The following is a 72,089-nucleotide window of genomic DNA, read 5'->3' as shown; positions in this document are numbered from 1 at the left end:
CAGGTCCAAGTTACCTTGCTCTAGCAGCCGCAGGCGAATATAGGATGAGCCGATTCCCGCCACGAACGCATCTCAGATCAGATCGTTGGTGTATTGAGTAGCCGACACTGGCTTGCAATTGCAGGCTCTGGCTCGCTGTTGAAGTTCGCGCAGGTACTGTCCCGTCGTTTCGCCGGGCTGCCGCCGTCGAGTGGCTAATAGGTGACGAGCATGAATTTCGTTTGGCGGTTTATGGTACAGCTTCTTGAGTAATTCGATGGCCTCTTTGTAATCTTGGGAATCACGGATTGTTGCATACACAGTGTCGCTTACCCTTGCGTGGAGGACCCGCAATCTGTCGGCGTCGGTTTGGACAGTTGTTGAGGCGTCGATGTAATCCTGGAAACACTTCAATCAATGGTCGAAAGTGCTCGACGCTCCCGCGGCACGCGGATCCAAGGTTAGCCAATCGGGTTTCAGCATCTGCTCCATTTTCTTTTTCTCAGAACAAAATTTGTTGCAAATAAAATTGATGCGCGATTAATCCACTCGGGAGGCTAGATCGTACCCGGGAATAAAGGCTTTTATTCGCAACAAGAATAGAGCATCCTGCTTAACAATACAATCCCAGACTAAGGGTCACTAGGAAGTGCAGTGACCTTTATACTCCTATAGGAAGGCGGAGCCAAACGGAGTGTACCACAGAACAATGCTAACAGGTGGAACACCCCAACCCTAACCCCAACAGTAACAAGAGTAACATATGTACAAGTACACATAGTGATAACCATCTATGGTTCACCACAAGAAGAAAACTGGATGATGCTCTTGAAGGAAATACAGGGATAGTGTGGGAGAATGGAACTGACAGGATTGCTCTGCAGTGAGTCAACATGGACTTAATGGGCCAAATGGCCGCCTCCTGTGCTGCAATTTATCCTATGGGCTGAATTTTATGCCCCCCCGCCCACCGCCCCCCCCAGAGATGGCATTGCAGGTGGGTACCGTGACAGTAGTGCTGTTCCCATTGCTGCCTGCCACTGCCTATTCCCGTAGGTATTTTACCAAAGGCTAAAAATTCAAAAGTCCAACTAGCGTGAAAATGAGAGAGTTGCAGATCTGTTTTTTGGGGTGAATCTTTACTCCCAATCTTATGCACCTAGTGCATGAAAAAATGGGCACCACTGTTTCTAGCTATCAGAGGCAGTGAGCGGGGCTTAACTCATCAGTCAGCTTGATAAAGCAGCAGAGGGCGCCATTGCGCATGTGCAGACCTCTGTGACCTGGGTGGAATCTGAGATTGTGGATCTGTCAGTTCTTTTTGAAGGATATGAGGATAAGAACACAGAAGGCACATTAAACAGCTGCAGTGGCTCACATCTGACTTTCATGCTGTCAGCAGTAACCCTGGCCCCATACCTAACATTGTGTCCTATGACTCAAGGGCCGGGATCTTTCGAATAGTGCCAATAATCGCCACTCTAATCAAAAACTCCCCTAACTCAATGCTGCTGCACATTTCTACCAGGACATTCCAAGCACGGCTATCCAGAAATGTGCAGTGTTCCCTATGGAACTCCATCGCGGTTCAATAGTCAAGGGAAGTTGGAACATGGCCCCCTCTTACAGAACTAGCTGCTGTATGGTAAGTTCAAAGGTCCTATTTAAATGTTAGTGAATGAAGGTTGGTAGACGGGTGAGCGTATAGTTGAATGAGTAAATGGGTAGGTGGGTAAGCTAGGTAAGGGGTAAGGAGGTATGGCGGGGGTTGATGGATGTGTGGGTATATGGGTGAGATGGGTAGGGTAGTCAGGTGGTGGGGGGGGTCAGGTCAGGGATAGTTGGGCTGGGTATAGTCAGGTGGTCAGAGAGATATTGGGTTGTTGGTGGGTGGTCAGAGGATCGGGTTGGTAGTCAAGTGGTCAGGGGGGTAGTCAGGTCTGGTCAGGGTCAAGGGAGGTAATCCGGTCAAGAGGGAACTTGAGTTGGGCCCAGGGGTAGTCAGGTTGGATTGGGGGGACAGGAGGTTGGTGAAGCTCGTTGAGTCGTCATGGAGGGGGAGGGTGATTGGGGGGGGGGGTTAGTTACATAATCAACCAGATGTTAGACTATGTTTTAATCTGCCTAATATTTCCCAGACAAGTCCTGTGGGACTGTTCCAAGTCTCTGACTCTAGCTCAGAGGTGGAGACATTTGCAGATGGTCCTGGAGAGGGGAGAATTGCCCAATGAAAGTTAAAACTTCCCCAGCAATTCCCACATAGGTTTGTGCATCAGGACTTCAGCATAGAATTTGGCACATCTTGGTACCTCTTCAACAGCATCTCCCAGACTTATCATAGAATCCCTACAGTGCAGAAGGAGGCCATTCAGCCCATTGAGTCTACACTGACTCTCCGACAGAGCATCTTACCTAGGCCCTATCCCCTCATATTTACCCTGCTAATCCCCCTAACCTACACACCTTGGGGCACTAAGGGGCAATTTAACATGGCCAATCCACCTAACCTGCACACCTTTGAACTGTGGGAGGAAACCGGAGCACCCGGAGGAAACCCACGCAGACACAGCGAGAACATGCAAACTCCACACAGTCACCCAAGGACAGAATTGAAATGGGGTCAAAAGGGTCCTGACCCATATTTTCCATTGTACATCCAGTCCGACAATCCGGACACTAGGATTTCCTTCTCTGATATTCCCCTGTTTCTTTCTTAATCCTTAAATCGCACTGGTTAAGGAGATGACTCTTGGTCCAGTTGTTAAGATCCCAGATGTTTCACTTTTCTAGTTAAACTGTCATTGTGATTCCAGCAAACAGGTCGAGGAAATTGTCTAACAATGCATGCTGCAAGATAGCCCAGTTCAGCGAGATCTGACAGGGGAACTTTCACATGGAGGCTAAACCACATCAATATTCATACAACATAAGCATTTATATGAGATGTAAATCAGCTTATCAACAAAAACTTCCTCTCTGGGGACTGGGTTCAATGGAAACCTTGCCACCCTGAGAGAAACCGATAAGCACAATGTTCCGGTAGATTAGTCGGTTCCACAAATGCGAGAACAAAAACCAATTTGTTGAAAAACCCTCCCTTGTAAGATTAGCTGTTGCCCCGTGGTTCGATCACAGAACAATTCATTCATTCCACAAGAATATTGGCGGCAAGATATTAATGTTAAAATAGTCAAAGAAAATAAAAACAATGGGTGGCATGGTGGCACAATGGTTAGCACTGCTGCCTCACAAAGCCAGGGACCCGGGTTCAATTCCGGCCTCGGGTGACTATCTGTGTGGAGTTTGCACGTTTCCCCCGTGTCTGCGTGGGTTTCCATCAAGTGTTTCGATTTCCTCCCACAATCCAAAGATGTGCGGGTTAGGTTGATTAGCAATGGTAAATTGCCCCTTAGTGTCAGGGGGACTAGCTAGGGTAAATACTTGGGGTTATGGGGATAGGGTAGGACTGTTGTCGGTGCAGACTTGATGGGCTGAGTGGCCTCCTTCTGCACTGTATGGATTCTATGAAAAAAACGTGCTGGAAATATTCAGCAGATCAGGCAGCAGCTGTAGAGAGAAACAAAGCAATATGGTTGACTCTTAACTGCTCTCTACAATGGCCTAGCAAAGCAACTCAGTTCAAGAGCAATTGGGGATGGGCAGCAAATGCCGGCTTTGGCAGTGATGTCCTCATCATAACTATGGTTAGTGCCCTTTCATCAGAGCATAGTGGATGTGTGGGCCTGAGGTTGGCAAGAAGAGCTCAGGCGTGTTTCTAGGTTACCACATAGTCAAGGACCCCACGCACCCGGACATACTCTCTTCACCTCCTTCTGTTGGGAAAAAGATACAAAAATCTGAGAGCACATACCAACCGACTCGAGAACAGCTTCTTCCCTGCTGATATCAGACTTTTGAATGGACCTGCCTTAGATTAAGCTGAGCTCTCTCTACACCCTGGCTATAACTTTAACGTTACATTCTGCACTCCTTCCTTTCCTTCTCTATGAACGGTATGCTTTGTCTGTGTAGCACAAGAAACAATAATATTCACTGTATAATACATGTGACAAATCAAATCAAAAAACTTGGTGGTAGTAGCCTGAGCTGGAAGGACAAATTTGACCCGACACCCTTCACTACCTTTCTTTGGTTTTGTGCATACATTGTCCTTTATCCTACTGTTACTGCTGCTTTCTTCAAGCATTTGGGGCTAGGTGTACACAACTTTGGAAGCACCAGAGCTTGACAGTGGCTGAAAAATATTGGTGTAATTCTCCTTGCCATAGTTCAGTAATTGTCCGAGTGTGATCTTATGGAACACCACAGACATCCACTTTACATTGAGAACAAAGGGAAAATACATCTCCCTCATCATTGCCCTCTGCAATGCAAAACTCAGCAGGTCTTATTCTGTTTAATTATTTCTCAGTCACATACACACACACACAACAAAATAAGGGTGGACATTTCAATGCAGTTTTGTATGTTTTCTAATGACACTGAGTATATGCAAGCTGATTTTTTTTTAAAATGTAAAGTGAGCTATTGTTACAATTTAGTGGTTTTATGAGGCAGCCTCCTCTTCTCTCACTGATCCTGCACCTGTTCCCACCAGCAGGCTTCATTCCACATGATCTGTCTGTTTTTTTTATTTCACACACCAGAGGGACTAACAATTTTCACACTTGATTTAACATAGTGTTGCTCTATACGGTTCCAAGTCCTCTTGAAAAGGCAAATATCACTAAGCTTCAGTAATTGACCAAATTTGGGTTCAATTTGGACAGGACCTGCCAACCTGTTATACGCCTCGGCCAGAAAGGAAAATGGAGCAGGGTGTAAAATGGATGTCTAATTTGATACCCATCATTCATCATTATCCAACATTAAAATATCTCCTCATATCTTTTAATACACTTTGAGAAAGAGTTTACATTTGTTTCACACTTTCCTGTATGCCTAAAGCATAGATCACAATCATTGAACTGCAGCTACTTCTGTTGGCTAACTGCACACAGTAAGATCCCACAAATGCCAAACCTATCAACCACACTTGTTAATCTGTTTTTGTTTTAAAGATGGATGGACAGGTCATTGAGAGAACTCCTGGTCTTTCTATTGTAAGGTTTTGAGTGTAGTTTGGTAGATCTTATTAAGGTATTCATAGTCTGTCATAGTTCAATAATCAATATTAATTAATAAATTATATACATAGGCATAGTAAAGAACTAAGCTTGAAGTTGCCTCCATGCTTGCTTCCACACACAGCTCTGTCTAACACTACACTGACCCTGAGGTATGGGTCATGCATTCTCTTACATCACTGTATGGCCGATACTGTGTTCAGTTGCACATTTAACCCTTTATGTGCCAGAGCCTTATACTACACCAATTACCTCCGACCCACGAACTCCCCCTCAACCACCATCCTGCCCACAACCACACAACTACCCCTGATCCCACCAAGTACCTCCAACCATCTGACTAGCCCTCAACAATTCATTACCCCCTACCACCTCACCCCACCTTGCCAGTTCACCAGTCCTACCTACTTATCCACTTACCTCACCCACCCTACGCACTTACCCATTCACCCATTCACTAACATTCAAACTGAACCTTTAAACATATCCTATAGCAGCTAGTGTGGTAAAAAGGGAGTGTGTCCTATCTTCCTGCTGACTCTACCCCTCTGCAATGGAGCTCTCTGAGGAATGCTGCACTCCACATTTCTGGCAAGAAGGTCCAGGAAGAAATGGGCATCTGGGTCAAGTAGGGGGAATTTTTGATGGAATGACAATCTGACAATAATTAATGCTCCTTGGAACATCTGGACTAAAATCTCATTCAATAGGCAATATTCCCCTCAGTGCTGCAGTGGTTTGGCAGCCTGGAGTATGAGCTCAAATCTCAGAACTGTAGTAATTAATAGTTTGAATGTATTGATGATAAGTATCCTTGATGAATTTGTAGGCTACAGAATAATAAATGCTCTTAGTCTCAGTGATTGTTGGTATTACTGCATCCTGATATTAGATGATGATTTTACCATTGATCCTATTTTTGGTGAGTTGATTATACAGTTGTAATTTTGGACTGTTAATCACAGGGCAATGATCTCATGAGCAGTTAAGGCAGTGATTAGGACTGGATGTTACTAAGACAAGCCAACCACTGATACGCAGTTCCATTTTGTGTGCTAAACTTACGTACGATCAAGAAGTGTTTGAAGCAGGGTTTAAATATATCCCACATTAATGAGAAACGGTGACTCTCAAATTTTCTGTATATTTGTTCTTCAGGATATGAAAGTCCAGTGATTAAGAACAAAGAACAAACAAAGAACAATACAGCACAGGAACAGGCCCTTCGGCCCTCCAAGCCCGTGCCACTCCCTGGTCCAAACTAGACCATTCTTTTGTATCCCTCCATTCCCACTCCGTTCATATGGCTGTCTAGATAAGTCTTAAACGTTCCCAGTGTGTCCACCTCCACCACCTTGCCTGGCAGCGCATTCCAGGCCCCCACCACCCTCTGTGTAAAATATGTCCTTCTGATATCTGTGTTAAACCTCCCCCCCTTCACCTTGAACCTGTGACCCCTCGTGAACGCCACCACCGACCTGGGGAAAAGCTTCCCACCGTTCACCCTATCTATGCCTTTCATAATTTTATACACCTCTATTAAGTCTCCCCTCATCCTCCGTCTTTCCAGGGAGAACAACCCCAGTTTACCCAATCTCTCCTCATAACTAAGCCCCTCCATACCAGGCAACATCCTGGTAAACCTCCTCTGTACTCTCTCCAAAGCCTCCACGTCCTCCTGGTAGTGTGGCGACCAGAACTGGACGCAGTATTCCAAATGCGGCCGAACCAACGTTCTATACATCTGCAACATCAGACCCCAACTTTTATACTCTATGCCCCATCCTATAAAGGCAAGCATGCCATATGCCTTCTTCACCACCTTCTCCACCTGTGGAGAAATATTTATTTGTCATTTGGAAGGAAAGCACAATTTCAGTTTCTTAAACAGACAGCAACAACAAATGCTCGACAGTCCATCCAGTTGGAGATTTCTACGTGTCTTCATTAATCAGCAAAGCTTGAATCCAGTAGTGAGCAGCCTGGGAATGGAGGGATACAAACGATTGGTCTAGTTGGACCAAGGAGCGGCACAGGCTTGGAGGGCCGAAGGGCCTGTTTCCTGTGCTGTACTGTTCTTTGTTCTTTGTTCTTTGTTGGAACGAGCCAGGTAGGTAAGCCTATTGTGCCAGCTTTGGTTCAGTGGTAAGTAACCCCTTCAGAGTCAGAGGCTGTGGGTTCAAGCCCTACTTCAGAGACTTTATGGACTGTTATAATATGCATTTAAGGGATAGCAACATGCCATCAGTTTGTGCCAGAACTTCTAACCTAACAACACTGTGGGAGCTCCTTCACCCCTCAGAAAGTAATGCTTTATAAAGAAGGTCACTTTCTCAAGAGCAACTAGAAATGGACAACTGCTGACCTCACCAGCGATATCCTCATTCCTAGAATGAATGAACTTATTTACTTTCATAACCTCATGTAATGGACTAAGTCCAGTGTTCTCACCCTCTCTAGATCTGCCACCCTCTTCATTTTTTTCAAAAATCTTAGTTTAGGACAATTTGAGCTTGGGATTTATGTACAGATTCTCTGAATTACTTTGCCACTAGGTTCTTTCACCAAGATAGGATGTTCAAGGGTAGTCCTCTGAAGTGTGTTTGAAGAGCCACTGTGCTTCAGATATCCTCTGGGCAAAATTAGATGAGCAACAATCATTTCTGGATGTCAAGCTCTTTAATTTGCATGAATTGATTTGGTGATAAAACTCAGTGCTAATTGTAGAATGATAGAAGGCAGTACTCAGTGCCTCTGCAACTTCCACCTTATTTCCCCCAACTTCCTCAGATGCATCTGATCCAGTCCTGCTGACTTCTTTATCAGCATCTTCTTCCTTAGTAAAGACAGATGCAAAATGCTAGTTTACTACCCCAACCATGCCCTGTGCCTCTATGCATATGTCATCTTTTTTTAAGTATGACACGAACATTTCAGATCTGGAGGCTCTGTATGAGTCGCAAGGAAGAGGATTTTAAATTCACAGTCGAGAGGTGAAAAGCACATTGGGGTTGGAGTAGAGCTTGTGGAATCTTCCTCCCCCACACTGTCGAGTGGAGGGTGATCCAGGGACTCTGAAGGCCACAGGAAGCAGCTGGAAAACAGCAAAGCAGAGTGAAACATTCCCAGCAAAGGAGTAGAACACGATGGACACCTGGCTGGGCAAGGTAATTCCAGCAGAGAATACAGCAGAAGCATGCAGTGAAGGTGGAAGTCTCATTAATACCGATATGAGGAGAGTCATTTAGCTTCTTGTGCCTGTTGCATTATTCAATTACGGCTGGATCGATATTGATTGAGATGAAGGATGGAGTCTGGTAGAGATATTTAATACCACGTTGTTTTATAATGGCAGATTAGGGAGAGGACTTATTCTGCCCTAAAGTAGGGAATCAATAGGAGGAAAGTGAGGCAGATCCATGTTACAGCAATCACCCAGGAACGCTTGGTGGATTAAGCTAAATGGGTTCAATAGCCTTCTCTTGTCTCGGATGTCTTCTCATGAAATAATTTCTTCCAGTTATAGATAATTTCTGCATCAGTTGTGGCTCTATGAAGGCCCTTGCCCCTGAGTTCGAAGGCTGTGGTTCAAGTCCCACTGCAGAAACCTGGACAGATGAATACACCCGCAGGACAGAAGGAGTGCTGCACTGTCCAAGATGTTGGGCCAGGACTTCTGAGGAGTGGCAATCATAGTCAGATTGTGCCTTGCAGATGCTGGGCAGGCTTTTGGGAGTCAGTGGCGAGTTACTCACCACAAAATGCCTATCTGATATCAGATCCTGTAGACTTTGCTGCGTCCAGTGCCTTCAGCCATTTCTTGATGTCACATTGAGTGAAGTGAATTGGCTGAGGCCTGACCTCTGTGACACGGAACTTCAGGAAGAGGCCAAGATGGATCATCCACTCAGCACTTCAGGCTGAAAATGCTTTCAAATGCGTTACCCTTATCCTTAACACCTTATTCTTTGCACTGGCTTACTGGACTCCCCCATCACTGAGGATGGGAACATTCACAGAACCACCTCCTCCAGAAATTGATTGTTTAATTGTACATCGTCATTGACTGCTGGATGTATCAAGACTGCAGAGTTTTGATCTGATCCGCTGGCTGTGGGACCACTGAGCTCTGTCTATATTGGGTACATTGGTGAGAATGAGGTCAAGAAGTTTTTTTTTCCCTCTTGTTGGCTCCCTCACCACCTGCCACAGGCTCAGTCTGGCAGATATGTCCTTCAGCACTCGGTCAATTTGGCTAATGGTGGTGCCAAACAGCATGATGGATATTGAAGTTCCCAAGAGAGAAACAGAGTTAACATTAGTGTGAATAAGACAAAGGAAGGTCAGTGATAGGCTGGCCAGCAGGAGAGATTGAATGACAGAACAGTTAGTCTCCCAAGCAGAGAGAGAATGGTGACAAGGCAAGAAACAAAGAAACATAAAATGTTCTAGAGCATGTGTGCTGTTGCCTGAAAGCTGAATTAAGAGAAAAACTGAAACATAGAAAATAGGAGCTGGCGTAGGTTATTCAACCCTTCGAGCCTGCCCCGTCATTTATTATGATCCAGGCTGATCATCCAACTCAATAGCCTGATTCCACCTTTCTCCCTCACTACCCCCCACCGCCCCAATCCTCTGATCCCCTTTGTCCCAAGAGCTGTATCTAACTGCTTCTTAAAAACATACAATGTTTTGGCCTCAACTGCCTTTTGGCAACATACTATTTGCCTTTTTTACTGCCTGCTACACTTGCATACTTATCTTCAGTGACTGGTGTACAAGGACTCATTGCACATTCCCTTCTCTTAATTTATAGTCATTCCGATAATCTGTCTTCCTGTTTTTGCTACCAAAGTGAATAACCCCATATTTATCCACATTATACTGCATCTGCCATGCATTTGCCAACTCAGTCAGCTTGCCCAAATCACACTGGAGCATTTCTGCGTTTTCCTCACAGCTCACCTTCCCACCCAGCTTTGTCAACTGCACATTTGGAGATATTACATTTAGTTCCCTCACCTAAATCATTAATATATTGTGAATGGCTGAAGTCTGAGCATCGATCGCTGCATACCCCACTATTCACTGCCTGCCTTTCGGAAAATGACCCGTTTATTCGTATTCTTTGTTTCCTGTCTGCCAACCAGTTTTCAATCCATTTCAATACATTACCCCCAATCCCATGTGCTTTAATTTTACACACTGATCTTTAATGTGGGGATTTGTAAAAAGCCTTTTGAAAGTCCAAATAAACCACATCCATTGGCTCCCCCTTATCAAGTCTACTAGTTACATCCTTGAAGAATTCCAGTAGATTTGTCAAGCATGATTTCCCTTTCATAAATCCATGCTAACACTGCCTAATCCTGCTACTGTTTTCTCAAGTGTTTTGTTAAATAATCTTCGATAATGGATGAATTTTCCCCATTACCAACGTCAGGCTGACTGGTCTATAATTCCCTGTTTTTTCTCCACCTCCCTATTTAAATAGTGGTGTGACCTTAGCTACCTCCGATCTGTTCCAGAGTCTATAGAATCTAGGAAGATGAACACCAATGCATCCACTATTTCTCGGGCCACTTCTTTAAATACTGAGGAATGTAGATTATCAGGCATAGGGGATTTATCGGCCTTCAATCCCATCTACTTCCCTAATTCCATTTCTCCACTAATACCGATTTCCTTCACTAATACCCTGTGTTCTCCAACATTTCTGATATGTTACTTGTGTCCTCCTTTGTGAAGACCGAACCAAAGTATGTATTTAGTTGGTCGTCATTTCTTCATTCCCCATTATAAATTCCCCTGTTTGACTGAAAGGAACCTACATTTGTCTTTGCCAATCTTTTTCTCTTCACATACCTATAGAAATGTTTACAGTCAGTTTTTATGTTCCCTGTAAGCTTACTCTCATACTCTATTTTCCCTTTCTTAATCAAATCCCTTGGTCCTCCTTTGCTGAATTCTCAACAGCTCCCAATCTTCAGGTCTGGTGTTTTTCCAGGCCAATATTTATGCCTCTTCCTTGGATATAATACTATCTCTAATTTCCCTCATAAGCCATGGTTTGGCCACCTTTCCCATTTTACTTTTGCGCCAGACAGGAATAAACAATTATTGCACCCATCCGCTCTTTTAATGTTTCCCATTGCCTGTCTACCATCATCCCTTTAAGTAACATTTCTGAGTCCATCATAGTTAACTTGTGCCTCATACCATCATTTATCAAGATGATGGTCATTCATCCCCAAGGGGACTCAAACAACTAGATTGCAAATTATTCCTTTCTCATTAGACAATACCCAATCTAGGACGGCCTGTTCTCTAGTTGATTCCAGGCTTTCCTTCAATTGTTTGCATTCAAAGAGAAGGAAACACATTTTTGTCCACTCAGTTAACCTATCTATAAACTATTCACATCGATTTGCAGAATTTTTATGTTCTCCTCACAATGTGATTTCCTACATGACATTATATCATCTGCAAATCTGATTTTCATACACTCAGGACATTCATCCAAGTTATTAATATCAATAAATATCTATCAGTAGACCCCCGCATTGATCCCTGTGGTACTCTGCTAGTTACAGTTTGTCAACCTGAAAAGGCACATTTATCCTGGCTCTATTTTCCTCTTCTTTGCTCTATACATGCTAATATCATACTAACACCATAAGCTATTATCTTTGCACCTTATCTTTTGGAAATCCAAATACATTGCATCCACTGGTTCCTCTTTATCTATGCCATTGGTTACACCCTCAAAGAACTCTTAATAAATCTATCAAATGCAATTTCCCTTCCATACAATCCAGCAGTGTTAACATTGTTTTATTATGATTTTCTAAATCTTCTATTTCTTCCTTAATTATGGATTCCAGCATTTTCCCAATGACAGATGTTAGGTTGACTCTCCTGCAGTTTGCTGTTTTATACCTGCCTCCTTTCTTGAATAAAAGGAGTATATTTGCGGTTTTCCAATCTGTTGTGATCTTTCTAGAATCTAAGGAATTTTAGAAGATTACAATCAATATACCAACCATCTCTGCAGCCTTTAATACCCTATGGTATCTTTTAATACCCTAGGATGCAGACCATCAGATCCAGGAACTGTAATCTCGTTATTTTTCCTACCAGTATTTTTTTGGTTCTTACCACTCCCCCCCAACCCCCCCCCCCCCCCCCCCCGCCCCCCCCGCCCCCGCCCCCCCCTCTTGATTTTTGCCCTTTTGTAACTGGGATGCTATTTGTTTCTTCTATCGTGAAGACAGATACAAAATACCCGGCCAAAGCCTCTTCCGTTTCCTTATTTTCCATTATTAATTCCCAGTCTCATCCCTTAAGAGACCAGACACTTGACCTGTTATTTTCCTCTTTATATACGTGTAGAATCTTTTCCTGTTCGTGTTTATATGTCTTGCTAGTTTACACTTGTATTCTAATTTCTCCCTCTTTTTTTAGTCATCCCTTGCTGGTTTTGAAAATTTTCCAAATCTTTTTCATCCTATCACTAATCTTCGCAAATTGTATGCCTTTTCTTTCAAGTTGATACCATCCTTAACTTCATTAGTTAACCGTGGATGGAACATCTTTCTCATAGTGATCTTTCTTTCTCAATGGAATATATTTTTGTTGAGAGTGAGGAAACGTCTCCTTAAACATTTGCCACTACTTCTCTACCATCTTACAGTCCCCAATAGTCAATTCTGTCTTCATACTTTTGCAATTGCCTTTAATTAACTTCAAGACACTAGTTTCAGATCAAAATTTCTCATTCTCACACTGAATGTGAAATTCTACCATGTTATTGTCACCCTTGCCTAGAGGATCCTTTACTATGAAATTATTAATTAATTGTGTCTAATTACACACAGCCAGGTCTAAAATAACCTCAGAATGGATGCTGGCTCCGATCAGAGATGGGGAGGGGAGCCTATGAAATGGGATGGAGAGAGGTTTATTGCTTCTCTGATCAGGGCGCCCTTTAAAGATGGCACCCCAATCTCTGTGCAGCCAGATTTTTCTGGTTTGTTTAGGCCCCGCCCCCTATTTGACAGCATGAATCACGCCCCTTGATTTTTTTTTTTGACAGTGTGTGGAGAGAAATATGTCAGTTTTCTCGCCAGAAACATCACCCTGCCATTTTTTGGTTAGATTTCACCGACCCCACTGTGGCTGTAATGGCTATCATGTCATATCACTTACTTCAAAATATACTACCAATTTATCCATCTTATTACAAATACTGTGTGCATTCAGATAAAGAGCCTTTCATTCTGTAATTTTAACATTTTTCCCCTGTGCTGACCCTATTTGCTGGTGTACTATTACATTTCTACGTTCTGTCCTTTGTCATATCACTACCCTACAATATTACTTTGTCCTTTCTAGTTAACTTTCTAAATCTCCTCTCATGTTAACCCCACCCCACACTATTTAGTTTAAAAACCTCACCACATCTCCAGTTATACAATTCTCCGGGGCAGTGGTCCCAGGGGAGTTGAGGTGAAGTCCCAGCGATACAGCTCCCACTTTCCCCAGTACTGAAGCCAGTGTTCCATGAATCAAATCTCATTTCTCCAACACCAATCTTTGAGCCATGCGTTCAGCTCTCTCATTTAATTGCTCCGTGCTAATTTTCTCATGGCTCAGGTACTAATCCACAGTATAGTAATCAACCTTTGTGGTTTTGTATTTTAATTTAGCCCCTAGTTACTATACTCCATCAGCAGAACTTCTTTCCTAGTCCAGCCTATGTCATTGATACGCACATGGACCATGACAACTGGATCCTTCCTCTTCAACCCCTAACTTTGGCACTGCGGAGGCAACACATCCTTTGGCTCTTGGCTGCACAGAACAGTTCTTATCATCCTAACTGTAATGCCTCTAATAGTACAATATTCCTTTTCACTCCCCCCACTGAATGGCTCCCCACACCACGGTGCTGTGGTCAGTTTGCTCATCTACCCTACAGCCCCTCTGTCATTCTCACAGGCTGAGAGAATCTTCTAGCTGCTGGACAATTGCAAAGGCTGCGACTTGTCCAGTGTCACTTTCTGGAACTCATACCTGCCTCACTCATAGTCACATCCTCCTGTCCGTGATGATGAACCAAATTTAAAATTCCTACCAAAGAGTTGTGACTGCCTCCCGGAACAGAATGTCCAGGTAACCTTCCCCCTCCCTGAACTCAGCCTTCAGCTCAGCAACTCTGAACTGAAGTTCCTCGAGCTGTGGATTTTTACTGCAGACGTCACTGCTGTGGATCACACTTGCTGTCCACCAGTTCTCTCATGCTGCATCTACGACACATCACCTGCCATCTCTATTTTAACCGATTAGGTTTTGAAGTTTAGAAATACACTCAATTTGCAGTTAAATCAAGTAGTTTAACTAGTTTAGATATAAATGAAATACAAAATTAATAAATCCCCAGGACCGGGTTAAACTCCCAGAGGAAAAAGAAACCTTAAAACTCACCTACCTACTTAACTTAGTAAATGCCTCCAGACTTCAGGTCTTGCTGCCTCTTCCCTCTCTCAGACAAATCCTTGGTAAGTGAATTCCCTCACTTACCTATCTCCTTGAGTCATAGAGTCATGGAAGTTTACAACATGGAAACAGGCCCTTCGGCCCAACTTGTCCACGCTGCCCTTTTTTTAACCACTAAGCTAGTTCCAGTTGCCCACGTTTGACCCATATCCTTCTATACCCATCTTACCCATGTAACTCTCTAAATGCTTTTCAAAAGACAAAATTGTACCTGCCCCTACTACTACCTCTTAAGTACTCTACCTAACAGTACTCTGAAGTGAAGTTTATGCTATCGTTAATTGACCAGTCTGAAAGACAACTCTCCCAATTTTGTCACAAGATACACAGTTGTTACTGAGGGGAATTCTGCAGAGTCAACTGGACAAGGTATGGCTTTGTTGTGGCTGGTTCCTTGATCACTGTCTGGTGGTCCATCCAGTTTTATTCTTATTAGACTTTTCATGGCAGTTTGATCAAGCTGAATGGCTTGCTGGGTGAATTCAGAGGACAGTTAAGGGTTGATCAGATTAGAAATCATAGAAACCCTACAGTGCAGAAGGAGGCCATTCGGCCCATCGAGTCTGCACCAACCATAATCCCACCCAGGCCCTACCCCCACACATTTACCCGCTAATCCCGCTAACCTCAGGACTCTAAGGGGCAATTTTTAACCTGGCCAATCAACCTAACCCACACATCTTTGTTGTGGATAGTCCAGTAAGAAGTCTCACAACACCAGGTTAATGTCCAACAGGTTTATTTGCTAGCTTTCGGACGCTGCCCCTTCATCAGGTGAGTGGGAGTTCTGTTCACAAACAGGGCATATAAAGGCACAAACTCAATTTACAAAATAATGGTTGGAATGCGAGTCTTTACAGGTTAAAGAGATGTATATTGTCTCCAGCCAGGACAAGGGATGTGTATTGTCTCCAGCCAGGACAGTTAGTGAGATTTTGCAAGCCCAGTCAAGTTGTGGGGGTTACAGATAGTGTGACATGAACCCAAGATCCCGGTTGAGGCCGTCCTCATGTGTGCGGAACTTGGCTATCAGTCTCTGCTCAGTGACTCTGCGCTGTCGTGTGTCGTGAAGGCCGCCTTGGAGAACGCTTACTCGAAGATCAGAGGCTGAATGCCCGTTCCCCAACAGGAAGAGAACACTCTTGCCTGGTGATTGTCGAGCGGTGTTCATTCATCCGTTGTCGTAGCATCTCTGTGGTCTCCCCAATGTACCATGCCTCGGGACATCCTTTCCTGCAGCGTATCAGATAGACAACGTTGGCCGAGTTGCAAGTGTATGTACTGTGTACCTGGTGGATGGTGTTCTCAAATGAGATGATGGCATCCGTGTCGATGATCCGGCACGTCTTGCAGAGGTTGCTGTGGCAGGGTTGTGTGGTGTCGTGGTCACTGTTCTCCTGAAGGCTGGGTAGTTTGCTGCGGACAATGGTCTGTTTGAGGTTGTGCAGTTGTTTGAAGGCAAGAAGTGGGGGTGTGAGGATGGCCTTGGCGAGATGTTCGTCTTCATCAATGACATGTTGAAGGCTCCGGAGAAGATGTCATTGCTTCTCTGCTCAGGGGAAGTACTGGACGACGAAGGGTACTCTGTCCGCCGTGTCCCGTGTTTGTCTTCTGAGGAGGTCGGTGCCGTTTTTCACAGTGGCACGTCGGAACTGTCGATCGATGAGTCGAGCGCCATATCCTGTTCTTATGAAGGCATCTTTTATGAGGGCATCTGAGCACAATGAGGAGGATCGCAACAGACACCTCCAGACGCTGAAAGATGACTGGGATCTTGCGTTCATGTCACACTATCTGTAACCCCCACGACTTGCCTGGGCTTGCAAAATCTCACTAACTGTCCTGGCTGGAGACAATACACATCTCTTTAACCTGTGCTTAACCCTTTCTCCACTCACATTGTCTGTGTCTTTAAGACTTGATTACCTGTAAAGACTCGCATTCCAACCATTATTTTGTAAATTGAGTTTGTGCCTTTATATGCCCTGTTTGTGAACAGAACTCCCACTCGCCTGATGAAGGGGCAGCACTCCGAAAGCTAGTGGCTTTTGCTACCAAATAAACCTGTTGGACTTTAACCTGGTGTTGTGAGACTTCTTGCTGTGTTTACCCCAGTCCAATGCCGGCATCTCCACATCGTGGATAGTCCAGACAACCTAAGGACAGCAGAGTTTCTTCCCTGAAGGACATTAATGAATCAGATTGGCTTTTAAGACAGTCTGGTGACCATTACTGAGACTGATTTTTATTTCAAATTTATCTTATTAACTAAGATTGGTGGCACTGTGATTGGCACTGCTGCCTCAGCGCCAGAGACCCTTGTTCAATTCCGACCTTGTGTCACTCTGTGCGGAATTTGCATGTTCTCCCCTGTCTGCGTGGAATTCTTCCAGGTGCTCCGGTTAGCCCTCACAGTCCCAAAGACATGCTGGTTAGGCACATTGGCCATGCTAAATTCTCCCTCCATGTACCTGAACAGGCACCGGAGTGTGGCGACTAGGGGATTTTCACAATAATTTCATTGCAGTGTTAATGTAAGCCTATTTGTGACAATACAAAAGATAAAATAAATAAATATTGTCATACCATTATTCAAAAACCAGCAGGAGTGTTCTGACTGATATTTATCCCCCGGTCCACATCAGGTCAATAAAGTCATTACCACCTTGCTGATAGAATCTATAGAATCCCTACAGTGCAGAAGGAGGTCATTTGGCCCATCAAGACTGCATGGACAACAATCCCATCCTCGTAACCCCATGTATTAACCCTGCTAATCTCCCTGTCACTAAGGAGCACTTTAGCATGACCAATCAAACTAACCCACACAGCTTTGGACTGTGGGAGGAAACCGGAGCACCCGGAGGAAACCCACACAGTCACAGGGAGAATGTGCAAACTCCACACACAGTGGCCCAAGGTTGGAACTGAAGCTGGTTCCCTGGCGCTGTGAGGCAGCAGTGCTAACCACTTTGTCACCATGCCGTTGTGATTGTGAGATGGCTGCTCTATTTTCAACATTAAAACAGTGACTCACTCCAATATCGCTCCGTTGGCTGTTGAAGTCATTTGGGATGTCTAGAGAATGTGACAGGCACTAGAGTAATGCAATTTATTTCTACCTCTTTGTACATTCTGTGCCTGAGATGCAAGATCATTCCGTCTTACACAGCCACAGCCTGTCACCATCCTTTTGCCCCAGGCATTCAGCCATTAGGTGGGGAACACGGGAGCATCAAATGGCGGTGCCCAAAATGCCATGAGCGAGCTACGAGGATGAGTTAACATCTCCACTAGTGATATCTACTGCTTAAATCCAGCACCTCCCAAATGGACCATTCCCTCTGGATATAAGTGGGAGGCGCTAGGCGGGGATCTGGTGGTGATGGACAGGAGTGAGCAGCCAAGCAGAGGGAGGATGGAGGCAGCCACTGAGGAGGGGGAGGAGGTGGGAGTCTGGGCGATGTGGATGTGGATGTCGCTGGAAGCAGAGAACGGATCATTCAGTGAGACAGGAGGAGGGAAAGCAGCAAAGCGGAACCAGAATCACTGAGCATGGCATCCAAATGTCCGAAATGCGACAAAACCGTCTACTTCGGTAAGAAAGATTCATTCATTTGCCAATTGCAAGGACCCTTTATTAAGGAGGATAGAGGGTTATTATGGTGATGTGGGCTCTTGGTGATAGGCTCCCAGTTGCACTCATATTTTCTTTGTTTAATGCAGTTTTAGTGAGAGAAACATTTATCAAAAGATCGTTTTATAAAGAATTCTTAATAGTGACGGCATTATTCAGATGGAAGGATAGTCAGTGAGCGAGGCGCTGGGAAACAGGCTGGGTTCGATATTAAAATGCGACAGGCTATAATACACGCCTTTAGTTGAAAGAGATGGTTAGAAAAATCTAAACCTGCAAGTGTTTCTGCTGCTGTTGACCTGTGTGTGTGCTGAGGATTTATTATCGTTGATATCTGCAAGTGATATTTCACGTACATTTATACAATCGCCTTTGCAATTGAGGTTTGGAACTTATTTCATGAATGGGGATGTGTGAGAGCAGCTGAAACAGACACCTGGTTATTTTCACCTGGATGGGGGGGGGAGGAGGAAGGCCATTTATTAAATTTCTGGGTCTAGGGATTGCCGACAGTAGAAGCTGCCGTGGGGAATGATCTTCCACAACGCCGGGGAATGATCAGCACCATCAGTGGCTGGGAGCAGGGCGAGGTTGTAATTGTTTGCCAGCTTGAATCAGAAGGTTTATATTTACTGAGGGATATCAGCAGTCAACATTATCAGTCGCAGCAATTCGCAATGACAGCGGCTGTTAAGGCATAGATGAAATAATATTGTTGATGCAGCCTCAGAACAGACTTTCGGGTTACCCCCCCCCCCCCCCCCGTTCCTAATATGATTATGAGATTTGATGGAAAATCAATTAAAATAATGCGAGAGTTATCCCCATTTCCCTCTGTAATTAATTGAAATTTTGATGCGCAAACATGTGATTTCCTACTGTTATGAACGGATTTTTCATAATTATGATGGTAATTGCTTCGAATCGTGTGACACAGAAGAAAGTCTTTCGGCCCATTGTACGTGTCGGTTCTTTGAAAGAGCTATCCACCTCCCTTCCTCTTTAGCCATTGCCCTGTAACTATTATTTTTTTACATTTTCACCTATTTCCCCAGTTCTGTTTAGAATTGATTTTTGAATCTGTTTCTACTCCCCTTTCAGACAATGTGTGTCAGATCACAATTGGGTGCAAAACAAAATGCTAACTTCCCCTTGGCTAAAAAAAGAATTTCAGTCCCTGTTGTATCTGAGATTCTTTGTGGCACACCCTCCTGTACCCCCCCCCCCCCCCCCACACACGCACACACACACACTCCTGCTCTCTTCCCCCCCCACACACACACACTTCTGTTACCCATATACCTAAACATATTTCTGGGCAGGGAATTGGTGTGTTTAATCTGTCTCGGATATTATTTTTTCACAAAATTGAAAAATAACTACAGTTTCTGATTTAAGTTTACAACGTTATTTCTTGCTATGTTCTCAGATAGGTGATTGGTGCGCACAAGGTTTTAGGAATATATGGGAAAGGGAAGTTGTATTGATCGCAGATATTTGGTTTGATCTACAACCCAGGACTATTGAGTTGAATTACTATTACTTGCATATAATTGACAAAGCAGGAAGAATTTATTTTGCACAAGGAGTTGTGATCTGTAATGCACTGCCCAAGGGTATTGGGTAAATATTTGAAAAGAAAATCTTGCAGGAAATACTGAACACGGTCTGTCTGTGCTGTCCTCCTTCCACTCTCCCCAGGAGCATTGTCCCTCTCTTTACCCCAACAATACTGTCTCTGGGGCTTTATTGGAGATTCCAGCCATTCTGACATTGCCATTGCTACTGTTGGGAATCAAGTAGATTGAGTAGTGTGGGAAGGACCAAATGATTTACAGCAGTTACTTGCATTGTGACACACAAATGAATATGTGCAATTTTGTACACTCTGCAGAACTTCCTCCCAGCTCCATCAGCACTGATGTTTGGTGCTAACCCCAGAGTTTGCATCAACAATATTGTTTCATCTATGCCTTAACAGCAGCTGTCATCCATCTACAGGCAGATTTTCTCGTTATGAATATACTTTTTACTCTATGTGCACATGAATCTGATTGTGTGCATTATTTGAACATATAAAATACCACTGTCAATTAGCATTGACAATGTGATTTGGAGATTGTTGATAGCTTCACATACCCCAGGCTCCAAAATTGCTTGTAATTTGTCACTTGATGCTGAAATCAACACTCGTATCGCAAAAACTGCAGCTGTTATATCCAAGCTGAGTAAGTGAGAGTGAAACAACCTGACTCAGAACACCAAACTGAATCTACCAGACCAATGTCCTTGGTGCACTTCTGTACCACAGAGAGAACTGGACAACATATGCCAGATAAGAGAAAAGGCTGAACAATTTCCACCTTTGCTGCCTCAGATCTATCCTCGGCATTTCTTGGTGGAACAAAGTCACCAAATCTGCGGGTCTGGAGTGTACTGATTACATCAGCATACACACATTGCTAAAACAATAACATCTGCATTGGCTCAGCCATGTCCATTGGATGGATGATGGCATATACACAGCTTCTGTATGGAGAACGGGCCACTGGGTTACTACTTCCTGGCATTAATACCTTCAGTACACAGACCCCCCCCCCCCCCCCCCCCCCGCCGCAAGTGAAATATGAAAATGGCAGACATTGACATGACAACTGGGAGTAGTTGCCACCCGCCAGTCTGAAGGGGCTTTGGAAGAGGTGAGCTGAAACAGAACGATCAGCTGGCCAGGAGGGTCCAGAGAAAACAGGAGGCCAGAAATTTCTGCACCACCTCTGCCCACTGTCTTCCTCTGCAGCAAATGTGATGAGACTGCCAGGCTAGAGTAGAGTTCCTGAGCCACACCAGGCAGTGCTTAACACCGAGTTGTCCATCAAAGCAAAAACCATTATCTCACTATATGGGAGGCTGTCAATGCAATGTACAAAATATATCTGTGTATGATAAATAAAAAGTCTTGTGTATAACATACACTCTGTGTAACTCACTCTGCTTGTGACATGTTTCTTTGTTACATTTTCTTCTCACATTCTGTCGTGCCTATTGTTCCCAAACTGTGTAGCTCCTGACTCTGTTGCTCTATTTAGAAACAGTCCTCAGTTTATTGTCAGAACTTGGCTGCCCCTGATGCCTGCTCTTCACTTTTTTTTACATTTTGTAAACTCAGCAACAACAAACAAACAGGAACGAACACATTCCTCAATATTGATTCTGATCTCTGCTCGGATGGGATAAATTAGCAAGATCGGAAATTTTGCAGTGTCGCAGTGTCCAATTTGCTGAGCGTTCTTGATTTTTACAAAGTCCAATTTGGCTCTAAATCACGATGCTCTTGGGGAACCATGGAGTGAGTTCAAAATCCAGCAGAGATGCAGCAAATGTAAGAGGATAAGTAGTAAGGGCAGAAAAATTGACTCGTGCAGCCTGTGGAGGAAGCAATGGGGCGACTTGAGAATGTAGACATTTCAAATCGTCAGAAATACTCTGCCTCTTGCCAACCCACACTACATTATTTCATTGTTCAAATCTGCAATAAATTTTGTGGCTCAGTTTTCGTTTGGTATTTTGAGATTCGGTATCTGAGTCATTTGAAACATAATGTGGTGAGTGCGGCCTTTTGGGAGGAACAAGTGACTTTTGGACCTATGGTTCCACCACTGAGGTCTTCCTCATCTCCTGTCTGGGTCTGTTGTAGACTCATTGATTAAGAGATTGATTGCAATGCTTAACCAACAATGTCATCCAGTAATTCCTATGTTGCTAGGAAGCTGGTTCTGTGGGCAGGCTCCTTACCCACATTGTAGAAGTTTGCTCAGTCTCTGCCTAGTGAGCTCAGCCATAGCAATTGGGTGCATGGGAGTTTGGACAGTTGACTACTAAGACCAAGGCAGGTGATAAATTTGTTTTTTTTTCAAGGTACAAGCCCTGGTTCACTTAATAGCACTGTCACCACCTGAGGCAGAAGGTTGGGGGATCAAGCCCTACTCCAGTGACTTGAGTGTAAAGTCACATTGAGAGATGGGCAGTCCATCCCCTCTGACCTCTGGATTTGTTAGGTTACTAATCCATTATATCTGTTTCCTTCTAAGAGCAATAATGTTCACTGCACCATTTTCCTTTGGGTTAGTGTACACTTTCAAAATGTGTGAGCAGACACAAAGGCTTTTTGTTAACGGGAAGGCAACATGAGGAGTGAGTCAAGTTGGAGAGCATTTTGGAATAGGAGAGTATTTGAGGAGTAGCCAGCATTTGCAGGCTTTCTCCAGGGGTATGTCAGGATGCTCCCTGGCAGTGTTTGAACACATATGGGGCATCCTGGGGACTATATATAAATTTACTGGGATGCTCTGGGAGTGTGGGAGTGTTTTCTAGGGGTTTTTGGAGTTTTTGAATATTTACAGGGAGTGTGCCCACAGGGAATAGTTTGAAACCCATTAATTTAACAGTGTAACCAGAGATTTTTACCTTCCTGAACATTGCTTACACTTGTCACTGGAGTCAGTGGGAAGGTGCAGCCTTACCATCCATACACAGCTGGAGTCATTTTGTCTGGTGCAATGAAATGCTACATCAATTAACATCAGACTGAGGGGTGGAAAGAAATTCTTTCAACTTTTTAGAAATCTGTAATAATGATTGTCAAAAAATTTACAATTTGTGGCATTATCACAGCAAGAGTAACTTTTAAACACTGCAGCTACTGCTTGAAGCCTCGCTGTGATAGAATTTCAGCACTTTCTATAAAGTAATCCAGCCTTGTCACTAGGCTATAAAATCAAATCAGAGTAATTTGGTACAGTAGTAAATCACAGGAAGTAAAAATGGATAAAGCAGGACTTTGGAGGCTGCCTTAGGGTAGCGGCACCTTAATGAAGGAAGTTGTGGATGTGCCATTAAACTGCTGCCCATAACTACTGTACTATAGATACATCAATGTAAACCCTTTCAACAACTCATTTTAAAAAACATCTTATCAACCTTCTTATCTTAGTGGTCACACTCCACCTGTGAGTCAGTTATGAGTTCAAGCCCCATTCCAGAGACTGGAACACAAAATCCAGGCTGTCACTTCAGTACAGTACTGAGGGAGTGTTGCACTGTCATGCATGCTGTTTTTCTGATGATACTGTCGTCTGCCCTCTCGGGAAGATGCAAAAGATCACATGGCACTATTGATAGAACAATGAGTTATCCCTAATATCCTGGCCAACACTTATCCCTCAACTAATATCACTCGGAGATTACCTGGTTAATTTTCCTTTGCTATTTGTGGGATCTTGATGTGTGAAAATTGGCTGCCGGGTTCCCTACGTTACAGCATTTGACTTCACCTTCAGAAGTACTACATTGGCTGTAAATCACTGTGGGATGTCCTGAGATCAGGAAAGTAGCTATATAAAAACAAGTGTTTAGGCAACTCGCAGAGTTAAGGGGATAGAGCAGGGAAATGAGAATTGCTGGATTTCTCTGTCGAGAGCCAGCTTGGTTGACAAAAGGTGGACTGGCCATTTTAAATTGCCCTTAGTGTCCCAAGGTGTGTAGGTTAGATGGATTAGCCATGGTAGGTGTATGGGGTTACAGGATAGGGTGGGGGAGAGCCTGGATAAGGCACTCTGTCAGAGTCGGTGCAGATTCGATGGACTAAAGGCGTCCTTCTGCACTGTAGTGATTCTATGAAATGGCCTCTTTCTGTGCAATAATAACTCTTACTTTCTTTATCTTGCTAGATAGAAAGAAATGGATAGGCAAGTATGAACAATAGATTGTAGTGAATGAGGAAAAAGCTGTAGATTTCATCTTAGCATTTTACTGAACTCTCAAGTGTAGATGTCGAACTGTGCTGGAAACACGGCGGTGCCATGCAACAATTTAAAACTCGTGCCCTCATTTTTCAATGTAACAATGAATTTCTACAGAATGGCAATCAGTCGGATTGCGATTGCACTCCTAGTGTCTTAACTCAAAATCCAATTGCTCTTTTCTCGCCTGATCTTCCATCTTAGGCTGGGTGAGAACTGTGTAATACAGCGGGTTCCTGAGGCCTTGTGTAAGGGCAGCGGAGGCTGAGGTACGGAGGTTGCGTCCCCTTTTTTTTTAAACAGCACTAGCTGTTGTAAAGTAGTCCGGCCACTTTCAGAAGCCAGGGAGAAGGTATGTTTGTAAAGTAAGGGAGAGGGTGGGGAGGGTTAAATGGTCAGTGTGGGGGTAGGGAGTCCTGGGGGCTGTTTGGAAGTGGTGGGGGGGGGTAGCCCATGGGCGTGGGTTAGGGGTGGGGGAGCGCCTAGGTTGTGGGTCCTGTGGAGGGCTGGGGATGGTTGGGGGGAGTGGTGAGGGTCAATTCCTGAGGGCTGGAAGGATCCTGTGGGGGTGGGGGGGATGGTGATGGAAGTCCCGCGGCAGGGTTGAGGGGTCAGTAGTGTAATTACCCAGGAGTTAGAAGTTGTTTTAGTTACTCACTGCTTCACTGTGGTACAGTGGTTAGCACTGCTGCCTCACAGCGCCAGGGAGCCTGGTTTGATTCCCAGCTTGGGTTAGTTTGTGTGAAGTTTGCACATTCTCCCCGTGTCTGTGTGGGTTTCCTCTGAGTGCCCCGGTTTCCTCCCATAGTCCGAACGATGTGCTGGTTAGATGCATTGGCCATGCTAAATTCTCCCTTAGTGTACCCGAACAGGCGCAGGAGTGTGGCGACCAGGGGATTTTCACAGTAACTTCATTGCAGTGTTAATGTTAGCCTACTTATGACACTAATAAATAAACTAAACATGAATTAAACTATTGTAAGACAGTTGGAACTACCTGAATTTTGTGATTTATATCGTACTTTGGGATGGTTCCCATTGCAGAACAATTGCCCCAAGGAAGTTTGAACTTTCCAGGCAATTCCCATGCAATCCTTACTTGGGGACCTCGAGGTGTGGTTCCCTAGCACATCTTTGGGTATCTCCCAGTTAGTGCTCCAGAGCCTGGAAGTTATGGGCCTATATCTGTATAATAAACCAAACCGCTAAGCCAAGCACCATGCTCAGTTTCACCCCCTTTCAGAGCATGGTGGGATGGAGGCCGTAGGCCCTGATGGTTACTGACCAACTTGCATTTATACCGAGTCTTTGATGCCCTCACCAGGTAGGTCCCAAAGGCTCTACCAACAATGAAGTGTTTTTGAAGTACAGTCACTATTGTAATGTAGGAAACAGATTATGAAAGGTTGAGTGGATCGTGAATACCATTGGAACCTCTGGAGTTTTAGTTCATCCTGTCATCTGGTATACTTATAACTAGATAGATGATACCAATCTCAGAGGAATGCTAAATAGAGTTGGGATGGAGCTGATGGGCTATTCTGAGTTGTCATGGCAACAGAATACCAACTTAATAATAGCTCAATTTTCAGGAGGCAACAATGAAGGATTATTTTATGGCTGGGAGTAAAAATCACAGAGCCCTTGGGAATGTTATGTTTATGATATCACTATTAGCAGTGAGTGGGCTGCGAGCATTTTCATAATACAGCAGCTGAGCTATAACCAGATTGACTCCTGTCCAAATATTTTTCAATGAATGCCCTATAGTTAAACAAAATCGCTGGTTCAAAGCAGAGTCACGTAGCGGTGGAAGGTGAGTGCAAGTGTTTGGGTTTGGCAGTCTGTTATTCATTGTGAGGAATAGTTTATTTTAGGAGTCATTCTGCCAATGTTTTCCACAGAGTAAAATATTAAAAGCTTTTGATGAAATGGGGTTAGCTAAAGGGAATGGAAGTTGATGGGAAGAGAGTGGGGGTCCTGTGAGGAACAAACTATAGACAGAGTGACAGGGAAGAGTACAAGGGTGCCTTTATCACACCTGTCATATGGTCGCCTTGTGACTGGAGCTGGCATGCTTTTCATTTTTCCAGTGGGAATCTCTGCCTCCATCTCAATTTCCAATAGGGAAAGAATAAACAAGACAGTATTGTGCCGGAACACGGATGACCTTTTAATGTCCCGTTGCTAGGGTGTTGGACGTTTCTAAATGCCAGTAAAACAGAGACACTTCACAGATTGCCCCGTCTGTCCCAATATACAGCAGGGCGAGCGGCGTCTGGGAAATAGAGTAATGGGGTTAACAATCTGGGTGTTGCCCTTTGACAGACTCAGTAGGTTAATAGTAATCCTTCTGTGATCAGCTGGTCCCAAGGCTCCCAGGCTGCAGCCTCCTGTTACTGGTTTTCCCACCGGCCACTTTGTCGATCTGGCCAGCTAACCAGTGAGAAATGGAATTTTAAAAATCGATGGCGGTCTCAGCGTTAATGCCAGGAGGACCTCGGTGTCCCTGGGATTTCTAAGCTGCCCCTGTCCTCCACCATCTTCACCACCATTTAAATAATTAGAGCCTCAACAACATCTTTAATGTAGTGAAATATCCCAGGATGCTTCACAGGAGCATTTATCAGACACAGTTTGACACTAAGGACACATAAGGAGATGTTAGGACAGGTCTTGGTAAAAAAAAATGGGCTTTGAGCAGTGTCTTAAAGGAGTTGAGAGGTATAGAGAGGGGAAAGCCAGTACCGAGGACCAGAACAGCCAAAGGCTAAAATTGGGGATGTTCAAGAGGCTAGAATTCAAGGGAAGAGACGTTGATATTTTTCTTTTTGAATCTGATCCATTTGTATAATTTGTCCATTTGCTGTTCTACATTCTCCACCTGCCACTTTCTCATTTATTCTCAAAAACTTCCCATAAAGGTGAACGTTGATAATTATACAGGATAACAGGGTTCTCATATACACTTGTCTTATCCGTGACTCTTGCCAAAGCAAAGTAGAACTTAAAGCAGGAGAGGAAGTCGGGCAGCCAGCCGAAGCAGACTGGGAGTAAATAACCCAATGAAGGAGTTAAATTGAAACCATAAATCATCAAAGCTCTGCTAGAATTCTTTTCTAGTCATCTGCATCATGGCAGTAGATTACTATCTGCAAATCTCTGGAGACAGTTAAATTTTATATCTGTATTTGTTTGCTTCCATTTCTTTTATTTGTTCATGGGATGTGGGCATCGCTGGCTGGGCCAACATTTATTGCCCATCCCTGAGAGCATTTAAGAGTCAACCACATTTCTGTGGATCTGGAGTCACATGTAGGCCAGACCGGGTAAGGACGGGAGATTTCCTTCCCTAAAGGGAATTAGTGAACCAAGTGAATTTTTAGAAACATAGAAAAACTACAGCACAAACAGGCCCTTCGGCCCACAAGTTGCGCTGAACACATCCCTACCTTTTAGGCCTACCTATAACCCTCCATCCTATTAAGCTCCATGTACTCATCCAAGAGTCTCTTAAAAGACCCTATTGAGTTCGCCTCCACCACCACTGACAGCAGCCGATTCCACTCGCCCACCACCCTCTGTGTGAAAAACTTACCCCTAACATCTCCCCTGTACCTACCCCCCAGCACCTTAGACCTGTGTCCTCTCGTAGCAGACATTTCCACCCTGGGAAAAAGCCTCTGAGAGTCCACCCGATCTATGCCTCTCAACATCTTATACACCTCTATTAGGTCTCCTCTCATCCTTCGTCTCTCCAAGAAGAAAAGACCGAGCTCCCTCAACCTATCCTCATAAGGCATGCCACTCAATCCAGGCAACATCCTTGTAAATCTCCTCAGCACCCTTTCAATCTTTACCACATTCTTCCTATAGTGAGGCGACCAGAACTGAGCACAGTACTCCAAGTGGGGTCTGACAAGGGTCTTATGTAGCTGCATCATTATCCCCGGACTCCTAAACTCAATCCCTCGATTGATAAAGGCCAGCACACCATACGCCTTCTTAACCACCTCCTCCACCTGCGGGGCCGATTTTAGAGTCCTATGGACCCGGACCCCAAGGTCCTTCTGATCCTCTACAGTACTAAGAATCTTTCCCTTTATGTTGTACTCCTTCATCCCATTTGACCTACCAAAATGGACCACGACGCATTTATCTGGGTTGAAGTCCATCTGCCACTTGTCCGCCCAGTCTTGCATCCTATCTATGTCCCTCTGTAACTTCTGACATCCCTCCAGACTATCCACAACCCCACCAACCTTCGTGTCATCGGCAAACTTACCAACCCATCCCTCCGCTTCCTCATCCAGGTCATTTATGAAAATGACAAACAGCAAGGGTCCCAGAACAGATCCCTGGGACGCACCACTGTTTCTATGTTTCTAAGTGAATTTTTATGACAAGCGACAACAGCTTCATGGTCATCATTAGACTTTTCTTTCCAGATTTTTATTGAATTCAGATTTCACCATCTGCCATAATGGGATTTAAACATGGATCCCCAGAGTGTTACCCTGGGTCTCTGGATTACTAGTCCAGTGACAATATCTTTGTGCCACTGCCGCTACTTTCTGGGTTAATTGCGGTGGTTACTTGTGATATTGTCAATAAATAACTACAAGTGACATAGAATTGTGCTGGGTATGGGGACAGTACCAAAACACTATTGGATAAGGCAACAGTACCAGAACTGTACAGGGTATCGTATAATTCTGATTTTGATCGAGTAAATGGGAAATATTTATCTCCTGGGAGATTCCATCCTTTATCCCAGAGCATGGAGCATCATTGGGCGGTAGCATTTTTCCCCGGATTTTCTCGCAGCTGGTTTTCCATTTCTCTAATATGTTGTGGTTTTCTTGTTGATGGCAAGTGAGTTGACTAAGCATCTACCTCAATGACACCCCCTGCAGCCATTAGATATTTTTGAACACTGGGTGCATGTTGTGTTGAAGCAAAGCTTACACAGTGCAAAAAGCAAACCAAGATGAAAACAATTCCCAAAAAGTGACAGGACCGCTAACGTCAAGGACCTAACTTTATAAGGAACCTGTAGCGGTTGAGATTTGTGGATCTCCTAAGACGGCAGTATGTGATGAAAGGATTAGCAGATTGGTGAGCAGGGCCAAGGGATAACGGGTTGTTGCAGAATCGCAAAATCTCACTATTCAGGGCAGAATGAGCCCATTGGAGATCCTGCTGAGTGTTAAACTTTCTCCTTTTATCATCGTTAACTTGTAACATTCAACCCAAGAACATGGAAATTTCTATATCTTCATTCAGCCCCTGCATTTGGGGATCAGGGAATCAAACAAACATAAAACCTGAAAGCACCAGAGCCAGATTCCTGTTTGTAAATCAGGATAGATCGCTGAATAAAGAATACTTTGTGGAAAAGAGCAGATATGATTACAAATAGATTGAAACAAGATGGTGCAAGGAACCTGCTTCTCCCCAGCAGATAGGAAAGACAGAGTCAATAATAAAATACAGGACTTGCAAGACGTCAACATGAAGCTGATGAAAGTATGATCTACATCAACTGCTGTTTTGCCAATTCATGTTCAGACTCTTGGATGTATCCTGCTGTCAAGTTGGTAAAGATAAGATTAAAAAATGTGGCTGATAATCTGACAGCAGAGTGAGTTGTTGAAAGCTTCAAAATCTACAGGGTCGCTTTTCCATGGGAAAGCATGCCTCCTTACTCCTCTCCCAACTTCCCTTGGGGAAGTGGGTGTCAGGGATTGAGGATCAGGCCGGGGAGAGAGGGAACAATTGGTGTATGGGCGGGGTTGAGACTGGGAGACTGAGGAATGGGGTGGGTGGGAGACTGCAGAGTGTGGGAATCAGCATTTGTTGCAGAGTTGGGAATGGGAGTGACACTGAGGAAATGGTTAGTAAAGAGATGAGTGAAGCTTGGGGATCTTAACTGTGGGTGAGCATGGATAGATTGTTCCAGTAACAGGCGAATGGGGGTGGGGTGGGGGGTCAAAGATTCTGAGTGGAAGAATAGAACAATTCTGCTGAGGTTCAGAGTTATCACCTGGAACCGGATTCCAGGGGATTAGAGGGATTGAGACTGTTCACTGCCATTTCTAGCCACATCTGGTGCTGTGCAGGAGAAACCAGCTTTATCACAACAATTATAGAACCTCGGTATGTACAATAATCTTAGTTTTGTGACACCAGTGTTATTTTCAGAGTTTTTCTATTAAATTAAATTCCGATTCTGCAACTGCCATGGTGGGATTTAAACTCACACTCTTTGGTTTATTAGTCTAGTAACATAACCACTACACCACATGAATAAGGGGATTGTTAATGGTTATGATGTTCAGTGTTGCACTTTGTGGCGTTTATTTTCCCATCTGTATATACACTTGTATCATTTTTATTTTAAAAAATGAATGGACAAAAATACAAAACTTTTAGCAACAGGAGACAGAAGCTGCTGCTGGAGTTTCACAGTGTGTGTTCTGTCTCTGGTTATCTGTACAGTCAGCATTCTCTCGCACCAGATGCCTGGTGCATTAAATTGAACTATTCTGGTGTAAAAGGACACTACATCTAACAGTGCTGCTGATAGTTTGCAAGCCTTGCCTGATGCCTGATTCACTTGAAGCCCTAGATTTGTTCCGGTTCTCCTGTCCTTCCCCCGGCACTGTAACTGGCAGACGCCATAGATCAGAATGGGCACCCCGGCGCCAGAGAGGATTAAGTTGCCGCCAGTTGTGCCCAGAAACTGGGGGTGGTGAACTGCCTGGTGTTTGGAAGGAATTCCCGACTGTGAGAATGCAGCCTGTGTAAGGAGAATGGACAACTGCTGCTGAGAGCAGACTCTGTGTCTGGGAGGATAGTCCAGGAAGATGGGTGGGGCATGCAGCTGTGGTCTGGAACACGGCGCATGCGTGCAGCTAAGAATTCTCCAGGTGCTGGCTCCTGCTGTGCTAGGGAAGTGGCATTAGAAGCTGATAGAATTTCATTGTGCCGGATTCTTGCTGTGTGTTCAGTCTGGTCCATGCCAGTATTTATGTTCCACTGAAGTCTCCTCCCATTCTACTTCATCTAATTCTATCCTTCCATTCCTTTCTCACTTGTGCAACTAGATAGTTACTCCTTAAATACATCAATACACCTCAACTACTCCTTGTGGTAGCAAGTCCCACATTCCTGCCACTCTCTGAATAAAGATATTTCTCCAGAATTCCCTATGGAATTTATTGGTGACCATCTGATATTTCTGGCCCCCAAAATTTGGACACCCCCACAAGTTGAAAATAAGTCTCCCTTTCAATCCCTTCATAATTTTAAAGACCTCTACCATGTCACGTGCACTCAATGCTGATGTTGTTTCCCCTCGAGGCCTATCTGCCTGTGAGCATCATTAACAATTAAAGTGACAGGTTTGTGCACTTTGCTCATTTGGAATTCATGTCCTGTTAGAGTTCCTTTATCTCTGAGAGATGTTGACAGATCCTGGACAATGTCTAGGTTTTGCACCCAGTAGTGTACAGCTGAAGTCTGAATTCCAAACATTACATAGCAAAATCTCGACATGCCAATTGGCCCATTGGCTTTGCCAGATATGTCAACAAGTTCTTGTTTCTTGGCGAAATAAGCCAGCCTGTGCCATTGCTTCATGGACACTATTTTCTCTCCTGAAGAAAATCCATTGTTGACTCCAGGAGCCTAGATCTCACCTCAATAGTCCATTGCCCTCTGTAACATCTCCACTGGGGTCTCTGCCTACTGCATTCAATGTTAGACTATTTACCTCCCCACCAGCAGCAGCCCACGGGTTATCACTAATAATTTAATTTCTAAGCTCTGCCATAGTGCAGCTCAGTGGATCAGGACGTTGTGGGTTCAGAACAACCGCCAGAGACCTTCGCCTACAATTTAGGGCGACATTTCTGTGCAGTATTGAGTGAGTGCTGTACTGTCAGAGGTGCTGTTTTTCAAATGAGATGGAAAGGCCCCGTCTGCCTCCTCAAGTGGAGAAAAAATAGACGTTAAATAAAAGATGTCATGCCATAATTTGTACAAAAGTAGGAGAGTTCTCCCTGGTGTTCTGGCCAATATTTATCCCTCAATCAACATCAGAAAAAAACAGATTATCGTGGTGCTGTTTTTGGAACCTTTTAATTTGGCTGGCACATTCCCCCAACAGTAACTACACTTCAAAAATACAATTGATTGGCTCTAAAGCACTTTGGGATGTCCTGAGGATTGTGAAAGATGCTATGAGAATGCACATCTGTTTTGCTATCCCAAATGTTTGTGCAGAATAAAGACAGGAACAGGGAGTTTTGCCTGCATCTGTGTTCAAATGTGTGTAGGAGGCGGCAACAGCTGCCTTAAGCCAGTTGTAGAACAAAAGGCCACGTTATTCATTTATTTAAAATGGGCTTCAAGTTGAAAGGACTGGGTGATGCACGGTTTTTTTCTTAAATCTCCACATCGCTTCAGAATCATTGAGGCCTGTGAAAGACCCGCGAACCCAAACAGTTCAAAGAGCTCTTCAGATTCAGACTTCCAGTCATCTCACTGGTCACCCGTAGCAACCATGCTCTGCAAGGCCGGTCCTTGGATTAGGCTGAGTTTTCTCTCTTTCAGACTGCTACCTAATGGTTCAAATGTCGTGCACACTTCTTGTTCTATTGAGGAAAAATAGACTCTGCAGCACTGCTGCACCGGATTTCCCTTTGGTTATTTCCTCCCATTATTTCCAATATCTGCTTTTCCATCACTCCACCGTTTTGTCTGCTGCTATTTTAGGAGATGAGTGACTACATCCTGGCACAATGTTTTATTTTTTAAATAGATGTTGGTTTTTAAAAACCTTGGACTGCGAATAGCAGGTGTGGTCAGTTGATAACTGAGCTTCCCCTAACCTTGTCACTGTGCGTTGCTGTTTAAAAGAATTAAAAGAGGAATTTGCATTTAGAGGAACGTGGGATTCGGAGGAGACCATTCAGACCCTCGAGCCTGTCAACCACTCAAATATGACATTGCTGCTCTGTATCTTAGCTCCATCTACCTACTTTGGTCCCATAATCATTAATATCCCTAACATAAATCTATCAATCACAGTTTTGAATTTCTCCGTTGACCCACTCCCCATCCCCAACATCATCCTGAACCTCAACAAGCACTGCAGATTTCCACCACCCTTTGTGCTAACTGACATCTGGCTGAGTGGACAAGCCCTAATTTTAAGGTGATATCCCCCATTCAGGAAAGCAGTAGCTCTTTTATCCTATCAAACCTTTTAATCTCTTTAAGCACCTCAATTAGATCACCCCCTCAATCTTCGATACCATTCAAGCCAAGTCTATTGATGCGCGATTAAATCACTCGGGAGGCTAGATAGGACCCGGGGAAATAAAGGCTTTTATTACTGACAAGAATGGAGCACACTATATACAATACAATCCCAGACTAAAGGGTCTCCAGGCAGTGCAGTGACCTTTATACTTCCCCTGGTAGGCGGAGCCAACTGGAGTGTACCACAGAACAATATCAACAGGTAGAACAGCCCAACCCTAACACCAACAGTGACAACAGTAACATATCTACAAACCCCATAGTGCTGACCATCCATGGCTCAGCACTCATAGTGGTAACCAACTATGGTTCACCACATCTATGCAATCTGTTTTCATAATTGAACCCTTTTAGCCCCTGTGTTATTCTGGTGAATCATCTGTGTTCCATCTGTCAAGGTCAATATATCCTTTCTAAGATGCGTGCCTGGGAATAAATGCAGTTTACTCCAGACGTGGTTTAACCAGAGTTTGGTATAGCTGTATCAGACTTCCACCCCTTTGGATTCCAGCCCCCCTGAGTTGAAGGTTAACATTCCATTAGCCCTTTTAAATTTATTTTTCTGCATCTGTACAAAAGCTTTTCGTAATTTCTGCCCTCCGACCTCTAAACTTCTCTATTTATTCCTATTTTCAGCCCATTTAGAAAATGCTCTGATCTATTTTTCTTGGGTCCAAATTGGATGACCTCCTATTGTCATGTATTGAACTCCATCAGTCACAGTTTTGTCTATTCTGTCAATGTCCCTTTGCAATGTTCTGCTTCCAGCTACAATATTTACTGGACTACCTAACTTAGCTCAATGAGTAAACTCTGATCATTTCATCCAAAAATTCCCAGTAAAGATCCTTAAGGGACACCACTAGTTACAACATCCCAATTTGAGTAGATACCCATTATCCCCATTCTACTCCCTAATATATTTCTTTAATTGAAGCCAATTCAGTGCATTCTGGAAGTCCATAATAATATCATCCGTAAATGTCCTGTCATCTACCACATTAGGTATCTCCCATAAAAAAATTCAACTGTGCTCACTTAGACATGAATTACCATTTACAAATCCAGGCTGGCTCTTTCTCATCAGCTTATATTTTCCAGTGTTCAATCATTCTGTCCATATATTCTAGGAAATTTGCCACAACAGTCGACAGGATAATAAACTAACAGCTCCAACAACATTCAAATAGCTTGACAGCATCCAGGGCAGCATGGTGGCAGTGGTGAGTACCGCTGCCTCACAATGCCAGGGACCCAGACTCAATTGAGGCCTCGGGTGACTGGAGTTTCCACATTCTCCTTGTGTCTGCATGAGTTTCCTCCCACAGTTCAAAGATGTGTAGATTATGTGGATTAGGCATGATAAATTGCCCCTTAGTGTCAGGGGGATTAGCAGGGTAAATATGTGGAGTTACGAAGATGGGGCCTGGGTGGGATTGTTGTAGGCTCTGCACTGTAGGGATTCTATGAAGAGAGAGCAGCCTGCTTGATTGGCAGCCCCATCCATCACTTTAAATATTCACACTCTCCACTACCAGTGCACAGTGGCATAGTGCGTACCATATAGAAGCCACACAACTCACCAAACCTCTTTCAATAGCACCTTCCAAACCTGTGACCTTTACACCTAGAAGGACAAGGGCAGCAGATGCATGGCAACACCATCACCAGCTGCAGGTTCCCCACCAAGCCACACACCATCGTGAAACAAAATATGGGTCAAGGAAATGTGAATGGAATAACAGAATAATTACTGTTGCCTGAATAAAATGTGGGCAAAGGTTAAAAACCAAAATTGTTGAATTCCATGTTGGAGTATGGAAAGCTGTAAAGTGTTTAATCAAAAAATTAAGTGCTGTTCCTTTAACTCATTTTTTAGTTTCTTTGGAACAGTGCAGGAGGCAAAGGTCAGAGAATTAAAATGGCAGACAACTGAAAGCTCGGGATCATGCTTGAGAAGGTGTTTCACAGAACAATTTGTGTTAAGGCATCCCAGTGTAATGGAAGCCACATCATGAGCAGCAAATGCAGTAAATTCAAATAAATCACTTGCACTTGAATGGAATGGGGGCGCTGGAGAAGAGCAGGAGGTGGGAGGAGTGTTGCAACTTCTGTTCTTGCATGGCAAGGTGTTATGGGACTTTGAGGATGATTGAGGAGTGGAGCATGGTGTTACAGAGGGAATAGTCTCTTTGGAATGCTGTCAGGAAAGAAGAGGGGTGTTGGCCTCACATTCAAGATGTGCAGAAATGGAGGATGATCCATTGAAGCTTGAGGGGTGGGAGGTGAAGACGAAGGAAACCCTACCGTGTCTCAGTGAGGGAGGAGAGGAGTGAGAGCCAAAGTGGGGCAATGGAACTGACATAGTCGAGGACACTACCAACTATTGTAGGAAAAGATCCTTGGTTGACAGAAAAGAAAGACAAATCAGAACCATTAGTATGGAAGGTTATGTCATTCAATCAAATGCAACAGAGATGTTGGAAGTAGGAGAATGGAATAGAGTCTTAATAAGAAATTATAGAATCCCTGCAGTGCAAATGGAGGCCATTCGGCCCATCAAGTCTGCACCGACTCCCCAAAATAGCATCTTACCCAGCTTTATCTCTATAACCCCACATATTTACCTGTTAATCTCCCTAGTCCATACATCTTGGGACAATAAGGGACAATTTAGCAAAGCCAATCAACCCAACCTGCACATCTTTGGGCAGTGGGAGGAAACTGGATCACCCAGAGGAAACCCAATCACCCAATGCCAGAATTGAACCCGAGTCCCTGACACTGTGAGGCAGCAGTGCTAGTTACTGTGCCGCCCATATGGGGCATGAGAAAGTGTAGTTGAGGTAGCTGTGGGAATCAATGGGTCCGTAGGCTATCAATAGTATTCAAAATCTCCTAAAATGGAGACAAAAGTCCAGGAGGGAAAGAGTTGGAGGTAGACCATGTGACGGGGAGAAGAGGATAGAAATTGGAAGTAAAGTTGAGGAAATCTTTCAGTTCCAGATGAGAGCAGGAAGTGACATTGGTACACTCATTACAAAGGGGAAAAGAGATGAGGGAGAGGACCTGAGTAGGACTGGAACAAGGAATATGGACAATATCTTCTAAAAGGGCAGGTTTAGTAGTTCCCATGTGGTTACCCATAGCAACACCTTTTATTTGAAGGAAGTAAATGAAGTTGAAGGAGATATTGTTCATGAGCAGCAGAGGAGGGTGATGGGGATAGGGACCAGTTGTGCCTCTTTTCGGGGAAGAAGTGGAATGCTCTTATGCCGTCCCGGTGAGGGATGGAGTGGACACCCATCGTGAAGAGGAGATGGTTAGGTCCGAACACTGAAAACTGTTAAAGTTACAGAAGAGATCAGAAGAGTCACAGATTTTATTGGGAAGAGACGACTAGGGGAGAAAAATAGTTGATCAGAAGAAATCTGTTCAATGGGGCAGGAGCAGCTGAAACAATGGGTCTACCAGGGCTGACCTCCTTAAGGATATTGGGAAGGAGCCAAGAGGGCTGTTTGGGATTAGGCAACTTTATCGTGATGACCATACTTGTATAATGCCTTTCACAACTTTGGGATGTTCCAAAGTGCTTTACTACCAATGCAGTACTTTTGCACGTTGTAATGTCGGAAATATGACAGCCAATTAATGCATAGAAATTTCACACAAGCAGCAATGTGATAATGACTAATATATTTTTATGATGTTGGCTGAGGGATCGGTCTGGACACTGGGGAATGCTTATCCAACTCTTCAAAACCGTGCTGTGGGATTCTTCACATATATCCAAGAGAGCAGATGAAACTTTAGTTTAATATTTCATCCATCTTTCTAGCACAAAGCAAGTTCACACACACACTGTGGGAAGTCTGCCGCAGTGTTGTAAGCAGATTTTGTCGGAAATGGTGGGATTGCAATTCCACTGGGATCAATTAACCAGGAGCTTGGTAATGAAAGGTGCTTCCTCTGTGATAGAGCTGTTGAGTCTCTGGACTATGGCTGTGAACAATGATTGCCAATTGTTTATACAATTCTTCTGCCTTATAATATTTCTTAAAAGGGATGATTTAGTGAGGAACGTTTGTTAGTAATACTTGAACTAATCTGCTGATACCAGGCAGCCTGATTTGGATCTTTCTAAATGGACCAGCCTAATCAGTTGTATTTACACTCCAAGCCCTTCATAACAATCACTCTTAGTTGTTGACGAATCTGGTTATAAAAGAATACTGCAAGCTGGAAAGTGATGTTAATCCTGACTTGAATGAACTAGGAATGTTGTCCAGGATAATGAGAGAACGTCTCTGCCCACTTTGCTCTGGAAAGAGATTGTGGGAATCCAGTACATGCAGCAACATCAGAAAAAAAGCCTTGTATTTACACAGCACTTTTCACAACCTCCAGATGTCTCGAAGCTCTTCACAGCCAGTGAAGTACTTTTGACGTGCCATCACTGTTGTAATGTGGGAAACACGGCAACCAATTAGCACACAACGAACTCCCATTAACAGCAATGTGAAAATGACCAGATTTACATGTTGACTGAGAGAGAAATATTAACCAGGGAGAATGCCCCTGCTCTTTGAAAGGTTTCTGTGGGATTTTTATGTACTTTTTTTTTTAAGGAAAAGGTATATTCTGAGAGCCTCTACATCTGCAAAGCTAAGCAATGAAAGAGCTAAACTTCGGCCCAATGCCAAAGCATTGGTCACATTCTAAGTCTGATGGGTATCGAATTGAAGTCTGTAGATTGGTTGCCAGGAGAAAATTCCCTCCACTCTGTATTAATATCCAGAAGTCCATGTAGAATTGCGGATTATCAGTTATATTCCTGTTCAAGTATTTGGAATTCGGAGATGTTTAATACTATATTCCTAGGCAATTCAAAGTCCTTCATTCGAGAACATTTGAGTAATCCAGTATTGAAAAATGTTAATAACGCAGAAAACTATTTAGTACTAACTTGAATGAACCAGTTATGTGAAATCAGTGGTTTGGGGTTTTTAAAATGGACTATATTCATTGTGGTTCAGGATCATAGTGAGAATCTGAGTTTGTTTCTCCCTCTCCAGGATTCTGGATTTGATATTTGGGGTTGCTAGATATTACCCCATTGGGGGAGAAGACAAGAAATAGAAGTTTGCAGCATGGAAACAGGCCCTTCAGCCCAACTTGTCCATGCCGCCCTTTTGTTTTTAAACCCCTAAGCTAATCCCAATTGCCCGCATTTGGTCCATTTCCCTCTATATCCATCGTACCCATGTAACTATCTAAATACTTTTTAAAAGATAAAATTGTACCCGCCTCTACTACTACCTCTGGCAGCTTGTTCCAGACACTCACCACCCTGTGTGTGAAAAAACTACCCCTCTGGACCCTTTTGTATCTCTCCCCTCTCACCTTAAACCTATGCCCTCTCGTTTTATACTCCCCTACCTTTGGGAAAAGATATTGACTATCTACCTTGTCTATGCCCCTCATTATTTTATAGACTTCTATAAGGTCACCCCTCAGCCTCCTACGCTCCAGAGAAAAAAGTCCCAGTCTATTCAGCCTCTCCTTATAACTCAATCCATCAAGTCCCGGTTGCATCCTAGTAAATCCTTTCTGCACTCTTTCTAGTTTAATAATATCCTTTCTATAATAGGGTGACCAGAATTGCACACAGTATTCCAAGTGTGGCCTTACCAATGTCTTGTACAACCTTCCTCAGAGTGTCAGCTTTGCTCAGTTGGTAGCACTCTTCTCTCTTGGGTCAGTAGATTGTGGGCTCATGTCCCACTCCAGGGGCTTGTACACATTACAGTGCAGTTCTGGAGATGGGCTGCATTGTTGGAGATGAAGTCCTTTAGCTGAGAGGCTAAACTGAAGCCCTGTCTGCCCTCAGGTGGACAGAAATGATCCCATGGCAGTATTTGGAAAAGAACAGCATAGTTCCCCCTGGTGTCCTAGTTAATATTTATCCCTCAATCAACATCTCAAAGTAGATGATCTGGTCATGACCACTTTGCTGTCTGTGGGACCTTGCTGAGTTTCCTGCATTACAATAGTGACTATACTTCAATAATACTTCACTGGTTGTAAAACATTTAGGGATGCCCTAAAGCTGTGAAAGGCATTATACAAACGTATGTCTTTTGTAGATGGCATCTCTAATAGTTGCCTTGAGGACAGAATTTCTGCCCTTATTTTGGGAGATGTGAGAGTGCTTAAAGAGAAGATAAAAAATGAGGGGGTTTAAAAATTAAGGAGTTAACATCCTTTGAGTTTCTCATCTCATTCTTCGCAGCTTAAGAGCCACATGTGTGTAACTATTAAAGAAGTGGGGTTGCTGTCTCTGTTGCTAATGTGTCTGTTCTCAATTGATGAATAATTGAGCTAAGTTTCTGACTGACTGCTATTGTTTCAGCTGAGAAAGTGACTTCGCTGGGAAGGGACTGGCACAAGTTCTGTCTGAAATGTGAGCGATGCAACAAGATCCTGTCACCAGGGAGTCACGCTTCAGTGAGTACCTTTCCACTGAGATTTCTAAACTTGGCTGAGAATGAGCAAGGCCAAATGTGAAGGGTATCACCTCACCGTCAAATTACCATTGATGCACTCGTACATTGTAATCCTGTCACAGTACACTGGGTCCCATGTACCACATATACCTTATATGGTGCACAGGATACAGCACATATCATATATACCTGACACACAACACAGCACATTACATATAACTGACATGGTACACAGGATGCGCACACCACATATACCTGACATCAGTGCTCGGCACAACATCGTGGGCCGAAGGGCCTGTTCTGTGCTGTACTGTACTGTTCTATGTTCATACACAGGGCACTATACAGAACACGTATATAAATTAAATGCAGGAAAGTGTGAAGTGATTCATTTTGGTACGAAGAGCACAGAAAGGTAATGATAAAATAAAGAGTACAATTCTAAAGAAGGTGCAGAAACAGAGGGACCTTGGTGTGTATATATGTATTAGTCAGGTCAGGTGGTAGGACGGGCTGAGAGTGGTTAATAAAGCATATAAGATCCTAGGTTTTATTGGAGTACAAAGGCAAGAAGGTTACGTTAAATCGAGAACAGAGGTTGCAACAAAAATTCAGGCCTGGCAGCATCCATTGTGGGGGGACAAAGCAGAGTTAATATTTCAAGTCCGTTTAACTCATCTTCAGAATTAAAGAGGGGGAGAATGTGTTAGGTCTTGGCATTGCGGCAATACATGGATGGGATTTTTTTTTAAAGGGTTTAAGATGGAAGAGAGTCTAAAGTTATTGAACTCCATGTTGAATCCTAAGGGTTGTAATGTGCTTAATTGGAAGATGAGATGCTGCACCTCCATGAGTTGGGTTCCTCTGGTTATGATGAACTATTTAAGACCCTACTTTGGTCACAGCTGGAGTATTGCACTAGTTCTGGACACTGCCTTTTGGGAAATATGTGAAGACGTTAAGGAGGGTGCGGAAAAGATTCCTGAGAATAGTGCCAGCAGTGGAAAACTTCAGGAGTGAAGATAGATGGGAAAGGTTAGCACTGTTTCCCTTAAAAAAAAGACTGAGAGGAGATTTATGTGGGGTCTGGTTAGTATAGATGGGGAGAAATGGGGTTCCGATTCATGAAAGGATCGCAAATGAGAGGGCACAGATTTGAAGCAATTGGCAAAAGAAGCAAAAGGAATTTTTTTTTCATAGTGGGTAGGTAGGGTCTGGAAATCACTGCCTGAGAGTGTAGTGGAGGCAGGTTCAATCAAGGTATTCAAAAGGGAATTGGACTATTATTTGAAGAGGAAGAATATGCAGGGCTATGGGAAGAAGGCAGGAGAATGGCAATAGGTGAATTGTTCACTTGGAGAGCTGGTGCAAACATGATGAGCTGAATGCCTTCTTCTGTACTGTTAACAATCCTGAGATTCTATGTATGAGGGTGTCACTGTTTCGAATTGCTCATGAGAAAGTGGTGGTGAGATGCCTTCTTGAACTGCTGTAGTCCATGTGCTGTAAGCGTACCCACAATGCTGTTAGGAATTGTTCCAGCATTTTGACCCAGTGACAGTGAAGAAAGTTCCAAATTAGGAAGGTGTGTGGTTTGGAGGAGAACTTGGACGTGGTGGTGTTCCAATGCATCTGCTGCCCCTTGTCCTTTGAGGTGGTCGAGGTCTTGGATTTAGAAGGTGTTGTTGAAGGAGCCTTGATGAGTTGCTGCAGTGTATCTTGTCGATGGTATCCATTGCTGCCACTGTGAAGCAGTGGTGGAAGAAGTGAATGTTTAAGTTGATGGATGCGATGCCAATCAAGCGGGCTGCTTTGTCTTAGAACAGTCAAGCTTCTTGAGTGGTCTTGGAACTGTACTCATCCAGTGGAGAGTATTCTATTACAATACTGACTTGTGCCTTGTAGATGGTGAAGGGGCTTTCACTTATAAATATTTCAGGTTATATTCGCTTTATTCATGTGAACATCTTCATTAATTGTTGAGACTAGCTTAGCCAGAGAGCTAAAATGTACTGACACATCTCATGGTGCACATTGTTGCTTACAAAGAGATTAAGGACATTTCCTTTATTGCAGAAGAAACATTGATGTGTTTTTTGCATTCATTCTTTATTGAATATTGATGCTAGTGTCCAATGCCATACTCGTCACTCTGTGGGGCATGCCTAAACCTGCAGGCTTAGCTGGCCCTCCCTTCCAGGCATTCTAAAGAATATTGTCTGAGATCACCCTCAGCAAGGATATTTGAAACACTGTGGGTAGATGCAAAGCCCTGTAAGAACTCTCTGCTAGCTAGCACTCTGAGATGGACCCATGTGTGGACAGTACTGACAGTAAGAAGTCTCACAACACCAGGTTAAAGTCCAACAGGTTTATTTGGTAGCAAATACCATAAGCTTTCGGAGCACAGCTCCTTCGTCAGATGGAGTGGATATCGACACAGCCATTTGGGTGTCTCATTTCCTACATTTGACTGGCTGTTCCCATTCCTCCACATTCCTGACTCCACCATCTGTCATCTGTCCTCCCTCTTCCATTCCTCCATGTTCCCTATCCCGTTCTCCACACATTACAATCCCACCGCACAACCCCCACACGGAGCTTCCATGCAAGCTGCCATTCTCCTGGTTCCATCCTTTGTGCTGCAGAATTCAACAAAGAAAACCGTTGACCTCGGATACAACTGCACAATGCTGACTGGCGCACACCAACTTTAAATGAACATTAACCAGAGTGTCACACATTCTTATGCGCCCTTGACTTTATCTTGAAGGGAGGAAGTAATTATTTTTCAAAAGCAAGAGCATTGAGTGGTTGTTTCTCAGACTAGAGGAAGGCATATTGTGCAGTTCCACAGTGGTCAGCATTAGAAATCCTGCTTTTCTTGATACCTATTAATTACCTGGACTTGTGTGTAGAGGACACTGTTTCAACATTTGCAGGTGAAACAAAACTTGGAAGTATTGTGAACTGAGGAGGATAGTGATAAACTTTAAGCAGACATAGACAGGCTGGTGGAATGGGTTGACAAATGGTAAATGAAATTTTACCTTGGATAAAAGAACAACTAGAGACAACGTACAGTTAAGAACACAATTCTAAAGGAGGTCTAAAACAAAGATGTCTGGATGTATATCTGCACAAATTGTTGAAGGTGACAGCACAGGTTGAGAAAGTTATAAAAGAGGCATCTGGGATCTTGAGCTTTTATACATTGAGGTATAGGGTACAAAAACAAGGGAGCTATGAAGAACTTCCATAAAACATTGTTTTGGCCTCAACTAGAATATTGTGCCCAATTCTGCAGGACATCACACTTTAGGGAGGATGTGAATGCATGGGGAGCATGCAGAAAAGATTTGCAAGAATAGTTCCAGGGATGAGGAACTTCAGTTATGTGGTGACTTGATCAAAATCATGAAGGATTCATACAAAATAAAGGAAGGGGGGGGCGGGGGGCGGGTGGTGAAATTGTCCCCATTAGTGGAAGAATTGAGAACCAGAGAACACTAATTCTAAGTCAATGGCAAATGATTACATGAGGAAAACATTTTTACAGCAAGTGGTTAGGATCTGGAATGCACTGTCTGAGAGTGTGGTGGAGTTGGGATCTGGAATGCATAGTCTGAGCGTGTGGTGGAAGTAGATTCAATTGAGGAATTCAAAAGGCAATTTGGAAATTATCTGAAAAGAACATTTGCAGGCTGTGAGGCAAGAGCTGGGGAGTGGGTTGAAGATAGTTGCTGTGTTGTAATTGTGCTGTGCAGAACATTCCAGATCATAGCAGCTTGAAACAATCTCAAGTTTGCCAATTACCTTTAATAGTTCATTCTTTAAAATTATTCTGAAATATTCAGTGAAATAGGAACAAGCTCTTGTCTTCTGTAGTTATTGCTTTGAAGTACAATAGTTTTAATTTGACTTGTTTGTTTTGGGGGTGAATCTTTGAAATTTTCGTGCTACGTTGACCTGAGGATGCTTTAGTTATTGAGTTTATTCAAGATGGGTGGATGGATTTTTGATTACTTGGGGATAGTATGGGAAGGTTTCTAATGGAGGTAGGCGATGGGTCATGATCTTATGGATGATGGGGATGTCTCAAAGGACTGAATGGTTTACCCCTATTCTATTTTTATGGAAGACAATTCATTTTATGTTTTTGTAGCACAGTAGTTAGCACTGCCGCCTCACAGCGCAGGGACCTGGGTTAGATTCCAGCCTTGGGTGACTGTGTGGAGTTTACACATTCTTCCCATGTCAGTGGGTTTCCTCCAAGTGCTCCGGTTTCCTCCCACCGTCCAAAGATGTGCAGGTTAGGTGGATTGGCCATGCTAAATTGCCCCTTAGTGTGCGAAGATGCTTAAGTTAGGTGAATTAGCCAAGGTAAATGCACGAGCTAAAGCTTTAGAGTGGAAGGGAGAGCTAGGTGGATGTACTTTTGGGGAGTCGGTACAGGCTCGATGAGCCAAATGACCTCATTTTGCACTGTCGGGATTCTACGTAGAGAGGCCCGTGTAAGCCCAGAATATGGAGTTCAAGTACTGGCCTTACAAACCTGCAATTGTGGGGGGAGGAGTTGGTTAGTGTTGTGCCTATTTCTTTAGGGTGATGATGCCAGAATTAGCAGTGGGACAACCTGCGTTCAATCAAGGCTTGTCTTTTGAGTTACTGCAAAAGCCGATGGACCCATTTATTCAGGAGCCCCTGTTACCAGGCCCCTCACTGATGCTGTGTCCTGTTGACGGAATCATCCGCAAAGTTTATTTCCAATGAGCCTCCACCCAATCACCTAGCTCCCATTCCTTCACTACAAACGAGGAGTAAAATGCTTCTGCTGAAATTATAAAATATGCCGGATGACATCAACCTCGGAATCAGTTGATCAGTGAAGCGACTGACCTGTTCACAGGGAGCTAAGGAAATGAATTGAATGAGCTCTGGCCTAGGAAAAATAACTTAATGTGAGGCATACATGTTGAGATTATAAACAATGTAAACACAATGAGTAAATGCCCATTAACAAAGATGAGTTGGATGTGATTAATAACCATTCAGTGTGAATATCTGGTCATTTTACAACTATCAGGAAAGGCTAACCAGGCTGGGGCTCTTTAGAAAAGAGCAAGATGGCTTGTAGATTACTTATAAAATTATGAAGGGTTTTATAAGGTTGACATTGAGAAAATGGGGGAGGGGGAGTTATTTCTGTCAATGTGAGGAAGGCAGGTTCTGAGTTGGAGGAAATTGGACAACTGCTGAGTGGAAGTTGTGGGGTGTTGAGGGTAATCAGCACAAGAGAACATTGGTGGGCTCGGTGAAAGGGTGACAGTTGAATCCACCAGGGTGCCTGTTGACTGGGCCTGCCTAATTATGAAGCAGACTGGTTCCCTCCAGAGACCTGACGCAGAGCCTGAACAGGAGCTCTCAATGTCTTCCCATAAGTGCAGAAGCTTCTAATGTGTGTATCCAAACTTGAACTTGGTGGTCTGCTGGTCACTGTGAATTAAGATGATTGACCGTATCGGGTACTGTCAAGTTGCTTCTCTCAGTAGAGGGTTGGACTGGTTCACCAGCCTACTTGTGCCTCCTTGCTTATCATGTTACTTAGATATCTTACTGTGCTAATGATAAATGGCCTAAATCCCCAGGATGTCAGGAAGAGGAGCTGCTTGAATGCTGGGCTGTTGCAGTATTTAGTAATGGAAGGCATGTGTTTCCAATCCCAACTATAATATTAGTTTTGGCATTCTTAAGGTCTGCCTTGCAATGTTTCTGACAGGACTAATCCACAATATGTTAAACCTACCAGTGTGGCTGAACAGCACAGAGAGATGTTAACCACTCTGAGACAGAGAAGTGCCTCATGCTACTAATGCAGTCACATTGTGTGAAAATATTGCTCTGCTATAAGAAAATATAATGAGGTCCAGTGTTCTAAGCTTTTATAATCAATGAAAGAGTCTTAGGCCCATTGTTTTTATAAACCAGAACATAGAAAAACTACAGCACAAACAGGCCCTTCGGCCCACAAGTTGCGCCGGTCATGTCCCTACCTACCTAGGCCTATATATAGGCTTACCTATAGCCCTCAATCCTATTAAGTCCCATGTACTCATCCAGAAGTCTCTTAAAAGACCCTATCGAGTTTGCCTCCACCACCATTGACGGCAGCCGATTCCACTCACCCACCACCCTCTGAGTGGAAAAACTTACCCCTGACATCTCCTCTGTACCTACTCCCCAGCACCTTAAACCTGTGTCCTCTCGTAGCAGCCATTTCAGCCCTGGGAAAAAGCCTCTGAGAATCCACCCGATCTATACCTCTCAACATCTTGTACACCTCTATCAGGTCACCTCTCATCCTTCGTCTCTCCAAGGAGAAAAGACCGAGCTCCCTTAACCTATCCTCATAAGGCATGCCACCCAATCCAGGCAACATCCTTGTAAATCTTCTCTGCACCCTTTCAATAATTTCTACATCCTTCCTGTAATGAGGCGACCAGAACTGAGCACAGTACTCTAAGTGGGGTCTGACGAGGGTCCTATAAAGCTGCATCATTATCTCCCGACTCCGAAGTATTAATGTATATAGGGTAAAGACAATGGAGTTAGGTTACAGATCAGCTATGATCTCATGGAATGATGGAACAGGTTTGAGTTCCAAATGTCGTCCTCCTGTTGCTATTTTGTTGATGGATCTTTAATACAAGATAGTCGATCACTTCAGCAATGCAATCGTCACAGACAGAATTTGTGTTTTCCTTGTGTCTGTGATGAATGTGTTTTTGTAGATGCTGTGTCTGTGAGTACTTTCTTACCCTTGAAGCGATTTTCCCAATTTAAATAATTCCAGCAGCAAGTTTGTTCTGCACATTTTAAAATAAATGCTATTTATTATCACACACTTGCCCCAGAGGTTTTAAATATGTGATGTTTCACTCATTCAATCTCTACACAATAATACTGTCACAAGGATTAGATACAGATGAAGACAAAAATAATACAATTACATAATATAATTATCTCAGTCTCTCTTTCATGGCAGACCTATAGTTTCTTAGATAGTTGGTCCTTTTAATTGAAGTGAAAGACTTATAAGCAGCGGATTTCCAATAAGCTGTGAGGCTTCTTGTAGTTTAATTTCCAAGAAGTTAGTTCTCAGGTGAACTTTAGGATGGAACAGGTTGGGAGAGTCCTTCTCCCACTTTCATGGTATTGCTATTTGTTATTATTTGCTGCTTAGTTGACTGTAGCTGGGCTGATGGCTTTCTGATAATGGCTCTGGCTCTGCAGAGCTGATTCTTGCTGTTTTTAAAAACAGGCAACAAAATGGTTGACTAACCCATGTGATCTGTTACAAGTCCAAAGTCTTTTTTGAAATAAGGTGGTTGGTGAGGTTGATAAAGATCCTGGCTGGGATTTTCTGACCACGCCAGTGGCAGTCATCACCGTGGACAAGATGGGAAAATTTGGAGAGCGGCTTAAAGCCAAGCTTCTGGGGTCAGCAGGTCCAACCACATCCTGCAAAGCCCCTACTCTCCTCAGCAAAAATCGTGTAGTTCAGGGTACTTTTTACTGAGGTGGATGAGTTGTGAAATTCCCAACTTGAGCTATTGACCTTAGTAGCAAAAATCTGCCCCTTTGACTCTGATACTTTGGTGTAGTACCTATCTGGGTAACTAAATTACTATAAAGTGGAGATTAATCTCATGGTCCTCCTCTGCATCCTGTGACATTAATGTACCTTTAAGAGATGTGTTTTTTTTAGATCATGATCTCTGCAGTTCTCACAGTCAGTGTTTCTCAGCTCACAGCCTTAGCTGATGTCATTATGTTGCCAGGCTGACTACGATGAGTCCTTTTATTGCTACTTAAGTGGTTTAAATTGGGTTGTTTCCATTTACTCTGGGATTAGTTTTACGATCCTGCATTGTTAGGAGGACAGTCATGTGTTTTTGGACAGGTTTTTTGTTTCATTTTCCATTTGGAGCTGCAGGTTTGAGTTTCAGTTTTTAGAAGGGACAGCAAGCTAAAAAGAAATGTTTTCTCCTTCTCCCTGTTTTATTTGGAAATTCTGCTGGTGATCTTTAAAGCAAGGTTTTTCCTTCCTGAAGGAAAGAAATCTGCTGGGTGCTGGACCAGAGTCTCTCTGGTGTTTTGGGAAGTTGTCTTGTCTTCAAGCTGTTCTGAGTCTCAAGAGCATTTGACTGCAGGATTCAACTAACGGCCTCGATCCCAGTATCACATGAGCATTAGTCTGTGCTGTGTTAAACCTGTGAAAAGGGTCTTTTGTCTACAGGATTGGTTTGATTGGAACATTGTAGATATCATTGTTAAGGGTTATACATTATAGAGTCATAGAGGTTTACAGCATGGAAACAGGCCCTTCGGCCCAATTTGTCTATGCTGCCCTTTTTTTGTAAAACCCCTAAACTAATCCCAATTGCCCGCATTTGGCCCATATCCCTGTATACCCATCGTACCCATGTAACTACCTAAATGCCTTTTAAAAGATAAAATTGTACCCGCCTCTACTACTACCTCGGGCAGCTTGTTCCAGACACTCACCACCCTCTGTGTGAAAAAATTGCCCCTCTGGACACTTTTGTATCTCTCCCCTCTCACCTTCAACTTATGCCCTCTAGTTTTAGACTCCCCTACCTTTGGGAAAAGATATTGACTATCTACCTTGTCTATGCCCCTCATTATTTTATAGACCTCTGTAAGGTCACCCCTCAACCTCCTATGCTCCAGAGAAAAAAGTCCCAGTCTATTCAGCCTCTCATAACTCAATCCATCAAGTCCCGGTAGCATCCTAGTAAATCTTTTCTGCACTCTTTCTAGTTTAATAATATCCTTTCTATAATAGGGTGACCAGAATTGCACACAGTATTCCAAGTGTGGCCTTACCAATGTCTTGTACAACTTCACAAGACGTCCCAACTCCTGTGTTCAATGTTCTGACCGATGAAACCAAGCATGCCGAATGTCTTCTTCACCACTCTGTCCACCTGTGACTCCACTTTCAAGGAGCTATGAACATGTACCCCTAGATCGCTTTGTTCTGTAACTCTCCCCAACGCCCCCCCCCCCATTAACTTACTAGATCGCTTTGTTCTGTAACTCTCCCCAACGCACCCCCCCCCCCCCCCCCCCCACGCACCCCCCTCCCCCCATTAACTGAGTAAGTCCTGCCCTGGTTCAATCTACCAAAATGCATCACCTCGCATTTGTCTAAATTAAACTCCATCTGCCATTCGTCAGCCCACTGGCCCAGTTGATCAAGATTATCATGATTGTTTGTTTGTTGTTTGTAATTGATAAAAATTCTTACTAGTTTTCTTACTATACATGTTAAGTACATTCTTAAATAAACTATTTTTGATAAAAGCTCCCTAGTGGGTCACTTGAATTATACCTGAAGTGAAGCATCTTGTGCTTATCCTAGCCAAATTCAAGATGCAAAACCTATGATTCAGGTGAGCTTCATAAAACACTTAAGAATTTCTAACCTGAACCATAGCAATCCTTTCTATTTTTATTGGGCGGCACGGTAGCACAGTGGTTAGCACTGCTGCTTCACAGCTCCAGGGACCTGGGTTCGATTCCCGGCTTGAGTCACTGTCTGTGTGGAGTTTGCACATTCTCCTCGTGTCTGCGTGGGTTTCCTCCCGGGTGCTCCGGTTTTCTCCCACAGTCCAAAGGTGTGCGGGTTAGGTTGATTGGCCATGCTAAAATTACCCCTTAGTGTCCTGAGATGCGTAGGTTAGAGGGATTAGCGGGTAAATGTGTAGGGATATAGGGGTAGGGCCTGGGTGAGATTGTGGTCGGTGCAGACTCGATGGGCCAGATGGCCTCTTTTTCTGCACTGTAGGGTTTCTATCATTTCTATGCCTCAATATCATCCACCATGTGAGGAGACCAAACCTGGACACAGTGAAAAACTGGAATCTGCCCATGGTTGTGTACAAGGACGAAAAGGTATCCTGAAGTTCTCAAGAGCAAAGGTAACATCTGCAGCACAAGAGATGAAATCTGAGTGAAAGGAATATTTTTGACAGCTGCAGACAATGAAACGTAGGGAAGATCAAGGAGAATAAACATAACTGAACACAAGTATTAAATGGGTTCATAGAATTCTGATTAAACGTGTTGCAGCTATTTACAAGTAACTCAGTCCAGAAATTTCTGTGCGCACCATTAGTGGATGAAAGCTTAACTCAGTCATGTGAAAATCCTTGGACAGTGATTTTTATCATCGGCATTCACTGTTTATTTTCAGTGAGTTAACACCACACATAAGGAATGCAGTTTATATATTAATCCCACCAACTGCAATTTCAAGGTTACAGTTTATAGAGGAGCAAATGGATCTGTTATATTCTGTAAAAAACCATATAGCTTGATTAATCGAGGCAGACGGTACAAAAGCAAGGAAGTTATGTTAAACCTTTATAAATCACTGGCGAGGTCCCAGCTGGAGTATTGTGTCCAATTCATGAACTTTAGGAAGGATGTGCAGACCTTGGAGAGAATGCAGAGAAGATTTACTAGAATGGTACCAGGAATGAGAATAAGGCTTGCGTTTATATAGTGCCAATGATTTTTAGTCACTGCTGTAATGAGAGACGTCAGTTATCTGGAGAGTCAGGAGAAGCTGGGAAGAAATTGAGATTCAAAATTATGAATGATTTTGATAGTTTCTCCTTATTGGCTCTATTTCCACTGGCAGGAGGTTTGGTAATCAGAGGGCAATAGATTTAGAATAATTAGCAAAAGGAGTGGAGGAAAGATGAGGGGAATGTTTTTATGCATTGAGTTGTGATATGGAAGGTACATCCTGAAAGAGTAATGGAAATTGATCGAACAGTAACTTTCAAAAGGGAATTGAATAAATACATAGAAACATATTGTAGGGCCAAGGGGACGGAACATGGAAATTGGACTAATTGGATAGCCCTTGCAAAGAGCTGGCACTGGCACAATGGGCTGTAGGGCCTCCAGCTGTGCTGTGAGATTCTATGGTCCTTTTAAGTGATTTTAGGGGCAAGTCTCGGGAAATTTGAGATGCATTTTACAAATTCTTGTAGTCGGTCTTCGCTGTGAACAAATTTCTGGAGTCACACTGTCTTTGTGGCATGCAACAGCCAACTCCACCTGTGCATGACAAAACTGAAGCATTGGATTCCTATAGGGGTTCTTTGATCAAGCACATTAGTGCTGATATAGCTTAGAAACATTAAACTGGGGACGCAGATCCCAAGGCTTTCTGTTGACATTGTGGTTGCTGATCAGGAGAATCATCTTGAAGAAAAACTGATACTTTAGATCTTTGGCAGAAACTTGTGTCCCAAAATGCTGTGGGATTCTGGCCACTTATTTCTCCCATCCAGCCTCACTCCGACACACCTAGAATCTTCCCACTGCATTGCCGGGTGATGCTGATGCAATGCTGCCAGGTTGTACGTTGGTGAACCTGGAAAACATGCTTCATTCCTAGAATTCCCTCTATTTATGCAACTGATCTATTTATTTTGTCATTTATCAAGAAAGAGTCTTGTTTTGCATATTTTCTTGTTCTCTGCTACATTGTGAGCAACTGTTATGCTGTTTTAATTATTTCTCACTAAATATATCTCTCCTCTTGTTCTACAGCATGATGATAAGCCATATTGCCACAAACCTTGCTACGCAACATTATTTGGACCCAAAGGTGAGTGTGTGCTCCCAGCAGGAAGGTGTCACTTAGCTAGAGACAAGGGTGTCAAGTATCCACTGTTGGCCACCTGTTTAATGAGTTGACAAAATTTCTTTATCCGGTACTTGAAACCAATGTTGGAATCACAGAAGGAGGCCATTCAGCCCATCACACCAGTGCCAGCTCTTTGATAGCCCCACTCCTTGTTCTTTCCTCATTGCCGGGCAAATTTTTCAACTTCAAGTATTTATCCAGTTCCCTTTTGGAAGTTACTACTGAATCAGTAACCAGGTTAATCGCTTAAAATAACTGGCAAACAAGTTAGAGAGAAACCAATGAAATAAAAAAACCCATCACACAGGGTTGTTAAGGGCAATGGGATTAAATTCTGTCAGTTTTTAACAAATCATTGGATATGTACTTAAAAACAATTTATTTGAAGGGTTAGGAGGAAAGAGGTGGGGAGTGATACTAAATTGGACATCCCTTTCAGGCCCAATGGGCTGAACAGCCTCATCCTGTGCTGAAGTTGAATCTGTTTCCACTGAGGTTTTAATTGTGTATTCCTCGTCAGAACTATTTTGTATGGGAAATAAAATTCCCTTTTTCTGACCATCTATTAATCTCAATTTTGATGACTCCAATTGACCCCCCCCCCCATTCTACCCCCCCCCCCCCCCAAACATCCACAGGCCTTTGTGGGGGAGAGTTCTAGATTTCCACAATGTTTTGTTTCAAGTTGTGCTTCCTGACCTCACCCCTTAACAGCCTATCTCTGATTTTGAGGTTGTGCCCCTTTTGATCGGGACTTCCCCAACCAGAGGGGGAGCTTTGTAGCATGAGATGAGATTGTAGCAAGATGCAGCTTTCTCTCCATCTAACCTATCAAATAGTGTCGTATTTTAAATATGTTGATCAGATCAGATCAGTCTCCAAAGCTGAGGGGCATACAAACCAAGGTTATGTAGCCTTGTGAAAAATAACATGGTGGACATCAATGTTAGTTTTCTGGTTGGGGGCTACTGATTTTGTTCATGTTGTTTCCTACTTTGTTCCTGCCTCTTGTTTTCAGGTGTGAACATTGGAGGTTTTGGCTCCTTCATCTATGACCAACCTCCACCAGCCTCCAACGTACAACCGGCCACGGCTCCTGAGGATCCTGCTCCTAAGTCAGTGGCGCCGAAAACCACAGCCCCTCCTAAAGGCCCCAGCAAAGGTAAGAGGACTGGGGCTTCAGTTCTAGTGTATGCACCCATGTCTTTACTGCATTTTTCAATCTGCTTTACAGGCAATTAAGTTATCAGTCATGGCTTGAGTGAGCAGCATGCCCTCTCTTGAGTCAGAAAGTCGTGGGTTCAAAGTCCACTCCAGAGATTTGAGCATATGATCCAGCCTGACACTCGACTGCAGTGCTGAGGGAATGTTGCACTGTCGAAAGTGCTGTTTTTCAGATAAGACCTGAAACCAAGGTCCTGTCCACTCTCGTAGCTAGGTATAAAAGATCTCATGGCACTATTTAGAAGAGTACAAGTTCTCACCTGTATCCTGGCCAATATTTATTTATCTCTCAATCAATATTGGGTTATTTTGTCATTATCACAATTGGCTGCTGCATTTCCTACATTACAGCAGTGACTACACTTTAGAAGTATTTCATTAGCTGTAAAGAGCTTTGCGACATCCTGAGGTTGTGAAAGGTGCTATCAAAATGCAAGTCTTTCTTCTAATTACCCCCATGAATTTTCTTTACAGGAGTTTATATTTTTGACTTTAAACTATTTGCCACTCCCTATTTAGTTTGGGTCTGTCCCCATAGTGCGTTTCTACCCCCAGCAGTAACCAGTTTGATGAAGGGTTTTCACCTGAAATGTCAATCTCTCTATTATTCTCTCTCTCTCAGCAACTTGCAGAGTATTTCCAGCATTGGGTGATTGTCCTGCTTATCTCTGGCTTCTCGTATAACCCAAACAGTAGCTTTGCTTTCATTCCAGCCTAGTGACCCTGTTCTGAGCATCAAAGGCAAGATGAATAATGAATGATGCAAGTCCAGTTACACAGCTAAAGGCACAGAATGCACCTCGCTGTCGCTGTGTGGTGACAGATTCCTTTGTTTATTTGTGCGATTGGCTTTATGTTCTGAATTCTTGAGTTGCTATGGAAACCCAGAATAGACATTAAACATTTATTGTGTAGGAAAACATTGTAGCTTGTGACAGGAGTGTGTCCTTCAGCCTGTTTCCTAACTCTCACCAAGTTCCATTCACTCACCAGCTCTCTGCCTGTTGAGGAACAGGGGAGTCCCTCAATTTTAAAATTCTCATCCTGTCTTTGAATCCCTCCATATATTCTTCCCCTCCCTATCTCTGTAATCTTCCCCACCCCCATAATCCTCCAAAATCAGTGCACTCCTCCAATTTTGGCCTCTTGCGCATTTATATTTCTATCTCTTCACCATTTCCAGCTGCCTTGGCCCTAACTCTGGAATTCCGTCTCTAACCTTTCTTCCACCAAGATGTACCTTAACACCCATCCCTTTGAAGGAATTTGTTGGTTATCTGCCCTAATTCCCCATTATGCATCTTGATGTCAAACTTTGTGTGCAAACAATCACGTGAACCATGGTTGGAGTTTAAAAAAATGAGAGGTGATCACACTGAAATGTACAAAATTCCCAAGATGTTCAATAGGGTAGACACTGAGTTTCCCCTGGCTGAGGAATTAAGAACACGGGAACGTCGTCTCAAGATAAGGGGCTGATCATTTAGGATTGAGATGAGGAGTAATAAGGAGAAAGAGTTGTGAGTATTTGGAATTCTCTACCCCGGAGAGTTGTGGATCCTCCATTGGTGAATATATTTTAGTTTTTGTTTATTTATTTATTAGTCACAAGTAAGGCTTACATTAACACTGCAATGAAGTTACTGTGAAACTCCCTTGGTCGCCACACTCCGGCGCCTGTTCAGGTCAATGCACCTAACCGGCACTCTGTCAGAATGTGGGAGGAAACCGGAGCACCCGGAGGAAACTCGCGCAGACATAAGGAGAATGTGCAAACTCCATTCAGACTGTGACCCAAGCCGGGAATCGAACCCAGGCCCCCGGCGCTGTAGAGCAGCAGTGCTAACCACTCTGCTACCATGCCGCCCCAGTCTTGATCTCAGGGAATCAAGGGATATGAGGAGCTCACAGGAAAATTGAATTGAAGTAAAAAGATCAGCTTCAAGGGGCCACTCTAATGTTTTTTGCTGTTACGTTTGTAAGCGGCTTGGGGAGTTCTATTTGCTAGGTACGATATAAGTGTACGTTTGAGGTTGATAGTGTATGATATTTTCAACATATTTTCAAACCCTTGAATGGATTTCTTATCTTTCTCAGCATCAAGCATGACCACTTTTGCTGGGGAGCCCAACATGTGCCCACGGTGTGGGAAGAAGGTCTACTTTGGTGAGTCCAATATGTCACATGAGCAATTGTTCACTGGCAGGTAGCAGACACAGACTTTGGTAGTGATACCAGTGAGAGATGAGTTTAGTAGGGGCATGGAGTTGGAGAATCAAGGCTGCAGGGTTGTAGTTTGATCTCTCTAGAGCTCGAGAATGAACCATGCTTTGAGTTGCAATGGCAGAGAGCAATGACTTTTCAGTCCCATCTCCATGTGGGCAGATGTCCACACCTCGCTTTGCCTCAACTACAAGACTTTTCTTTCTCAGTCAGATGGGAATTGTGCTGAAGTTAGAAGGAATGTATTTTCTAAACTGTGTTCTCTTTTTATTATTCACAGCTGAGAAGGTGACATCACTGGGCAAGGATTGGCACCGTCCTTGCCTGCGCTGTGAACGTTGCAACAAGACTCTGAATTCAGGAGGACATGCAGAGGTGAGCAGAGAATTATATCAGAGCAAACTGGTGACAAATTCAAGTCCTAGCAATAAAATGGTTTACTAAAGCTCCAATCTGGCAGGCAGCAGTATACTGCCTACCATATTAGTAAAGGCCAACAGTACTTTTACCTCACCCCGAAACATGTATTCGGCACCATAGATGCAAATAAGGGGCCTTGTCCAGTTTGAGACCCCGCTAGATTGGCTTGATATGCTATCTAACATCCAAAGATGTGCAGGGCATGCTAAATTGTCCCTTAATGTCCCAAAATGTGTAGGTTAATGGGATTAGTGGGGTAAATACATGGGTTATGGGGTTAGGGCCTGGGTAAGATGCACTGTTGGAGAATCAGTGCAGACTCGATGGGTCGAATGGCGGCCTCCTACACTATAGGCATTCTATGATTCTAACAGGACAATTAAAGTTCCTTAGAGGGACCGCCTGTAAGACCGCAAACAACAAGACCAGGTTTTCAAGGATACTTAACTAAACGTGAAATCCTGAGCATCAGAAGTGTACCCTCAACCTTGCATTCAAAGAACAAGAACTGCCCTTTGCTAATTTTCTACCCCCCCCCCCCCCCCACCCTGGCTACCAATTGTCCACCTTGCTCATTCCTTACACAGTTACCTGAGGGCTACTCTCCAATCTTCAACCATGCTTCCTGATAATGAGATCCAGTATCAGGAGTACACTGGGCTTCACCATTGGAGCACAGGGTTCCCCACATTCAACACTCAAAAGTGGACTAAGAATGAATCCATTTCACACCAGCAGATTGTATGAGAACCGAATTGCTAATGGCCTGCAGTTTAATGATTGGATATAGAATGAATGTAGCCTTAACTCTACATTAACCCATGGACCCATCGCTTTAAAACATCACCATGTGGGTTCATGTGCTAGAATGAGGTGAGTCACAAACATAGAAAGTGACCTATAATGCAGGGCAGAATCCAAATGAAAGCATGGCCCTCACCATAGCTCTTGACAGTACAAAGGAATAATTTGTATTTCTATAGTGCCTTTCACAGCCTTGGATCTCCCCAAAGCACTTTAAAACAAGTACTTTTGAAGTGTAGTCACTGTTGTAATGGCAGAAATGTGACAGCCGATTTGCACACAGCAAACTCTCATAAACAGAAATAAGACTGGTGGGAAGGGCTTGAAAATCCTGCCCATTGTCTAGGATACCGAGAAGAATTGCCCATGCCCTTCAAGTAATGCAAAGATATCTTTTGCATCCATCCAAGGTCATACTGGGCTTGGTGAAGGCAGGTGAGAGTAGTGCTTGACTGTGAAACACTTTAAGAAATTCTGTCATGAAAGGTGCTATGGATATGAAAGTCTCTCCCTTTTTTGTCACTGCTGTTATGTAGGTGAATGTGACAGCCATTTTGTAAATGGCAAGGTCTCTTGAAGAGCAAATGAGGTGACTGCCCAATTATTCTCTTTTTAGTGGTGTTTGGTTGACATCAGTGCAGATGCCGCTCATTTCAGAATTCTAGCTTTTGTACAAAGAACAAATAAAAGTTAAAAATCCCAAACTGGAAGGAAATGTATGACAATAGCAAAACAGTGAAAGGTCAGGAGTTTCACTTGTGGTTTATGGGACCAGGATTCTAATCCTTGGTTGACAGATGGATAGTTGGAGCCTGCAGTCACTATCTCCCTTCATGTGCTATATGCTATTTTTGTCCACTCTTCTAATGAAGCATTTATTCTCACAAGCTCCAACACAAGGCGAAGTGCAAGAAAAAGAGAAGCATAAGGACATCAAAAATAGGAGCAGGAGTAGGTCATATGGTCCCCCGGGCCTGCTCTGCCATTCAATAAGATCATGGATGATCTGACCTTGCCTGAACTCCCCTTTCCTATCTGGCCCCCCCAGTACCCTTGACTCTCTTTGTCAATCAGAATCTATCCAACTCGGCCTTGAATACATTTTAATGACCCAGCCTCCACTGCTCACAAGGAAAGAGCATTTCAAAGATTCACAACCCTCTGAGTGAAGAAATTACTTCCCATCTCTGTCTTAAATGGAAAACCCCTTATTTTGAAACTATGTTCCCTACTTCTAGATTCTTCCTCGAGAGCAAACACCTTCTCGGCATCTACCTTGTCAAGCTCCTCAGATTCTTGTTGTTTCGACAAAATCACCTTTTGTTCTTAAAAACTCCATTCATACAGGCCTAATCTGCTTAAACTTCCTTCATTAGAGAACCCTGTCATCCCAGGAGTCAAACTGGTGAATCTTTTCTGAACTGCCTGCAATGCAAGTATATCCCTCTTTAAATAAGAAGACCAAAGCAGTACATAGTACTCTAGATGTGGCCTCACAACCAGCCTGTAAAGTTCTAACGATTACATTTATATTCCATCCCTCTTGCAATAAATACCAAAATCCCACACATTCTCCTAATCATTTGCTGTACCTGCATACTAACCTTTTGTGTTTCATTTACAAGAACACCTGTATCTCTCTGTACCACAGCGTTCTGTAGTGTCTCTTCTGTTTTTCCATTCCTTCTGCCAAAGTGAATAACCTCACGTTTTCTGATATTTCTGCCACATTTTTGCTCGTTCACTTAACCTAGCTATTTCCCTTTGCAAACTCTTTGTATCCTCCTCACAATTTGCTTTCCCACCTATCTTTGTATTGTCAGAAAGTTTGCCTACAATAGATGCAGTCCCTTCATCCAAGTCATAAATCTGGCCTTTAAATAGTTGAGGCCCCAGCACTAATCACTGTGGCACCCCATTAATTGCCATTTGCCAATCTGAAAATAACCCGATTATCCCAGCTTTGTTTTAGTTAGCCAATCCTCTATCCACTGACTAACCAGATAATATTTGCTGCACTGTATATTCTCTAAATCTCTTATTTCAGGACTGAACCATCATCCTTGTGCTTGCTGACCTACATTTCCCCCCCACCCTTGCCGAATTTCAACAATATCTTTGACCCTTTGCTTCTTCATTGATAACTATGCCTTCAGCTACCTGGGCCCTAAGACTTTGCCCCCTGAACATCTATGCCTCTCATTCCTTTTTTTTTGATAAAGGAGTTCCTTTAAACCTATCTCTTTGATCAAGCGCTTGAGTTTTGTAATTAGATTTGGTGAGTCACCAAAACAATATGAACCTTGAAACAATCCTGTGTAAGAAATGAGCATTTGGGATAATAGTCGAATTTCCATGATGCTTCTTTTCCCATTATGCTCTGTAGGTTAGTGCCTGAGTTGTTATAGTGGATGAAGGCAATCCTTGTGAATGCTTCGAAGCATTTGTATGCCGATGTTCTCACAGCGTACTTTCAAAGGCCTGGGGTCTTTTTTGTGAATCTGTTTCATTTGTTTAGCTATTCAGCAGATGAATCAGGCTGCTGATGTGCTGTGGGAAATGTAACTTCCATCCTAATCCAGCTGCAGATGTTGTTGTTCACTGAAGCTGACCTAGTTTTATAATCCGGGGGAACATTGCACAATTCTAAAAAGGTAAATAGAGAAGTAGGTCAACAAACAACAACAACTTGCATTTTATAAAATGCCTTTAATTTGGTAAAACATTGAGGTGTTGCACAAGCACATTCTTTTTTGGTTGCTATCAAATTTTGGCTAATTGGTCTCCTGAAAAGTACCTTGGATCATTTTACAACATTCAAGGCACTGTATAAATGCACATTGTTGTTGCTGAGCTGCATCACCTCACATGCCTTCACAGGCAGTGATATCCGCTTATTCAGCAAGCCACCTCGCTCTATTTCAGCCAACCCGCACTCACTTGGCAACTTCTTCAGAAGGTCAGAGGTTCAAACTTTAATTTTGGAATGGAAGTTAAGAATTAGCCAAGAGTGACGGGAGCAGAATCCGTGAAGTAAGTCTGAGGCCGTGGGAAACCTGGCCTTTTCCCTTTAGTATCACAGTGCAGGTCATTCTGTGTTCTCAGCCTCTGCCACAGTCAAATGCCTCAAATATTTGTCCCTGTCACAGTTCTCCCTGGCTGCATTCTGTGACTGTTTCAGTCCACTGACGACGCAAATTCACTTAGCCTAAATCCAGGTTTCCAAAGATATTTCTAGTATCTCCTTTCAGTATTTCACTACAGCACAGCAGAACATCTGCAGTAACCAATAAACATCCAAAACAAAAGAACATGACATTGTTTAAAAGCCAAATATCATGTCATTATTTTGAAGAAGAGCGCAGAAGTTCTCCCCAGTGTCCTGGCCAATATTTATCCTTCAATCAACACCATAAAAAAACAAAAGTTAAAAGTTAAAGTTTATTTATTAGTCACAATTAAGCTCACATTAACACTGCAACGAAGTTACTGTGAAAATCCCCGAGTCACCGCACTCCGGCGCCTGTCCGGGTACACTGAGGGAGAATTTAGCATGGCCAATGCACCTAACCAGCACATGTTTTGGACTGTGGGAGAAAACTGGAGCACCCGGAGGAAATCCATGCAGACACGGGGAGAACGTGCAAACTCCACACACACTGAGCCAAGCCTGGGATCGAACCCGGATCCCTGGCGCTGTGAGGCAGCAGTGCTAACCACTGTGCTGCCACGTGATCTGGTCGTTATCACACTGCTGTTTGTGGGAGCTTGCTGTGTTTAAATTGGCTGCTGCGTTTCCTACATTGGCCGGAATTCTCCGATCTCACCCATGGCTGGTCCCACTGGTCTCTGGTCCCACTGCAGTGAATGGAGATTTGGCTGAGAGCCAAATTCTCCGCTCTCGCTGGTGAATGAGGACAGAGAATTCCGGCCATTACAACAGGGTGCTACATTTCAAAGGTATGTTCACTGGCTGTAAAATACTTTGGGATGTCATGAGGTTGTGAAAGGCACTATATAAATGCAAAATCTTACTTTCAACAGCATTCATTATAAGTTGTAGAAAAACCCTGCCAACGCCATTGCCCATTTTGTTTATGTCCAGTGATAAAAGTAAAAACTAGCAGCCAAAAGTTTGAATGCGGCACTTTGGAGGTGAACAGGGTGGGGTACTATATCTTTAACAGGAGGCTGATACAGTCACCTTCCTGGGAGTGGTGCACAATGAGAATCGCCATTGCTTCCAAGTAATCATTAGTCAGGCAGGATGGTTTTTGGTCTGACACTTGCTGTCCGAGCTGGGGCTTAGATGGGCCGAAGTTCACCAACCGTATTTGGGAGGCAGGCTCACGGAGCCCAGCAGTTTGCTCACCAACATACAAGGAGAGGAAGATGTTGCGAGGGATCCCTTTCCTTAACTCCATCTAAAGATGTGTGGGTTAGATTGACTTGCCATGCTAAACTGCTCCTTTGTGTCATTGGGACAAGCAGGGGATAGGGCCTGGGTGGGATTGTTGTTAGTGCAGACTCAATGGGCTGAATGGCCTCCTTGTACACCGTAGGGATTCTATGAAAATGTTAAAGTTCACACTTAGCTGCTGATTGAGATGACAAACTGGAGTTGAATGTACAACATCAGGCTCGGAAGGGAAAGGAATACAGCTTTGTCATTTCTTAACGAATGGCAGAACAGGCTCGAGGTGTTGAATATCTTTCTGTTCCTGTATAGGCATGAAAAGTGGTCTAAGATTGGGATCAGGGCTTGTGTTGTGAGGATTGCTGTGCTGATGACAGTTAACAAAATAACTTAAATAAATTTCACAGCACAGACGGATGCGGTTCAATCCATCAGCCTATGTATCGGGTCTTTGAAAGCATTATCCAATTAGTCCCACTCTCCTGCAAATGTTTCTACAAAGTGTTTATCAAAGCTCCTGTTGAAAGCTATCACTGAATCTGATTCCACCATCCTTCCGTACACAGCATTCCAGATCACCACAATCGGCTGTTTTTAAAAATAATTTTTTTTCACATTTGGGGCAGCATAGTGATTCGCACTGCTGCTTCAGGACTCAGGTTCAACTCTGACCTTGGGTGACGGTGTGGAGTTGGACGTTCTCCCCGTGTCTGCATGGGTTTCCTTCAGGTGCTTCGCTTTCCTCCCACAGTCCAAAGATGTGCAGATTTGGTGGGTTGGCCATTTAAATTGCTCCTCAATGTCCAAAGATGTGCAGGTTAGGTGGATTGACCAGGCTAAATTGCCCACCAATGTCCAAAAATGGGTAGGTTAGGTGGATTAGCCATGGTAAAAGCAAGGGTTTGCAAGGATATGGCAGAGGGGAAGGTCTGGTTGGGATGCTCTTTTGGAGAGTTGGTGTAGACTCAATGGGCTGAATGGCCTCCTTCTGCATTGTAATGATTCTATGATTTTATGTCTCCTCTGGTTCTTTAACCACCTTACATTTCTCCTCCGGTTACCACTCTTCTGTCACTGAAAACTGTTTTTCCCTATCTGTCCACCCTCCCTATCTGTCCTATCAAATTCTCACTTAACCTTCACTGCCTTTAGGAGTTCAATCTAGTCCCTCATCACAAAATGTATTTTCCATTTTTAAAACCTCCTTTATTCACCGAGTCTCTAAGAGACTTGGCAAAATCAGAGTCTCTGTCAGAAATGGAAGGATCGGATAATAGGGACGTATTTTTATTACCTCTGCACTCGACTGAACGATGCACTCCTGGCTGCTCTCCCACATTCTACCCTCCATTAACTTGAGGTCATCCAAAATTCTGCTGCCAGTATCTTAACTCTCACCATGTCCCATTCCTGTGTTCACTGACCTCATTAGCTCCCAGTCAAATAACATTTTCATTTTAAAATTCTCACCCTTGTTTCCAAACCTCTCTAAGACCTCACTTCTCCCAATCTCAGTAATTTCCTCTAGCCCCACAATCCTCTATTCTGATCTCTTCAGCATCCTGAATTTTAATCAGACCACTATTGGGCCTTAAGCTCTGGAATTCCCTCCCTACACATCGCTGCCTTGCTTTCCTCTTTTAAGACACTTAATAAAATCTAACACTTTAACCAAGCTTTTGGTCATCACTTGATTGCTCCTGTGTAGCACCTTGGGACATTTTACTAATTTAAAGGTCCAAGATTGTTGTTGCTGTTGAATTAGCAGATGTTGTGGGGAAAAAAAAGGTTAATCCAATTTGCAGCTGTTAATGTTGAGGAGATAAGTTTGATGTAATGATTGGGTAGCACCAAGTTTGGCTTTAAAGGCCAAAGGTGGAAAGGACGATCAAAACGAACTATCAGTTTCTAGAAAAGAATGAGCTTGACAGAAACCTTGCAATAGATCTCAATTGTAATGTGGCAGTCATAGCTCTGAATTCAAATATTTGTGGGTTCAGGCCTACTCCAGAGACCAAGGGCCTGTATGCAACTTGTCCTCCTGCTTTGCTTTCAGAAAGTGCTGTTCCTTGTTTTGCTATTAACAAATTCTGCCATCAGACCTCTTTGCTACTAGTAACACCTGCTTTAGTCTCTAACACTATCATTAACACTCCCTTTGTCTTGTGTCCATCACAGCTTTGTCATTTAATTTTTCCTGATATCCAGCCTATCCCTGATCTCCTATTTTGCTCCACCCCCTCACTTCAAAGGTATAAAACCCATCACATTTCTACCCCTCTCCAGCTCTGTCGAAGAGTCATTCAGAATCAAACCAATAACTTTGTTTCTCTCTCTACAGATGCTGCCAGACCTGCTGAGTTTATCCAATATTTTCTGTTTTATTTCAGAATTCCAGCATCTGCAATGTTTTGCACTTATTTGAGTAATCCACTGTGTGCCAATATTTACCCCCCAGTCAACAAATTATCTGGGCATTACCATCTTGCTATTTGTGGGAGGTTACTGTTCACTAATTAACTGCCACATTTCCCACATTGCAACAGTGACTGCACCTCAGAAATGTCTCAGTGGTTGTAAAGCACTTTGAGACATCTTGATGTTCTGAGAAATGCTATCGAGATGCAAGCTGTATCATAATTGCAGCGCTGTGGACGCGGAGCAAGGGCTTATAAAGTCATAGAGTCATAGAGGTTTACAGCATGGAAACAGGCCCTTCGGCCCAACTTGTCCATGCCGCCCTTTTTTAAAAAAAAACCCGTAAGCTAATCCCAATTGCCCACATTTGGCCCATATTCCCTCTATACCCATCGTACCCATATAACTATCTAAATGCTTTTTAAAAGACAAAATTGTATCCGCCTCTACTACTACCTCTGGCAGCTTGTTCCAAACACTCACCACCCTTTGTGTGAAAAAATTGCCCCTCTGGACACTTTTGTATCTCTCACCTTAAACCTATGCCCTCTAGTTTTAGACTCCCCTACCTTTGGGAAAAGATATTGACTATCTAGCTGATCTGTGCCCCTCATTATTTTATAGACATCTATAAGATCACCCCTCAGCCTCCTACACTCCAGAGAAAAAAGTCCCAGTCTATCCAGCCTCTCCTTATAACTCAATCCATCAAGTCCCAGTAGCATCCTAGTAAATCTTTTCTGCACTCTTTCTAGTTTAATAATATCCTTTCTATAATAGGGTGACCAGAATTGCACACAGTATTCCAAGTGTGGCCTAACAATATCTTGTACAGCTTCAACAAGACATTCCAACTCCTGTATTCAATGTTCTGACCGATGAAACCAAGCATGCTGAATGTCTTCTTCACCACTCTGTCCACCTGTGACTCCACTTTCAAGGAGCAACAGTAAGGACATCAGCTCTGTAGGGTCAATGACATTTTGAAAAAAACTATATTCTAAGTTAAGAACTAAATTTAAATTTTTTGGGCTTCTTAGAAAGTCACTGTAGATTTTTGATACTTGACCTTTATGGGACTAAAAAAGAATTCAACTAAATCATTGTTAACATTGCTTTAATTATTGGCAGGGCCCAGGCACATTTGTTCCTCAGTCGAATGTTTCTGAAATGAATGCTTGTTCAATTAATGTTATGATAGAAAGGCCTTCATTCTGTGCCTATCAGTGTGACCCTGCTGGGGATACACAGAAGCGATGCATTGCTTCTGTAGCCTTGTTATAGGAGGCCTATGTTTTACTGAACTATCACAGGCTATATCCTAGATACCTATTATAGGCCAACATGGTCAACACTGGGGAATGTTAGGAATATGATTTGTGATGTGCGTGATTACAAACCTGCTGAAACATTTACAGATATCACAGAAAGAACAGATTTAGGTAAGCACCTGGCTGGATTTAGAACCAGGCTCATGAGACTGCACTCGTGTTGCCATTTTTGACTTTATACATGACATCTGGCAGTCATGAAAGGTGCTATATAAATATAAGTCTATTTTCCTTTCTGGGCACTGAGGAGAACTCGCTTCCCCTGCTATTTTCCCTTCCAATGGCTGTGGAATTTTTCACATACAGCTGAGTTGACAGCACCTTGACTTAACATTTCAACCAAAAGATGACAGTTTGACAGTGCAGCACTGCCTACTGAATGACATTTCCTGCCTGGATCACGTGCTCATGTCTCTGGAGTGGGTCTTCAACTTTCTGATTCAGAAGCAAGAGTGCCATCACTGGGCCATGGCTGATACCTATACAGATCAGATTGTATGTGATGCCCCCCACATAGGACTGCCTCTTGAGCCGTAGTTCAGGTGCTGAAAAATGGCGGAGGTACAGCACTGTAATCAGCGGCCCAGCGTTAAATGACCTCTTCAGCAATAGAGGGGAAAACAGCAGGCCACCGACAGTGTTTAAAGCTTTACAAAACATGAGACAGGGTAACAGGGACTCCAGTAAATAGACAGCCTCTCTATGATTGATATTCACTCGTGGAGCTCTGTTCCTGTTTGAGCACATTTGTTCATTAGCTGTGCAATTTGTACCACCTCCAGGCATTAACTGACTCTGATGTCAGATCCTTCCCGAACACCAGGAGAGATTGTGTTGAAGCAGATGTTTTCTGGCAATTTACTCGTGCTGTTAGCCGACATCTCAGCCCATTTCCTGCCTGACTTTTCTAAAATGTCAGGACTTTTTCTCCTCTGTGCTAGGAGATCAAGAGTACTCTGTCAATGGACGGTGATGTTTACATAGCTTACTATCTGCGTGTCATGGAGGTTCACAATTGTAACCTGCTGATTTACACTAAGTATGTACTTCTCCACTAAGAAAAGGTCAATGAAAGTCATCCATATTTTGACAAAGATTGTTTTCTGGCCCGCTTCTCTTCCCTTCTCTATCTCATTACAGCTGCTTTGTAAAGGTGGATGAGTGGTCTGTTCTCGGGGCTCTGCAGGGAGCTGTTGCAAACTGGTGTTGGGTTTAGAGAGTGACTTGTCCTCAGGGTTTTGTTAAGGTATGAGGTGACTCCTTTATAGCCAAGTGTTGGTCTGTATACCAGTCAGTGAAATTGGCAGAAGTGCAAAAGAAAGGTACAGGGAAAAGACTATCAAGTGGAGTGTAGTGCTTGAGCTAGTTCTCACTATCTTCCATTCTGTGCTTCCAAATGAGGACAAGCTCACACTTACCTAGTCGGAGATGGAAGCTCCGGCTTGCTGTATTCCCCACAGCCACTGGGCTGTCCTCATCACAGGGAACTCAACACTCGCAACATATTGAAAGGCAACTTTGGAATACTCTGGTGCCTTCACATCATCATCTTCTAAATTACAAGCACTAGAGCATTAAAGTGAGGAGGGATTTATTGTGAGGAGGGTCTCAGCAGTGTTACGCTTTTTGCCACTGGATGGAGCTCTCGGCTTCACAAGAACATGTAGCAGCAAAAAGCCCAGCTTATTGAGGGTGAGCTTTATGGTACAGTTGAGTGACCTAACCATTCCACCATGCATCTTGCAACATTTCTATAGTGCTTTCACAACCGCAGGAAGTTCCAATGAAGTATTTTTTAAAGTGTGGTCACTGTTGTAATGTAGAAAACCTTGTAATTTGGAAAAGTAAGATCTCATAAACAGCAATGTGTTAATGACGGGATTGTTCTTTCTGAGCAGCTGGTACTTGAATATAACCAGTGTATGTAGCTGTTGTCTACATGCTAAATGTTCTTTCCATTTGTCTCTATGCAGCATGATGGACAACCCTACTGCCACAAACCCTGCTACGGAATCCTGTTTGGACCAAAAGGTAAAATGGGTCAAATTAAAAGAGTTATGATGGAGGTGGAATTGATTCTTGATGCTAACCCAAAATAGGTGGAGAACCAGCCATTCATTCTCTTTTCATTCACTCCACTGATATCTAAAACTGATCCTGTGTGATTTAAGATCCTAATGACCTGTGCTTAGACCTGATCTCTGTCTCACTGGGACCCAGTGACCAACAGCCTCCTCTCTGCCACCTGGTCATTTCTTTTGTCTTCTACTTCTTCCATGCCCTTCCTGACTGCTTGTCTCCAGGTACTCCAGTCAGCAGCAGCAAGGACTTCTCACATATTGACTCCGACCCTGGGCGATTTGAGATCGCACTTGCAGACGTGCATGTATTGCAGACATGGGCAACTTATGGTATTTTCCCAATAGCAAATTTGCCATTGAGTATGTTCTTTGGTAATGTGGCCGCCATCCATTAGATGCACGTGACCGAGCCAACGAGTTCACCACTGACTAAAGGGCAAACATGCTGGTGTACTCTCACAGTCTGTTCTTCCGGACGGAAGCTATGTAACCTTAAAATATCCCTCGATCTTTAATTGGCTTGGCCCATCAGCCTGCACAGAGAGACACTTGGACAGTACAATACTTTAAATCAGTTGACTATTGGACAGAACAATATGTTCCTACACCAGAGTCACATGCAAAACACTCATTGTATTCCCTAAATTTAGCCTCCATCTCTTCTATCTGTGCTTATTAATAAACAAGGAATATCAGTGTTTCAATTTCTGTAAACTGCTGTTCTATTAGAAACGCAAGGCCATTTCCAGTCCTGTTCTCAGCATGTTTTACACTGTCAGTGCAGTTTGGTTAGGAACTCGAGGAGTAACTTGAGCCTCAAGTTGGCCCATTCTCTTCACTTCCTTATGAAAACATTTATATAACACCCGCAACACTTCTGAGAAGCACCATGGGATGTTTTATTAGGTTAAAGGTATTACATACATACAGTTGGGGTGTTGTAGTTTTTTAAATTTCAAGGCACGTTACAGGACTGGTATCAGACAACAATTTGAAAGGATGGGATGGAACATTTAAGTTATAAAGAGAGGTTGGAAAGGCTTGAATTGTTTTTGTTGGAGTAGAGAAGACTGAGGGGGCGACCTGATCAAGATATACAAGTTTGAGGAACATGGACAGAGTGGATAAGGAGCAACTATTCCCCTTAGTTGAAGGGTCAGTCACAAGGGGACACTGGTTCAAGGTGAGGGTTAGGGGGGGGGAATGTAAGGAAAAACATTTTTTACTCAGAGGGTGGTGACAGTCTGGAATGCACTCCCTGGGAGGCGGGCTTCCTCACATCCTTTAAAAAGTACCTGGATGAGCACTTGGCACATCATAACATTCAGGGCTATCGACCAAGTGCTGTAAGATGGGATTAGGTGGGAGTTCCGGTGTTTCTAATGTATCGGCGTGGACTCAATGGGCCGAAGGACCTCTCCGGCACTGTATGATTCTATGAAAGCAAGACCCTTAGGAAAGGTGATCAAAATCTTGGTCAAATAGGAAGGTTTTTGAGATTTGTCTTACAGGAGGAGAGAGGTAAGAAAGCGGAGAGGTTTAGCAAACGAATTCCAGAACTTAGGGTCTTGAAGGCAAGGCCATCAGCGGTGAATCAATGATAATCGTGGATGCTGAAGAGGCCAGAATTGTAGGAACTCAGAGGTTTTGAAGGCCTGCAAGGCTCAAGAAGATTACGGAGATAGGGAGAGGAAAGGCCATGGAGGGATTTGAGCACAGCCCATTATAAGTAGAACAGCAGGGTCTTTCTGCAGTTAGATACTGTACAGCAGTGCATCTTCTCCAATCTCGAATCGCTCATAACCTTTCCCTACTGTGGTTCCAGGGGTCAATACTGGAGTGGTTGGAAGCTACATCTACGAGAAGAGTGACACTGCTGGGGGCCAGTGATGGGTTTACCAGACTCCAAGAGAACCCAAGTCCGACATTGTGCTGTTTCTTCGCTAATGCAAAGTGCATGAGGCACTGTATTCACCATAACACACAGTAATAATAGTTTAGAGCTAGATGTGTTCCGAAGTATTAAATGTAGTTTGACCTGTAGTGTGCAATGTGTGTGAGCTGTTGTGGGCCAGGGAGGAGGCTATCAGAACCTGATGGCCTCTGGTCACTATCTCAGTTTTAATATAGCTCCGAGCTGTTGACAGCTCTCAACACCACCGTGAATTTGCCAAAACTATTGTCAGATCTCAAACCAGAGAGTGATGGTCAGGGCTCAGTCAGCGACTCTGTTAAAAGCCGGCTGAAATATTTTGCAAGCATCGCTGCAGTAACAACAATCTGTGAGCAACAATGTATTGATCTCGATGGAAAATCCCTCCTGTTTTTTGAAACCTTGTCTATCCCATTATCTCTCTGTGCATTGCAATTTCCAGCTGTTGCAAAGGGACAGATGTTCCAGTGACTACAGTATTATATTGTACGAAGTTCATTTTTTAAAATCTTGTCCTTTTTCTAAAAAGCATCAACTAAGTGAAGCTTCCTGTTACCAGTGCATTCAAAAAGTTTAAATGCTGTTGTTATCTTTTACTGATAATAAACTATGCCAAAATTTTCTGGATGTCTCTTTGTTGTATTCATTTATGTTTCGGCTGCTGTTAAGTTGGGACGCACAGTCAACATATGGTTTCTCTTCTGCCACTTTCCTGAGGGCACTGACTGATAAGAGCACTTATATAGATGCAAGTCCCTCTGGTCTCTCAGCCAGGTTAACTCCAGAAGGCAATTAATTACAGGGGACATCCTGGGTAAGCCTGTATTCAGAAACACCTTTTAAATTGGGGATTACTGAATTGCAACAAGAATTAAGAATCTGGCTGTTTCTATTCCTCTATTCACCATCACAGCCCCACCTAACAAAGATGCAGGAGGGAAATGTCCAGCCTCTGTGGCAAAGATCAGCTACTTGAGTACTGACGGGGAGCTAAATCAGCCTATCCTGCTCTCTTGGGAAAGATGGTTTTCTGTGAATTATGTGGAACTGAATTGTAAAAAGAAAATCTTCACTTTCCTGAATTAGAATCATACAGCTCAAAAGGTGACCTTTTGGATAGTTGTACCTCCGCTGGTGCTTGTGAAAGAGATAATTCATTCCCACCTCCTCTTTCCTCATAACTCTAAGTGAGTCCTGTTCAACTACATGTCCAATTGCCTTTTGGAAGGTCTGATTGAATCTGATTCCATCCATTAGGGGTATAGAGTACAAGTGTGTTCCAGATATTAACCCGCTAAGAAAGAATTTCTCCTCATCTTGTTCTTTTACCAATTATTTTAAGAATTTGCATTTCTGACAACACATGAGCAATTATCAAACATTTGACAGTGAGCAGATGAAAAAAATATTGGGACAGCTGACCAGAAACTTCATCAAAGGTGCCAGCATTGAGGAGAATCCTAAAGACCCATGCAACTGACAGCACAGTCACCAGAGGATTCAGACTGATCAAAGGGTCAGAATTGCATGAGCCCAGATATCTTGAGAGACAGCTAAGACTGAAGGAGATCAGGATCACAGTGGGATTTGAAAACAAAGATAGGAATTTTAAAATTGAGGTATATAGGATGAAGAATGGGGGAGGGGATGGCCAGAAAAGCATTGGAACAATTATGTCTAGCGGTAACAGTAATATGGATGATGGTTTCAGCAGTGAATGGTTCAGGCAAGGGTACAGTCAGATGATTTGTTTTAATTCACTTACAGGATGTGGGTGTCGCTGACTAGGCAGCATTTATTGCACATCCCTAGCTGTGAATGTCGGCTGCCTTGGTGATAGAGCCGATATGTCATAATACAAACTTACAAATTAGGATCAGGAGTAGGCCATTCAGCCCCATTCCGCTCTGCCATTTAATACCACGGTTGATCTGACTAACCTCAACTCCATATTCCGCCTACCCCCGATGACCTTTCACCCGCTTGCTTACCAAGAATCTATCTAGCTCTGCCTGAAAAAGATTCAAAGACTCTGTTTCCATTGCCTCTTGAAGAAGAGTTTCAAATTCACATGATCTTCAGATTTATCCTCATCTCCGGTTTAAATGGGCCACCCCTTATTTTTTAAACAGCGACCCTCCTAGTTCTAGATTCTCCCACAAGAGAAAACATCCTCTCCACATCCATCCTGTTAAGACCACTTCAGGATCTTATCTGTTTCAATCAAGCCACCTCTTACTCTTCTAAACTCCAGCGGATATAACCCAGACGTGAATCTGTTGTGGGGGTCCCTCTGGGGGCACAAAGGTGAGTATAGCCCCTGGGTGAGAGGGACATATACTGAGGCAGGGCCCCAGGGGGAGCCTCATGGAGGGGATCATGTATATTTCGCAGGGATACAGAGAGAGAGAAGCCAGTGATGACTGATTGGGGGGGGCGTGAAAGATGCCGTTGATGGGTGGGGGAGAGGGAGAGAGATGCTGATGTTGATTGGGATGGGGGGGTGGGGGGTAGAGAGATGCCAGTGTTGATCAGGGGGGAAGAGAAGTTGCTGTTGATCAGGGGGTAAGGTTGGGGGCAGAGGTGAGATGCCACCATTGACCGAGGGGGTGGGGGGGGGGGGGGGAAGAGATGCTGGCATTGATCGCGGTGGGGTTGGTGGAGGAGATGGGAGTATGGGGGAGCCCCTGAGACCTCTGTGGTGGGGGGGGGGGGGGGGGAGTTATTTCTTGGTCTGATCAGGGTGCTAAGTTTTACTGGCATGTTTTGGCCCTGCCCCCCAAAATAATGACATGAAACCTGTCTCCCCCGCCCCCCCCCCCCATGCTTTTTTCCTGACAAAGTGTCATAAGACCTGTCAAGAAAACCTGTCTGTTTCCCTGGAGACACAAACAGTGGTTTGCAGTCAGAGCCTGAAATTGTGCCATTTTTCGGTAAGGTTCCACCCACTGTATAAGGTATTCTTTACTCTAATCATGGCTAATATGAATCGTACCCCTGCAGGGAGCTGGGCAAGTGATTTAGTATAGAGATTGTGGATATTTTCCCCCTTAGAACGAACAGTACCAGATATTTTGTAATTCTGTTATTTTGGGGACAAAGAATCTCTGATTTACCCTTGTAAAGGTACAGACTGATCACATATCCTGGGAAAAAACGTTGGGTGCGATCTTACTGGTTTGCCGCACCAGCTGATCGGTGCGGCAAGCCAGAAAAATTGCGTGTGGAAAGAAAAATTGGGTTCGTGCCCGGTTTCTCGTTGCACGCAGTGTTACTGTCGCTGTTTTGCCGGCAGCATCAGCTTCGTGTCCAAAAAGGATGCAAAGCTGATTTAAATATTAATGACATGTTTTGCACATTAACAAGTCCCACATGGCATCACCTAGCTTCACTTGAACTTACCTCCTTGCCAGTGGGACCTCAGCGGCAAGAATCACAACTGGTCCCCACCAGTGGAGAACAGACATGGCCTCAGCGGGGGGATCAGAGGCCATTGAAGTTCCTGGGTCGTCGGGGACATGGCCAGGCAGT

The 72,089-nt window shown here is 43.6% G+C and overlaps 1 protein-coding gene across 1 annotated transcript; it reads left to right on the top strand.

Annotated features, from left to right (window-relative positions):
* Positions 1-18,120: 18,120 nt before the first annotated feature.
* On the top strand, positions 18,121-69,182 carry crip2 (cysteine-rich protein 2). Its single transcript, XM_078233581.1, has 8 exons — positions 18,121-18,282; positions 39,862-39,956; positions 51,611-51,668; positions 52,726-52,869; positions 55,029-55,097; positions 55,435-55,529; positions 66,518-66,575; positions 68,451-69,182. Exons 1-8 carry the CDS (start codon positions 18,240-18,242, stop codon positions 68,513-68,515), a joined length of 627 nt encoding a protein of 208 aa, XP_078089707.1. The 5' UTR covers positions 18,121-18,239; the 3' UTR covers positions 68,516-69,182.
* Positions 69,183-72,089: the final 2,907 nt, after the last annotated feature.

Source organism: Mustelus asterias, chromosome 18 (genome assembly GCF_964213995.1).
Source record: "Mustelus asterias chromosome 18, sMusAst1.hap1.1, whole genome shotgun sequence".
Classification (NCBI taxonomy): domain Eukaryota; kingdom Metazoa; phylum Chordata; class Chondrichthyes; order Carcharhiniformes; family Triakidae; genus Mustelus; species Mustelus asterias.
The sequence above is the reverse complement of the archived record's forward strand: the minus strand, read 5'-3'. Positions and strand labels throughout refer to the sequence as shown.

Coding starts and splice junctions, on each gene's coding strand:
- crip2 (XM_078233581.1), top strand. CDS start 18,240: ATGGCATCCAAATGTCCGAAATGCGACAAAACCGTCTACTTCG. Junction 39,957..51,610: donor CACCAGGGAGTCACGCTTCA/GTGAGTACCTTT, acceptor CTTGTTCTACAG/CATGATGATAAGCCATATTG. Junction 55,530..66,517: donor ATTCAGGAGGACATGCAGAG/GTGAGCAGAGAA, acceptor GTCTCTATGCAG/CATGATGGACAACCCTACTG.